Genomic DNA, 72,089 nt, shown 5'->3' on the forward strand with positions numbered 1-72,089 from the left:
AACAACATACACCACAAACATCACAGGACATAAAAGCACACAACTCACACAAGCCACAGTTCCGTGAGTACACACAACACACACAATGAGGCACACTACACAACCACAATCACACACAGACAGCACGTCTCACATCACACACGTAACTCAACCAAACAAACACACATCCTCTCAAACCCAGCCAAACACAAATCACCATCACACACGGAAAGCAGTTGCACCACATACAAAACCACACGCAAAACACACAACCAACAAAAAAAGCCCACAGTGCACATTTCACACACTACAAACCACACACACACACATTCACGCACAGACAACCCACACTCATATCCATGCACGGGCTGCACTCTGCAAAACGCACACACACGAAACCCAAAATGTAACAACACAAGTCACAAGGCACACACACCAGACAGACACGTCAGAGCTCATAATGGCTCACAACACACACGAATCCCACTTCAGAGAACACACAGCACACACAATGAGGCATGCTGAACAAGCACAACCACACGCAGACAACACATTACACATCACACACGTAACAAGCAAACACCCACACAACCACTCAAACACAACCACATGAAAATCACAATCACACATGCAGAACTCACACCACACACAAGAGGTGCAAAATGACGTGCAACACACACACAAACCACAACAGAAAGATCACGGAATTTATGGAACACGCACTTCACACACTAGGCACATCACACCAAACACACATAAAACTTTCAGCACACAGAGCCTCACAGAACACGCAATGCAAAGCAAAGCAAACAACAGATATACAAAGCATATCAGACGCAACACACGGTATCCCGCACGACACATAAAATACACAGAACGAACAACACACACACAGTACACAAAGCAGTTAACAATACAAACAACAAACGGGCAACTGGGAACACAATATGTTGTACATCACGCAACACACGTGTGGTCACATCACACATTGAACATGACACAGAAAACTATTCACACACCACAGAACATTCCCAACCACGGACACAACACGCTACGCAAAAGACGTCCAACATACAACACACAAAGGCACACTCCAAGCACACAACACACAACACAGAACCACCCACAACCACACCAGTCACGCAGCACTCCCCAAACATACACACAACACGCACTACACACAACAACGACGCACCCAAACTGCACACATCACTTACACAAGAGTCACAACACAGAAAGAGTAGAAAACACACAGGAAACAGACAACCACATAAACACAGCCACGCTCATGAAACCAGCAGATCACAGACTTCACAGCTAAAAGCACACAATAACACAGCACGCAAACATGTAACACAACACACAATCACACAGCCAACACCACAGAACACGCACTACCATATACACAAAAGGCAGACAACGTACTTCACACATAACACAAAACTCAAAAAGCACCATACACATCACAAAAAAGACGCGCAAAACAAACATGGCACACACAACACACACATTAAAACAAGCACATCAGTACATTACCACAACACACAAAATAATCCACAAATCACAGAAAAATACATCGTACAACACACGCAAGCAACACACACAGATTACACATCACAACTCATAGCACACACAACAACCTGCATTAACGTCAGAGCACACCGACGTAACCACTACCTACCACGCATAAAGCCACACACAACACACACTAAAGGAATAACTACAACAAACACAGGTAAACACCCACAAACATAAAAGATATGGAGAACACACCCGACTCAACACGGAAACAGCACAACGTATGAAACAACGTACCCCACTAACATCACAGGACGTATAAGGGCAACCAATTCTCACAAACCACATTTAACCATGTACACACCACACACACAATGAGGCACACTACACAAGCAAAACCACACACACACACAACACATCTCGCCTCACACACCACAAAACAACGAATTGCACACACAAACTTTCAAACACGCATCACAATCACACTCGCAAAACACACACAACACACACAAAACCACAACCTAAACACACAACCAAAAATAAACGCACATAGCACACATTTCACACACTAAGCACCCCACGCACCACCGCACACAGGCACCCCACACACATACATACACACGGGCACCACTACGCAATGCACACACACAAAAAAGCGCAAAAGGTAACAAAACAACAGTCACAGGGCACACACCGCACACAACAAAGCACATGTTTCTCATAAGTCACAAAAGTCACATTTGGGAGAGTATGTGCAGCACACGCAGTGAGGCACACTAAACAAGCACAAGCACACATGGACATCACACCTCACATCGCATACATAAAAACCACACACACTCAACCACTGAAACACAACCACACACAAATCACAGTCACACATACAAAACACGCAACACCACAACACACAAACGACACTCACAAACCCCTAGGCAAAACGCGCATAAGCAACAAAGAAGACGATGAGCACACATTTAACACACTACACACACAACCACGCACAGACACAACACACATACATCCTCACACAGGAGAACTGCGCAGAACAAACACACAACACAGAAATAAGCAACACAATAGTCACAATACACACACCACACACTTCAAGGCACATAACTGCTCACAATACACACGAAAAACATTCGCAGACTACGTACTGGGCACACCAAGAGACATACTAAACAAGCACAACCGCACACAGTCAACACATCTCACATCATGTGCGTAACTCAAACAGCCACACACACACACACACACACACACACACACACACACACAACCTCTCTAACACAACACACAAATCACAATCATACACAGAATACTGACACAACACATACAAATCCTTCCACAACTGATGAAAACTCACGCAACACACATATAATGCACTACACACAGCACACACAACCACAAGCCTACAACACAGAGCACACAGAGGCCCACACGGAGACAGCACGAACCAAAGCCCACAAACACACACAAAAAAAACACATGCACACAGCACGTCTGACACAAGGCTAAAACTACGTCACACAAAATGCTCAAATTACACCGACCAAACAACATCTACCCAGTATGTAACACACAGAAAGCATATAGACGGCGCTCACCCAACCCAGAACACAGTACATAACGCAACAGACCAAGGAAAGACCACATTTCACACTAAACATTAGACTGGATGCCACACGCCAAACACACAACATACAGAACCGCCAACAGATAACTCATCATAATGGCAAAACATACAATGCTCAAAGAGCCACTCAACACACACAACACAACTCACAAAGACCAGCGTCACACGTAACACACCACCCAGTGAAAAATACACAGAGCAGTGTACTCATCAAGCTGTAAGGAACCTATAGCACACATATTACGTACAAAATACGCACAACACGGACAACACCCAACACAGAGAAAACAAGCAAGACCCACAGGCAAAAGACAGCACAGCGCCAAACACACAGGAACACAGCACACACAGCGTATCACAACAGAGAATACACACAGAATCGCAGAAAAGCACCACAAATCACTCACTACCATATAGCAACCACACGTACAGCACACTACACACACAACAAACCCAGAAAGCACTAAAGAGATCAAGTGTATAGCCTTCTATTGCAATGTTTACAGAGGTTTCCATATCACATAGGAGCAAGTGGCATGCATGCGGAGATCAGCGTAGTGTTCTCTCAGGGAGGGTCTCCTCAGTGCACGGTGGATTGTTTCCCCTGCAGACTTTGGCATAAGGCTCTTCTGCAGCAGTTTATGTCACTTTACTACAAAGGCATCTCCAGGACATTGCTATTAAAGGGACGAGGTGGCTCCTTTCGTCCTCTTTGAGCGCCCTCAGTGAACAAGGCCCTCCCGGGGGATAACAGACCTGTGGAGAAAATGGACAATCACTTAGAGGCTCCCTTCAGTGCGCTTGAATGCAGAAGTCTCTCAACACACAAGCAGCACACCACACTAAACATCAAAACCCCCACACCCCGAGAACATAACTGCACACAATACACATGAACCACGGTTCTCAGAGTAAACACAACACTCACAGTGAGGCTCACGGACCGACCATGACCCCACAGAGTACACACCTCACATATTACACTCATTACTCAAAACAGCCAACCACTCACACAACGTGTCAAACGCAACCACACACAAATCACAGTCACACATGCTGAACGCACACCACACCTACAATGCATACAAGCCCACGTGCAAAACACACAAACCACAACGAAAAGAACTCCGAATTTATGCAACACACATTTCACAAACTACACACATCACTACAAACACACACAATACATACAGCACACAGAGCCTCACAGAATGCGCAATGCCAAACGCAGAACATATACACAAAGCACAGCATTCATAACACACAATTAATCTCACACAACTTGCAAAACACACAGACCACACAACACACACACACAAGATGCAACACACAGAGAATACACTCAACACAAGCACAAAAACACAAGTCAACAAAAACTCGTCACACAGCACACACAAACATCGCACACAGAAATTAACATCACAACTCATAACACACACCGCACCCTGCATTAACAATGCAACACACACACACAACAATGCAACCACTGCATAACACACAAAAAGCCACACACAGCACACACTCAGGGAACAACCACAACACACGCAGGTAAACACCCACAAACACATACATCGAGAGCATACAGGACCTCTCAACATGCACAAGGCACAACATAAAAAACAACATACACCACAAACATCACAGGACATAAAAGCACACAACTCACACAAGCCACAGTTCCGTGAGTACACACAACACACACAATGAGGCACACTACACAACCACAATCACACACAGACAGCACGTCTCACATCACACACGTAACTCAACCAAACAAACACACATCCTCTCAAACCCAGCCAAACACAAATCACCATCACACATGGAAAGCAGTTGCACCACATACAAAACCACACGCAAAACACACAACCAACAAAAAAAGCCCACAGTGCACATTTCACACACTACAAACCACACACACACACATTCACGCACAGACAACCCACACTCATATCCATGCACGGGCTGCACTCTGCAAAACGCACACACACGAAACCCAAAATGTAACAACACAAGTCACAAGGCACACACACCAGACAGACACGTCAGAGCTCATAATGGCTCACAACACACACGAATCCCACTTCAGAGAACACACAGCACACACAATGAGGCATGCTGAACAAGCACAACCACACGCAGACAACACATTACACATCACACACGTAACAAGCAAACACCCACACAACCACTCAAACACAACCACATGAAAATCACAATCACACATGCAGAACTCACACCACACACAAGAGGTGCAAAATGACGTGCAACACACACACAAACCACAACAGAAAGATCACGGAATTTATGGAACACGCACTTCACACACTAGGCACATCACACCAAACACACATAAAACTTTCAGCACACAGAGCCTCACAGAACACGCAATGCAAAGCAAAGCAAACAACAGATATACAAAGCATATCAGACGCAACACACGGTATCCCGCACGACACATAAAATACACAGAACGAACAACACACACACAGTACACAAAGCAGTTAACAATACAAACAACAAACGGGCAACTGGGAACACAATATGTTGTACATCACGCAACACACGTGTGGTCACATCACACATTGAACATGACACAGAAAACTATTCACACACCACAGAACATTCCCAACCACGGACACAACACGCTACGCAAAAGACGTCCAACATACAACACACAAAGGCACACTCCAAGCACACAACACACAACACAGAACCACCCACAACCACACCAGTCACGCAGCACTCCCCAAACATACACACAACACGCACTACACACAACAACGACGCACCCAAACTGCACACATCACTTACACAAGAGTCACAACACAGAAAGAGTAGAAAACACACAGGAAACAGACAACCACATAAACACAGCCACGCTCATGAAACCAGCAGATCACAGACTTCACAGCTAAAAGCACACAATAACACAGCACGCAAACATGTAACACAACACACAATCACACAGCCAACACCACAGAACACGCACTACCATATACACAAAAGGCAGACAACGTACTTCACACATAACACAAAACTCAAAAAGCACCATACACATCACAAAAAAGACGCGCAAAACAAACATGGCACACACAACACACACATTAAAACAAGCACATCAGTACATTACCACAACACACAAAATAATCCACAAATCACAGAAAAATACATCGTACAACACACGCAAGCAACACACACAGATTACACATCACAACTCATAGCACACACAACAACCTGCATTAACGTCAGAGCACACCGACGTAACCACTACCTACCACGCATAAAGCCACACACAACACACACTAAAGGAATAACTACAACAAACACAGGTAAACACCCACAAACATAAAAGATATGGAGAACACACCCGACTCAACACGGAAACAGCACAACGTATGAAACAACGTACCCCACTAACATCACAGGACGTATAAGGGCAACCAATTCTCACAAACCACATTTAACCATGTACACACCACACACACAATGAGGCACACTACACAAGCAAAACCACACACACACACAACACATCTCGCCTCACACACCACAAAACAACGAATTGCACACACAAACTTTCAAACACGCATCACAATCACACTCGCAAAACACACACAACACACACAAAACCACAACCTAAACACACAACCAAAAATAAACGCACATAGCACACATTTCACACACTAAGCACCCCACGCACCACCGCACACAGGCACCCCACACACATACATACACACGGGCACCACTACGCAATGCACACACACAAAAAAGCGCAAAAGGTAACAAAACAACAGTCACAGGGCACACACCGCACACAACAAAGCACATGTTTCTCATAAGTCACAAAAGTCACATTTGGGAGAGTATGTGCAGCACACGCAGTGAGGCACACTAAACAAGCACAAGCACACATGGACATCACACCTCACATCGCATACATAAAAACCACACACACTCAACCACTGAAACACAACCACACACAAATCACAGTCACACATACAAAACACGCAACACCACAACACACAAACGACACTCACAAACCCCTAGGCAAAACGCGCATAAGCAACAAAGAAGACGATGAGCACACATTTAACACACTACACACACAACCACGCACAGACACAACACACATACATCCTCACACAGGAGAACTGCGCAGAACAAACACACAACACAGAAATAAGCAACACAATAGTCACAATACACACACCACACACTTCAAGGCACATAACTGCTCACAATACACACGAAAAACATTCGCAGACTACGTACTGGGCACACCAAGAGACATACTAAACAAGCACAACCGCACACAGTCAACACATCTCACATCATGTGCGTAACTCAAACAGCCACACACACACACACACACACACACACACACAACCTCTCTAACACAACACACAAATCACAATCATACACAGAATACTGACACAACACATACAAATCCTTCCACAACTGATGAAAACTCACGCAACACACATATAATGCACTACACACAGCACACACAACCACAAGCCTACAACACAGAGCACACAGAGGCCCACACGGAGACAGCACGAACCAAAGCCCACAAACACACACACAAAAAACACATGCACACAGCACGTCTGACACAAGGCTAAAACTACGTCACACAAAATGCTCAAATTACACCGACCAAACAACATCTACCCAGTATGTAACACACAGAAAGCATATAGACGGCGCTCACCCAACCCAGAACACAGTACATAACGCAACAGACCAAGGAAAGACCACATTTCACACTAAACATTAGACTGGATGCCACACGCCAAACACACAACATACAGAACCGCCAACAGATAACTCATCATAATGGCAAAACATACAATGCTCAAAGAGCCACTCAACACACACAACACAACTCACAAAGACCAGCGTCACACGTAACACACCACCCAGTGAAAAATACACAGAGCAGTGTACTCATCAAGCTGTAAGGAACCTATAGCACACATATTACGTACAAAATACGCACAACACGGACAACACCCAACACAGAGAAAACAAGCAAGACCCACAGGCAAAAGACAGCACAGCGCCAAACACACAGGAACACAGCACACACAGCGTATCACAACAGAGAATACACACAGAATCGCAGAAAAGCACCACAAATCACTCACTACCATATAGCAACCACACGTACAGCACACTACACACACAACAAACCCAGAAAGCACTAAAGAGATCAAGTGTATAGCCTTCTATTGCAATGTTTACAGAGGTTTCCATATCACATAGGAGCAAGTGGCATGCATGCGGAGATCAGCGTAGTGTTCTCTCAGGGAGGGTCTCCTCAGTGCACGGTGGATTGTTTCCCCTGCAGACTTTGGCATAAGGCTCTTCTGCAGCAGTTTATGTCACTTTACTACAAAGGCATCTCCAGGACATTGCTATTAAAGGGACGAGGTGGCTCCTTTCGTCCTCTTTGAGCGCCCTCAGTGAACAAGGCCCTCCCGGGGGATAACAGACCTGTGGAGAAAATGGACAATCACTTAGAGGCTCCCTTCAGTGCGCTTGAATGCAGAAGTCTCTCAACACACAAGCAGCACACCACACTAAACATCAAAACCCCCACACCCCGAGAACATAACTGCACACAATACACATGAACCACGGTTCTCAGAGTAAACACAACACTCACAGTGAGGCTCACGGACCGACCATGACCCCACAGAGTACACACCTCACATATTACACTCATTACTCAAAACAGCCAACCACTCACACAACGTGTCAAACGCAACCACACACAAATCACAGTCACACATGCTGAACGCACACCACACCTACAATGCATACAAGCCCACGTGCAAAACACACAAACCACAACGAAAAGAACTCCGAATTTATGCAACACACATTTCACAAACTACACACATCACTACAAACACACACAATACATACAGCACACAGAGCCTCACAGAATGCGCAATGCCAAACGCAGAACATATACACAAAGCACAGCATTCATAACACACAATTAATCTCACACAACTTGCAAAACACACAGACCACACAACACACACACACACAAGATGCAACACACAGAGAATACACTCAACACAAGCACAAAAACACAAGTCAACAAAAACTCGTCACACAGCACACACAAACATCGCACACAGAAATTAACATCACAACTCATAACACACACCGCACCCTGCATTAACAATGCAACACACACACACAACAATGCAACCACTGCATAACACACAAAAAGCCACACACAGCACACACTCAGGGAACAACCACAACACACGCAGGTAAACACCCACAAACACATACATCGAGAGCATACAGGACCTCTCAACATGCACAAGGCACAACATAAAAAACAACATACACCACAAACATCACAGGACATAAAAGCACACAACTCACACAAGCCACAGTTCCGTGAGTACACACAACACACACAATGAGGCACACTACACAACCACAATCACACACAGACAGCACGTCTCACATCACACACGTAACTCAACCAAACAAACACACATCCTCTCAAACCCAGCCAAACACAAATCACCATCACACACGGAAAGCAGTTGCACCACATACAAAACCACACGCAAAACACACAACCAACAAAAAAAGCCCACAGTGCACATTTCACACACTACAAACCACACACACACACATTCACGCACAGACAACCCACACTCATATCCATGCACGTGCTGCACTCTGCAAAACGCACACACACGAAACCCAAAATGTAACAACACAAGTCACAAGGCACACACACCAGACAGACACGTCAGAGCTCATAATGGCTCACAACACACACGAATCCCACTTCAGAGAACACACAGCACACACAATGAGGCATGCTGAACAAGCACAACCACACGCAGACAACACATTACACATCACACACGTAACAAGCAAACACCCACACAACCACTCAAACACAACCACATGAAAATCACAATCACACATGCAGAACTCACACCACACACAAGAGGTGCAAAATGACGTGCAACACACACACAAACCACAACAGAAAGATCACGGAATTTATGGAACACGCACTTCACACACTAGGCACATCACACCAAACACACATAAAACTTTCAGCACACAGAGCCTCACAGAACACGCAATGCAAAGCAAAGCAAACAACAGATATACAAAGCATATCAGACGCAACACACGGTATCCCGCACGACACATAAAATACACAGAACGAACAACACACACACAGTACACAAAGCAGTTAACAATACAAACAACAAACGGGCAACTGGGAACACAATATGTTGTACATCACGCAACACACGTGTGGTCACATCACACATTGAACATGACACAGAAAACTATTCACACACCACAGAACATTCCCAACCACGGACACAACACGCTACGCAAAAGACGTCCAACATACAACACACAAAGGCACACTCCAAGCACACAACACACAACACAGAACCACCCACAACCACACCAGTCACGCAGCACTCCCCAAACATACACACAACACGCACTACACACAACAACGACGCACCCAAACTGCACACATCACTTACACAAGAGTCACAACACAGAAAGAGTAGAAAACACACAGGAAACAGACAACCACATAAACACAGCCACGCTCATGAAACCAGCAGATCACAGACTTCACAGCTAAAAGCACACAATAACACAGCACGCAAACATGTAACACAACACACAATCACACAGCCAACACCACAGAACACGCACTACCATATACACAAAAGGCAGACAACGTACTTCACACATAACACAAAACTCAAAAAGCACCATACACATCACAAAAAAGACGCGCAAAACAAACATGGCACACACAACACACACATTAAAACAAGCACATCAGTACATTACCACAACACACAAAATAATCCACAAATCACAGAAAAATACATCGTACAACACACGCAAGCAACACACACAGATTACACATCACAACTCATAGCACACACAACAACCTGCATTAACGTCAGAGCACACCGACGTAACCACTACCTACCACGCATAAAGCCACACACAACACACACTAAAGGAATAACTACAACAAACACAGGTAAACACCCACAAACATAAAAGATATGGAGAACACACCCGACTCAACACGGAAACAGCACAACGTATGAAACAACGTACCCCACTAACATCACAGGACGTATAAGGGCAACCAATTCTCACAAACCACATTTAACCATGTACACACCACACACACAATGAGGCACACTACACAAGCAAAACCACACACACACACAACACATCTCGCCTCACACACCACAAAACAACGAATTGCACACACAAACTTTCAAACACGCATCACAATCACACTCGCAAAACACACACAACACACACAAAACCACAACCTAAACACACAACCAAAAATAAACGCACATAGCACACATTTCACACACTAAGCACCCCACGCACCACCGCACACAGGCACCCCACACACATACATACACACGGGCACCACTACGCAATGCACACACACAAAAAAGCGCAAAAGGTAACAAAACAACAGTCACAGGGCACACACCGCACACAACAAAGCACATGTTTCTCATAAGTCACAAAAGTCACATTTGGGAGAGTATGTGCAGCACACGCAGTGAGGCACACTAAACAAGCACAAGCACACATGGACATCACACCTCACATCGCATACATAAAAACCACACACACTCAACCACTGAAACACAACCACACACAAATCACAGTCACACATACAAAACACGCAACACCACAACACACAAACGACACTCACAAACCCCTAGGCAAAACGCGCATAAGCAACAAAGAAGACGATGAGCACACATTTAACACACTACACACACAACCACGCACAGACACAACACACATACATCCTCACACAGGAGAACTGCGCAGAACAAACACACAACACAGAAATAAGCAACACAATAGTCACAATACACACACCACACACTTCAAGGCACATAACTGCTCACAATACACACGAAAAACATTCGCAGACTACGTACTGGGCACACCAAGAGACATACTAAACAAGCACAACCGCACACAGTCAACACATCTCACATCATGTGCGTAACTCAAACAGCCACACACACACACACACACACACACACACACAACCTCTCTAACACAACACACAAATCACAATCATACACAGAATACTGACACAACACATACAAATCCTTCCACAACTGATGAAAACTCACGCAACACACATATAATGCACTACACACAGCACACACAACCACAAGCCTACAACACAGAGCACACAGAGGCCCACACGGAGACAGCACGAACCAAAGCCCACAAACACACACACAAAAAACACATGCACACAGCACGTCTGACACAAGGCTAAAACTACGTCACACAAAATGCTCAAATTACACCGACCAAACAACATCTACCCAGTATGTAACACACAGAAAGCATATAGACGGCGCTCACCCAACCCAGAACACAGTACATAACGCAACAGACCAAGGAAAGACCACATTTCACACTAAACATTAGACTGGATGCCACACGCCAAACACACAACATACAGAACCGCCAACAGATAACTCATCATAATGGCAAAACATACAATGCTCAAAGAGCCACTCAACACACACAACACAACTCACAAAGACCAGCGTCACACGTAACACACCACCCAGTGAAAAATACACAGAGCAGTGTACTCATCAAGCTGTAAGGAACCTATAGCACACATATTACGTACAAAATACGCACAACACGGACAACACCCAACACAGAGAAAACAAGCAAGACCCACAGGCAAAAGACAGCACAGCGCCAAACACACAGGAACACAGCACACACAGCGTATCACAACAGAGAATACACACAGAATCGCAGAAAAGCACCACAAATCACTCACTCCCATATAGCAACCACACGTACAGCACACTACACACACAACAAACCCAGAAAGCACTAAAGAGATCAAGTGTATAGCCTTCTATTGCAATGTTTACAGAGGTTTCCATATCACATAGGAGCAAGTGGCATGCATGCGGAGATCAGCGTAGTGTTCTCTCAGGGAGGGTCTCCTCAGTGCACGGTGGATTGTTTCCCCTGCAGACTTTGGCATAAGGCTCTTCTGCAGCAGTTTATGTCACTTTACTACAAAGGCATCTCCAGGACATTGCTATTAAAGGGACGAGGTGGCTCCTTTCGTCCTCTTTGAGCGCCCTCAGTGAACAAGGCCCTCCCGGGGGATAACAGACCTGTGGAGAAAATGGACAATCACTTAGAGGCTCCCTTCAGTGCGCTTGAATGCAGAAGTCTCTCAACACACAAGCAGCACACCACACTAAACATCAAAACCCCCACACCCCGAGAACATAACTGCACACAATACACATGAACCACGGTTCTCAGAGTAAACACAACACTCACAGTGAGGCTCACGGACCGACCATGACCCCACAGAGTACACACCTCACATATTACACTCATTACTCAAAACAGCCAACCACTCACACAACGTGTCAAACGCAACCACACACAAATCACAGTCACACATGCTGAACGCACACCACACCTACAATGCATACAAGCCCACGTGCAAAACACACAAACCACAACGAAAAGAACTCCGAATTTATGCAACACACATTTCACAAACTACACACATCACTACAAACACACACAATACATACAGCACACAGAGCCTCACAGAATGCGCAATGCCAAACGCAGAACATATACACAAAGCACAGCATTCATAACACACAATTAATCTCACACAACTTGCAAAACACACAGACCACACAACACACACACACACAAGATGCAACACACAGAGAATACACTCAACACAAGCACAAAAACACAAGTCAACAAAAACTCGTCACACAGCACACACAAACATCGCACACAGAAATTAACATCACAACTCATAACACACACCGCACCCTGCATTAACAATGCAACACACACACACAACAATGCAACCACTGCATAACACACAAAAAGCCACACACAGCACACACTCAGGGAACAACCACAACACACGCAGGTAAACACCCACAAACACATACATCGAGAGCATACAGGACCTCTCAACATGCACAAGGCACAACATAAAAAACAACATACACCACAAACATCACAGGACATAAAAGCACACAACTCACACAAGCCACAGTTCCGTGAGTACACACAACACACACAATGAGGCACACTACACAACCACAATCACACACAGACAGCACGTCTCACATCACACACGTAACTCAACCAAACAAACACACATCCTCTCAAACCCAGCCAAACACAAATCACCATCACACACGGAAAGCAGTTGCACCACATACAAAACCACACGCAAAACACACAACCAACAAAAAAAGCCCACAGTGCACATTTCACACACTACAAACCACACACACACACATTCACGCACAGACAACCCACACTCATATCCATGCACGGGCTGCACTCTGCAAAACGCACACACACGAAACCCAAAATGTAACAACACAAGTCACAAGGCACACACACCAGACAGACACGTCAGAGCTCATAATGGCTCACAACACACACGAATCCCACTTCAGAGAACACACAGCACACACAATGAGGCATGCTGAACAAGCACAACCACACGCAGACAACACATTACACATCACACACGTAACAAGCAAACACCCACACAACCACTCAAACACAACCACATGAAAATCACAATCACACATGCAGAACTCACACCACACACAAGAGGTGCAAAATGACGTGCAACACACACACAAACCACAACAGAAAGATCACGGAATTTATGGAACACGCACTTCACACACTAGGCACATCACACCAAACACACATAAAACTTTCAGCACACAGAGCCTCACAGAACACGCAATGCAAAGCAAAGCAAACAACAGATATACAAAGCATATCAGACGCAACACACGGTATCCCGCACGACACATAAAATACACAGAACGAACAACACACACACAGTACACAAAGCAGTTAACAATACAAACAACAAACGGGCAACTGGGAACACAATATGTTGTACATCACGCAACACACGTGTGGTCACATCACACATTGAACATGACACAGAAAACTATTCACACACCACAGAACATTCCCAACCACGGACACAACACGCTACGCAAAAGACGTCCAACATACAACACACAAAGGCACACTCCAAGCACACAACACACAACACAGAACCACCCACAACCACACCAGTCACGCAGCACTCCCCAAACATACACACAACACGCACTACACACAACAACGACGCACCCAAACTGCACACATCACTTACACAAGAGTCACAACACAGAAAGAGTAGAAAACACACAGGAAACAGACAACCACATAAACACAGCCACGCTCATGAAACCAGCAGATCACAGACTTCACAGCTAAAAGCACACAATAACACAGCACGCAAACATGTAACACAACACACAATCACACAGCCAACACCACAGAACACGCACTACCATATACACAAAAGGCAGACAACGTACTTCACACATAACACAAAACTCAAAAAGCACCATACACATCACAAAAAAGACGCGCAAAACAAACATGGCACACACAACACACACATTAAAACAAGCACATCAGTACATTACCACAACACACAAAATAATCCACAAATCACAGAAAAATACATCGTACAACACACGCAAGCAACACACACAGATTACACATCACAACTCATAGCACACACAACAACCTGCATTAACGTCAGAGCACACCGACGTAACCACTACCTACCACGCATAAAGCCACACACAACACACACTAAAGGAATAACTACAACAAACACAGGTAAACACCCACAAACATAAAAGATATGGAGAACACACCCGACTCAACACGGAAACAGCACAACGTATGAAACAACGTACCCCACTAACATCACAGGACGTATAAGGGCAACCAATTCTCACAAACCACATTTAACCATGTACACACCACACACACAATGAGGCACACTACACAAGCAAAACCACACACACACACAACACATCTCGCCTCACACACCACAAAACAACGAATTGCACACACAAACTTTCAAACACGCATCACAATCACACTCGCAAAACACACACAACACACACAAAACCACAACCTAAACACACAACCAAAAATAAACGCACATAGCACACATTTCACACACTAAGCACCCCACGCACCACCGCACACAGGCACCCCACACACATACATACACACGGGCACCACTACGCAATGCACACACACAAAAAAGCGCAAAAGGTAACAAAACAACAGTCACAGGGCACACACCGCACACAACAAAGCACATGTTTCTCATAAGTCACAAAAGTCACATTTGGGAGAGTATGTGCAGCACACGCAGTGAGGCACACTAAACAAGCACAAGCACACATGGACATCACACCTCACATCGCATACATAAAAACCACACACACTCAACCACTGAAACACAACCACACACAAATCACAGTCACACATACAAAACACGCAACACCACAACACACAAACGACACTCACAAACCCCTAGGCAAAACGCGCATAAGCAACAAAGAAGACGATGAGCACACATTTAACACACTACACACACAACCACGCACAGACACAACACACATACATCCTCACACAGGAGAACTGCGCAGAACAAACACACAACACAGAAATAAGCAACACAATAGTCACAATACACACACCACACACTTCAAGGCACATAACTGCTCACAATACACACGAAAAACATTCGCAGACTACGTACTGGGCACACCAAGAGACATACTAAACAAGCACAACCGCACACAGTCAACACATCTCACATCATGTGCGTAACTCAAACAGCCACACACACACACACACACACACACACACACAACCTCTCTAACACAACACACAAATCACAATCATACACAGAATACTGACACAACACATACAAATCCTTCCACAACTGATGAAAACTCACGCAACACACATATAATGCACTACACACAGCACACACAACCACAAGCCTACAACACAGAGCACACAGAGGCCCACACGGAGACAGCACGAACCAAAGCCCACAAACACACACACAAAAAACACATGCACACAGCACGTCTGACACAAGGCTAAAACTACGTCACACAAAATGCTCAAATTACACCGACCAAACAACATCTACCCAGTATGTAACACACAGAAAGCATATAGACGGCGCTCACCCAACCCAGAACACAGTACATAACGCAACAGACCAAGGAAAGACCACATTTCACACTAAACATTAGACTGGATGCCACACGCCAAACACACAACATACAGAACCGCCAACAGATAACTCATCATAATGGCAAAACATACAATGCTCAAAGAGCCACTCAACACACACAACACAACTCACAAAGACCAGCGTCACACGTAACACACCACCCAGTGAAAAATACACAGAGCAGTGTACTCATCAAGCTGTAAGGAACCTATAGCACACATATTACGTACAAAATACGCACAACACGGACAACACCCAACACAGAGAAAACAAGCAAGACCCACAGGCAAAAGACAGCACAGCGCCAAACACACAGGAACACAGCACACACAGCGTATCACAACAGAGAATACACACAGAATCGCAGAAAAGCACCACAAATCACTCACTACCATATAGCAACCACACGTACAGCACACTACACACACAACAAACCCAGAAAGCACTAAAGAGATCAAGTGTATAGCCTTCTATTGCAATGTTTACAGAGGTTTCCATATCACATAGGAGCAAGTGGCATGCATGCGGAGATCAGCGTAGTGTTCTCTCAGGGAGGGTCTCCTCAGTGCACGGTGGATTGTTTCCCCTGCAGACTTTGGCATAAGGCTCTTCTGCAGCAGTTTATGTCACTTTACTACAAAGGCATCTCCAGGACATTGCTATTAAAGGGACGAGGTGGCTCCTTTCGTCCTCTTTGAGCGCCCTCAGTGAACAAGGCCCTCCCGGGGGATAACAGACCTGTGGAGAAAATGGACAATCACTTAGAGGCTCCCTTCAGTGCGCTTGAATGCAGAAGTCTCTCAACACACAAGCAGCACACCACACTAAACATCAAAACCCCCACACCCCGAGAACATAACTGCACACAATACACATGAACCACGGTTCTCAGAGTAAACACAACACTCACAGTGAGGCTCACGGACCGACCATGACCCCACAGAGTACACACCTCACATATTACACTCATTACTCAAAACAGCCAACCACTCACACAACGTGTCAAACGCAACCACACACAAATCACAGTCACACATGCTGAACGCACACCACACCTACAATGCATACAAGCCCACGTGCAAAACACACAAACCACAACGAAAAGAACTCCGAATTTATGCAACACACATTTCACAAACTACACACATCACTACAAACACACACAATACATACAGCACACAGAGCCTCACAGAATGCGCAATGCCAAACGCAGAACATATACACAAAGCACAGCATTCATAACACACAATTAATCTCACACAACTTGCAAAACACACAGACCACACAACACACACACACAAGATGCAACACACAGAGAATACACTCAACACAAGCACAAAAACACAAGTCAACAAAAACTCGTCACACAGCACACACAAACATCGCACACAGAAATTAACATCACAACTCATAACACACACCGCACCCTGCATTAACAATGCAACACACACACACAACAATGCAACCACTGCATAACACACAAAAAGCCACACACAGCACACACTCAGGGAACAACCACAACACACGCAGGTAAACACCCACAAACACATACATCGAGAGCATACAGGACCTCTCAACATGCACAAGGCACAACATAAAAAACAACATACACCACAAACATCACAGGACATAAAAGCACACAACTCACACAAGCCACAGTTCCGTGAGTACACACAACACACACAATGAGGCACACTACACAACCACAATCACACACAGACAGCACGTCTCACATCACACACGTAACTCAACCAAACAAACACACATCCTCTCAAACCCAGCCAAACACAAATCACCATCACACACGGAAAGCAGTTGCACCACATACAAAACCACACGCAAAACACACAACCAACAAAAAAAGCCCACAGTGCACATTTCACACACTACAAACCACACACACACACATTCACGCACAGACAACCCACACTCATATCCATGCACGTGCTGCACTCTGCAAAACGCACACACACGAAACCCAAAATGTAACAACACAAGTCACAAGGCACACATACCAGACAGACACGTCAGAGCTCATAATGGCTCACAACACACACGAATCCCACTTCAGAGAACACACAGCACACACAATGAGGCATGCTGAACAAGCACAACCACACGCAGACAACACATTACACATCACACACGTAACAAGCAAACACCCACACAACCACTCAAACACAACCACATGAAAATCACAATCACACATGCAGAACTCACACCACACACAAGAGGTGCAAAATGACGTGCAACACACACACAAACCACAACAGAAAGATCACGGAATTTATGGAACACGCACTTCACACACTAGGCACATCACACCAAACACACATAAAACTTTCAGCACACAGAGCCTCACAGAACACGCAATGCAAAGCAAAGCAAACAACAGATATACAAAGCATATCAGACGCAACACACGGTATCCCGCACGACACATAAAATACACAGAACGAACAACACACACACAGTACACAAAGCAGTTAACAATACAAACAACAAACGGGCAACTGGGAACACAATATGTTGTACATCACGCAACACACGTGTGGTCACATCACACATTGAACATGACACAGAAAACTATTCACACACCACAGAACATTCCCAACCACGGACACAACACGCTACGCAAAAGACGTCCAACATACAACACACAAAGGCACACTCCAAGCACACAACACACAACACAGAACCACCCACAACCACACCAGTCACGCAGCACTCCCCAAACATACACACAACACGCACTACACACAACAACGACGCACCCAAACTGCACACATCACTTACACAAGAGTCACAACACAGAAAGAGTAGAAAACACACAGGAAACAGACAACCACATAAACACAGCCACGCTCATGAAACCAGCAGATCACAGACTTCACAGCTAAAAGCACACAATAACACAGCACGCAAACATGTAACACAACACACAATCACACAGCCAACACCACAGAACACGCACTACCATATACACAAAAGGCAGACAACGTACTTCACACATAACACAAAACTCAAAAAGCACCATACACATCACAAAAAAGACGCGCAAAACAAACATGGCACACACAACACACACATTAAAACAAGCACATCAGTACATTACCACAACACACAAAATAATCCACAAATCACAGAAAAATACATCGTACAACACACGCAAGCAACACACACAGATTACACATCACAACTCATAGCACACACAACAACCTGCATTAACGTCAGAGCACACCGACGTAACCACTACCTACCACGCATAAAGCCACACACAACACACACTAAAGGAATAACTACAACAAACACAGGTAAACACCCACAAACATAAAAGATATGGAGAACACACCCGACTCAACACGGAAACAGCACAACGTATGAAACAACGTACCCCACTAACATCACAGGACGTATAAGGGCAACCAATTCTCACAAACCACATTTAACCATGTACACACCACACACACAATGAGGCACACTACACAAGCAAAACCACACACACACACAACACATCTCGCCTCACACACCACAAAACAACGAATTGCACACACAAACTTTCAAACACGCATCACAATCACACTCGCAAAACACACACAACACACACAAAACCACAACCTAAACACACAACCAAAAATAAACGCACATAGCACACATTTCACACACTAAGCACCCCACGCACCACCGCACACAGGCACCCCACACACATACATACACACGGGCACCACTACGCAATGCACACACACAAAAAAGCGCAAAAGGTAACAAAACAACAGTCACAGGGCACACACCGCACACAACAAAGCACATGTTTCTCATAAGTCACAAAAGTCACATTTGGGAGAGTATGTGCAGCACACGCAGTGAGGCACACTAAACAAGCACAAGCACACATGGACATCACACCTCACATCGCATACATAAAAACCACACACACTCAACCACTGAAACACAACCACACACAAATCACAGTCACACATACAAAACACGCAACACCACAACACACAAACGACACTCACAAACCCCTAGGCAAAACGCGCATAAGCAACAAAGAAGACGATGAGCACACATTTAACACACTACACACACAACCACGCACAGACACAACACACATACATCCTCACACAGGAGAACTGCGCAGAACAAACACACAACACAGAAATAAGCAACACAATAGTCACAATACACACACCACACACTTCAAGGCACATAACTGCTCACAATACACACGAAAAACATTCGCAGACTACGTACTGGGCACACCAAGAGACATACTAAACAAGCACAACCGCACACAGTCAACACATCTCACATCATGTGCGTAACTCAAACAGCCACACACACACACACACACACACACACACACACACACACACAACCTCTCTAACACAACACACAAATCACAATCATACACAGAATACTGACACAACACATACAAATCCTTCCACAACTGATGAAAACTCACGCAACACACATATAATGCACTACACACAGCACACACAACCACAAGCCTACAACACAGAGCACACAGAGGCCCACACGGAGACAGCACGAACCAAAGCCCACAAACACACACAAAAAAAACACATGCACACAGCACGTCTGACACAAGGCTAAAACTACGTCACACAAAATGCTCAAATTACACCGACCAAACAACATCTACCCAGTATGTAACACACAGAAAGCATATAGACGGCGCTCACCCAACCCAGAACACAGTACATAACGCAACAGACCAAGGAAAGACCACATTTCACACTAAACATTAGACTGGATGCCACACGCCAAACACACAACATACAGAACCGCCAACAGATAACTCATCATAATGGCAAAACATACAATGCTCAAAGAGCCACTCAACACACACAACACAACTCACAAAGACCAGCGTCACACGTAACACACCACCCAGTGAAAAATACACAGAGCAGTGTACTCATCAAGCTGTAAGGAACCTATAGCACACATATTACGTACAAAATACGCACAACACGGACAACACCCAACACAGAGAAAACAAGCAAGACCCACAGGCAAAAGACAGCACAGCGCCAAACACACAGGAACACAGCACACACAGCGTATCACAACAGAGAATACACACAGAATCGCAGAAAAGCACCACAAATCACTCACTACCATATAGCAACCACACGTACAGCACACTACACACACAACAAACCCAGAAAGCACTAAAGAGATCAAGTGTATAGCCTTCTATTGCAATGTTTACAGAGGTTTCCATATCACATAGGAGCAAGTGGCATGCATGCGGAGATCAGCGTAGTGTTCTCTCAGGGAGGGTCTCCTCAGTGCACGGTGGATTGTTTCCCCTGCAGACTTTGGCATAAGGCTCTTCTGCAGCACTTTACTACAAAGGCATCTCCAGGACATTGCTATTAAAGGGACGAGGTGGCTCCTTTCGTCCTCTTTGAGCGCCCTCAGTGAACAAGGCCCTCCCGGGGGATAACAGACCTGTGGAGAAAATGGACAATCACTTAGAGGCTCCCTTCAGTGCGCTTGAATGCAGAAGTCTCTCAACACACAAGCAGCACACCACACTAAACATCAAAACCCCCACACCCCGAGAACATAACTGCACACAATACACATGAACCACGGTTCTCAGAGTAAACACAACACTCACAGTGAGGCTCACGGACCGACCATGACCCCACAGAGTACACACCTCACATATTACACTCATTACTCAAAACAGCCAACCACTCACACAACGTGTCAAACGCAACCACACACAAATCACAGTCACACATGCTGAACGCACACCACACCTACAATGCATACAAGCCCACGTGCAAAACACACAAACCACAACGAAAAGAACTCCGAATTTATGCAACACACATTTCACAAACTACACACATCACTACAAACACACACAATACATACAGCACACAGAGCCTCACAGAATGCGCAATGCCAAACGCAGAACATATACACAAAGCACAGCATTCATAACACACAATTAATCTCACACAACTTGCAAAACACACAGACCACACAACACACACACACAAGATGCAACACACAGAGAATACACTCAACACAAGCACAAAAACACAAGTCAACAAAAACTCGTCACACAGCACACACAAACATCGCACACAGAAATTAACATCACAACTCATAACACACACCGCACCCTGCATTAACAATGCAACACACACACACAACAATGCAACCACTGCATAACACACAAAAAGCCACACACAGCACACACTCAGGGAACAACCACAACACACGCAGGTAAACACCCACAAACACATACATCGAGAGCATACAGGACCTCTCAACATGCACAAGGCACAACATAAAAAACAACATACACCACAAACATCACAGGACATAAAAGCACACAACTCACACAAGCCACAGTTCCGTGAGTACACACAACACACACAATGAGGCACACTACACAACCACAATCACACACAGACAGCACGTCTCACATCACACACGTAACTCAACCAAACAAACACACATCCTCTCAAACCCAGCCAAACACAAATCACCATCACACACGGAAAGCAGTTGCACCACATACAAAACCACACGCAAAACACACAACCAACAAAAAAAGCCCACAGTGCACATTTCACACACTACAAACCACACACACACACATTCACGCACAGACAACCCACACTCATATCCATGCACGGGCTGCACTCTGCAAAACGCACACACACGAAACCCAAAATGTAACAACACAAGTCACAAGGCACACACACCAGACAGACACGTCAGAGCTCATAATGGCTCACAACACACACGAATCCCACTTCAGAGAACACACAGCACACACAATGAGGCATGCTGAACAAGCACAACCACACGCAGACAACACATTACACATCACACACGTAACAAGCAAACACCCACACAACCACTCAAACACAACCACATGAAAATCACAATCACACATGCAGAACTCACACCACACACAAGAGGTGCAAAATGACGTGCAACACACACACAAACCACAACAGAAAGATCACGGAATTTATGGAACACGCACTTCACACACTAGGCACATCACACCAAACACACATAAAACTTTCAGCACACAGAGCCTCACAGAACACGCAATGCAAAGCAAAGCAAACAACAGATATACAAAGCATATCAGACGCAACACACGGTATCCCGCACGACACATAAAATACACAGAACGAACAACACACACACAGTACACAAAGCAGTTAACAATACAAACAACAAACGGGCAACTGGGAACACAATATGTTGTACATCACGCAACACACGTGTGGTCACATCACACATTGAACATGACACAGAAAACTATTCACACACCACAGAACATTCCCAACCACGGACACAACACGCTACGCAAAAGACGTCCAACATACAACACACAAAGGCACACTCCAAGCACACAACACACAACACAGAACCACCCACAACCACACCAGTCACGCAGCACTCCCCAAACATACACACAACACGCACTACACACAACAACGACGCACCCAAACTGCACACATCACTTACACAAGAGTCACAACACAGAAAGAGTAGAAAACACACAGGAAACAGACAACCACATAAACACAGCCACGCTCATGAAACCAGCAGATCACAGACTTCACAGCTAAAAGCACACAATAACACAGCACGCAAACATGTAACACAACACACAATCACACAGCCAACACCACAGAACACGCACTACCATATACACAAAAGGCAGACAACGTACTTCACACATAACACAAAACTCAAAAAGCACCATACACATCACAAAAAAGACGCGCAAAACAAACATGGCACACACAACACACACATTAAAACAAGCACATCAGTACATTACCACAACACACAAAATAATCCACAAATCACAGAAAAATACATCGTACAACACACGCAAGCAACACACACAGATTACACATCACAACTCATAGCACACACAACAACCTGCATTAACGTCAGAGCACACCGACGTAACCACTACCTACCACGCATAAAGCCACACACAACACACACTAAAGGAATAACTACAACAAACACAGGTAAACACCCACAAACATAAAAGATATGGAGAACACACCCGACTCAACACGGAAACAGCACAACGTATGAAACAACGTACCCCACTAACATCACAGGACGTATAAGGGCAACCAATTCTCACAAACCACATTTAACCATGTACACACCACACACACAATGAGGCACACTACACAAGCAAAACCACACACACACACAACACATCTCGCCTCACACACCACAAAACAACGAATTGCACACACAAACTTTCAAACACGCATCACAATCACACTCGCAAAACACACACAACACACACAAAACCACAACCTAAACACACAACCAAAAATAAACGCACATAGCACACATTTCACACACTAAGCACCCCACGCACCACCGCACACAGGCACCCCACACACATACATACACACGGGCACCACTACGCAATGCACACACACAAAAAAGCGCAAAAGGTAACAAAACAACAGTCACAGGGCACACACCGCACACAACAAAGCACATGTTTCTCATAAGTCACAAAAGTCACATTTGGGAGAGTATGTGCAGCACACGCAGTGAGGCACACTAAACAAGCACAAGCACACATGGACATCACACCTCACATCGCATACATAAAAACCACACACACTCAACCACTGAAACACAACCACACACAAATCACAGTCACACATACAAAACACGCAACACCACAACACACAAACGACACTCACAAACCCCTAGGCAAAACGCGCATAAGCAACAAAGAAGACGATGAGCACACATTTAACACACTACACACACAACCACGCACAGACACAACACACATACATCCTCACACAGGAGAACTGCGCAGAACAAACACACAACACAGAAATAAGCAACACAATAGTCACAATACACACACCACACACTTCAAGGCACATAACTGCTCACAATACACACGAAAAACATTCGCAGACTACGTACTGGGCACACCAAGAGACATACTAAACAAGCACAACCGCACACAGTCAACACATCTCACATCATGTGCGTAACTCAAACAGCCACACACACACACACACACACACACACACACAACCTCTCTAACACAACACACAAATCACAATCATACACAGAATACTGACACAACACATACAAATCCTTCCACAACTGATGAAAACTCACGCAACACACATATAATGCACTACACACAGCACACACAACCACAAGCCTACAACACAGAGCACACAGAGGCCCACACGGAGACAGCACGAACCAAAGCCCACAAACACACACACAAAAAACACATGCACACAGCACGTCTGACACAAGGCTAAAACTACGTCACACAAAATGCTCAAATTACACCGACCAAACAACATCTACCCAGTATGTAACACACAGAAAGCATATAGACGGCGCTCACCCAACCCAGAACACAGTACATAACGCAACAGACCAAGGAAAGACCACATTTCACACTAAACATTAGACTGGATGCCACACGCCAAACACACAACATACAGAACCGCCAACAGATAACTCATCATAATGGCAAAACATACAATGCTCAAAGAGCCACTCAACACACACAACACAACTCACAAAGACCAGCGTCACACGTAACACACCACCCAGTGAAAAATACACAGAGCAGTGTACTCATCAAGCTGTAAGGAACCTATAGCACACATATTACGTACAAAATACGCACAACACGGACAACACCCAACACAGAGAAAACAAGCAAGACCCACAGGCAAAAGACAGCACAGCGCCAAACACACAGGAACACAGCACACACAGCGTATCACAACAGAGAATACACACAGAATCGCAGAAAAGCACCACAAATCACTCACTACCATATAGCAACCACACGTACAGCACACTACACACACAACAAACCCAGAAAGCACTAAAGAGATCAAGTGTATAGCCTTCTATTGCAATGTTTACAGAGGTTTCCATATCACATAGGAGCAAGTGGCATGCATGCGGAGATCAGCGTAGTGTTCTCTCAGGGAGGGTCTCCTCAGTGCACGGTGGATTGTTTCCCCTGCAGACTTTGGCATAAGGCTCTTCTGCAGCAGTTTATGTCACTTTACTACAAAGGCATCTCCAGGACATTGCTATTAAAGGGACGAGGTGGCTCCTTTCGTCCTCTTTGAGCGCCCTCAGTGAACAAGGCCCTCCCGGGGGATAACAGACCTGTGGAGAAAATGGACAATCACTTAGAGGCTCCCTTCAGTGCGCTTGAATGCAGAAGTCTCTCAACACACAAGCAGCACACCACACTAAACATCAAAACCCCCACACCCCGAGAACATAACTGCACACAATACACATGAACCACGGTTCTCAGAGTAAACACAACACTCACAGTGAGGCTCACGGACCGACCATGACCCCACAGAGTACACACCTCACATATTACACTCATTACTCAAAACAGCCAACCACTCACACAACGTGTCAAACGCAACCACACACAAATCACAGTCACACATGCTGAACGCACACCACACCTACAATGCATACAAGCCCACGTGCAAAACACACAAACCACAACGAAAAGAACTCCGAATTTATGCAACACACATTTCACAAACTACACACATCACTACAAACACACACAATACATACAGCACACAGAGCCTCACAGAATGCGCAATGCCAAACGCAGAACATATACACAAAGCACAGCATTCATAACACACAATTAATCTCACACAACTTGCAAAACACACAGACCACACAACACACACACACACAAGATGCAACACACAGAGAATACACTCAACACAAGCACAAAAACACAAGTCAACAAAAACTCGTCACACAGCACACACAAACATCGCACACAGAAATTAACATCACAACTCATAACACACACCGCACCCTGCATTAACAATGCAACACACACACACAACAATGCAACCACTGCATAACACACAAAAAGCCACACACAGCACACACTCAGGGAACAACCACAACACACGCAGGTAAACACCCACAAACACATACATCGAGAGCATACAGGACCTCTCAACATGCACAAGGCACAACATAAAAAACAACATACACCACAAACATCACAGGACATAAAAGCACACAACTCACACAAGCCACAGTTCCGTGAGTACACACAACACACACAATGAGGCACACTACACAACCACAATCACACACAGACAGCACGTCTCACATCACACACGTAACTCAACCAAACAAACACACATCCTCTCAAACCCAGCCAAACACAAATCACCATCACACACGGAAAGCAGTTGCACCACATACAAAACCACACGCAAAACACACAACCAACAAAAAAAGCCCACAGTGCACATTTCACACACTACAAACCACACACACACACATTCACGCACAGACAACCCACACTCATATCCATGCACGGGCTGCACTCTGCAAAACGCACACACACGAAACCCAAAATGTAACAACACAAGTCACAAGGCACACACACCAGACAGACACGTCAGAGCTCATAATGGCTCACAACACACACGAATCCCACTTCAGAGAACACACAGCACACACAATGAGGCATGCTGAACAAGCACAACCACACGCAGACAACACATTACACATCACACACGTAACAAGCAAACACCCACACAACCACTCAAACACAACCACATGAAAATCACAATCACACATGCAGAACTCACACCACACACAAGAGGTGCAAAATGACGTGCAGCACACACACAAACCACAACAGAAAGATCACGGAATTTATGGAACACGCACTTCACACACTAGGCACATCACACCAAACACACATAAAACTTTCAGCACACAGAGCCTCACAGAACACGCAATGCAAAGCAAAGCAAACAACAGATATACAAAGCATATCAGACGCAACACACGGTATCCCGCACGACACATAAAATACACAGAACGAACAACACACACACAGTACACAAAGCAGTTAACAATACAAACAACAAACGGGCAACTGGGAACACAATATGTTGTACATCACGCAACACACGTGTGGTCACATCACACATTGAACATGACACAGAAAACTATTCACACACCACAGAACATTCCCAACCACGGACACAACACGCTACGCAAAAGACGTCCAACATACAACACACAAAGGCACACTCCAAGCACACAACACACAACACAGAACCACCCACAACCACACCAGTCACGCAGCACTCCCCAAACATACACACAACACGCACTACACACAACAACGACGCACCCAAACTGCACACATCACTTACACAAGAGTCACAACACAGAAAGAGTAGAAAACACACAGGAAACAGACAACCACATAAACACAGCCACGCTCATGAAACCAGCAGATCACAGACTTCACAGCTAAAAGCACACAATAACACAGCACGCAAACATGTAACACAACACACAATCACACAGCCAACACCACAGAACACGCACTACCATATACACAAAAGGCAGACAACGTACTTCACACATAACACAAAACTCAAAAAGCACCATACACATCACAAAAAAGACGCGCAAAACAAACATGGCACACACAACACACACATTAAAACAAGCACATCAGTACATTACCACAACACACAAAATAATCCACAAATCACAGAAAAATACATCGTACAACACACGCAAGCAACACACACAGATTACACATCACAACTCATAGCACACACAACAACCTGCATTAACGTCAGAGCACACCGACGTAACCACTACCTACCACGCATAAAGCCACACACAACACACACTAAAGGAATAACTACAACAAACACAGGTAAACACCCACAAACATAAAAGATATGGAGAACACACCCGACTCAACACGGAAACAGCACAACGTATGAAACAACGTACCCCACTAACATCACAGGACGTATAAGGGCAACCAATTCTCACAAACCACATTTAACCATGTACACACCACACACACAATGAGGCACACTACACAAGCAAAACCACACACACACACAACACATCTCGCCTCACACACCACAAAACAACGAATTGCACACACAAACTTTCAAACACGCATCACAATCACACTCGCAAAACACACACAACACACACAAAACCACAACCTAAACACACAACCAAAAATAAACGCACATAGCACACATTTCACACACTAAGCACCCCACGCACCACCGCACACAGGCACCCCACACACATACATACACACGGGCACCACTACGCAATGCACACACACAAAAAAGCGCAAAAGGTAACAAAACAACAGTCACAGGGCACACACCGCACACAACAAAGCACATGTTTCTCATAAGTCACAAAAGTCACATTTGGGAGAGTATGTGCAGCACACGCAGTGAGGCACACTAAACAAGCACAAGCACACATGGACATCACACCTCACATCGCATACATAAAAACCACACACACTCAACCACTGAAACACAACCACACACAAATCACAGTCACACATACAAAACACGCAACACCACAACACACAAACGACACTCACAAACCCCTAGGCAAAACGCGCATAAGCAACGAAGAAGACGATGAGCACACATTTAACACACTACACACACAACCACGCACAGACACAACACACATACATCCTCACACAGGAGAACTGCGCAGAACAAACACACAACACAGAAATAAGCAACACAATAGTCACAATACACACACCACACACTTCAAGGCACATAACTGCTCACAATACACACGAAAAACATTCGCAGACTACGTACTGGGCACACCAAGAGACATACTAAACAAGCACAACCGCACACAGTCAACACATCTCACATCATGTGCGTAACTCAAACAGCCACACACACACACACACACACACACACACACAACCTCTCTAACACAACACACAAATCACAATCATACACAGAATACTGACACAACACATACAAATCCTTCCACAACTGATGAAAACTCACGCAACACACATATAATGCACTACACACAGCACACACAACCACAAGCCTACAACACAGAGCACACAGAGGCCCACACGGAGACAGCACGAACCAAAGCCCACAAACACACACAAAAAAAACACATGCACACAGCACGTCTGACACAAGGCTAAAACTACGTCACACAAAATGCTCAAATTACACCGACCAAACAACATCTACCCAGTATGTAACACACAGAAAGCATATAGACGGCGCTCACCCAACCCAGAACACAGTACATAACGCAACAGACCAAGGAAAGACCACATTTCACACTAAACATTAGACTGGATGCCACACGCCAAACACACAACATACAGAACCGCCAACAGATAACTCATCATAATGGCAAAACATACAATGCTCAAAGAGCCACTCAACACACACAACACAACTCACAAAGACCAGCGTCACACGTAACACACCACCCAGTGAAAAATACACAGAGCAGTGTACTCATCAAGCTGTAAGGAACCTATAGCACACATATTACGTACAAAATACGCACAACACGGACAACACCCAACACAGAGAAAACAAGCAAGACCCACAGGCAAAAGACAGCACAGCGCCAAACACACAGGAACACAGCACACACAGCGTATCACAACAGAGAATACACACAGAATCGCAGAAAAGCACCACAAATCACTCACTACCATATAGCAACCACACGTACAGCACACTACACACACAACAAACCCAGAAAGCACTAAAGAGATCAAGTGTATAGCCTTCTATTGCAATGTTTACAGAGGTTTCCATATCACATAGGAGCAAGTGGCATGCATGCGGAGATCAGCGTAGTGTTCTCTCAGGGAGGGTCTCCTCAGTGCACGGTGGATTGTTTCCCCTGCAGACTTTGGCATAAGGCTCTTCTGCAGCAGTTTATGTCACTTTACTACAAAGGCATCTCCAGGACATTGCTATTAAAGGGACGAGGTGGCTCCTTTCGTCCTCTTTGAGCGCCCTCAGTGAACAAGGCCCTCCCGGGGGATAACAGACCTGTGGAGAAAATGGACAATCACTTAGAGGCTCCCTTCAGTGCGCTTGAATGCAGAAGTCTCTCAACACACAAGCAGCACACCACACTAAACATCAAAACCCCCACACCCCGAGAACATAACTGCACACAATACACATGAACCACGGTTCTCAGAGTAAACACAACACTCACAGTGAGGCTCACGGACCGACCATGACCCCACAGAGTACACACCTCACATATTACACTCATTACTCAAAACAGCCAACCACTCACACAACGTGTCAAACGCAACCACACACAAATCACAGTCACACATGCTGAACGCACACCACACCTACAATGCATACAAGCCCACGTGCAAAACACACAAACCACAACGAAAAGAACTCCGAATTTATGCAACACACATTTCACAAACTACACACATCACTACAAACACACACAATACATACAGCACACAGAGCCTCACAGAATGCGCAATGCCAAACGCAGAACATATACACAAAGCACAGCATTCATAACACACAATTAATCTCACACAACTTGCAAAACACACAGACCACACAACACACACACACACAAGATGCAACACACAGAGAATACACTCAACACAAGCACAAAAACACAAGTCAACAAAAACTCGTCACACAGCACACACAAACATCGCACACAGAAATTAACATCACAACTCATAACACACACCGCACCCTGCATTAACAATGCAACACACACACACAACAATGCAACCACTGCATAACACACAAAAAGCCACACACAGCACACACTCAGGGAACAACCACAACACACGCAGGTAAACACCCACAAACACATACATCGAGAGCATACAGGACCTCTCAACATGCACAAGGCACAACATAAAAAACAACATACACCACAAACATCACAGGACATAAAAGCACACAACTCACACAAGCCACAGTTCCGTGAGTACACACAACACACACAATGAGGCACACTACACAACCACAATCACACACAGACAGCACGTCTCACATCACACACGTAACTCAACCAAACAAACACACATCCTCTCAAACCCAGCCAAACACAAATCACCATCACACACGGAAAGCAGTTGCACCACATACAAAACCACACGCAAAACACACAACCAACAAAAAAAGCCCACAGTGCACATTTCACACACTACAAACCACACACACACACATTCACGCACAGACAACCCACACTCATATCCATGCACGGGCTGCACTCTGCAAAACGCACACACACGAAACCCAAAATGTAACAACACAAGTCACAAGGCACACACACCAGACAGACACGTCAGAGCTCATAATGGCTCACAACACACACGAATCCCACTTCAGAGAACACACAGCACACACAATGAGGCATGCTGAACAAGCACAACCACACGCAGACAACACATTACACATCACACACGTAACAAGCAAACACCCACACAACCACTCAAACACAACCACATGAAAATCACAATCACACATGCAGAACTCACACCACACACAAGAGGTGCAAAATGACGTGCAGCACACACACAAACCACAACAGAAAGATCACGGAATTTATGGAACACGCACTTCACACACTAGGCACATCACACCAAACACACATAAAACTTTCAGCACACAGAGCCTCACAGAACACGCAATGCAAAGCAAAGCAAACAACAGATATACAAAGCATATCAGACGCAACACACGGTATCCCGCACGACACATAAAATACACAGAACGAACAACACACACACAGTACACAAAGCAGTTAACAATACAAACAACAAACGGGCAACTGGGAACACAATATGTTGTACATCACGCAACACACGTGTGGTCACATCACACATTGAACATGACACAGAAAACTATTCACACACCACAGAACATTCCCAACCACGGACACAACACGCTACGCAAAAGACGTCCAACATACAACACACAAAGGCACACTCCAAGCACACAACACACAACACAGAACCACCCACAACCACACCAGTCACGCAGCACTCCCCAAACATACACACAACACGCACTACACACAACAACGACGCACCCAAACTGCACACATCACTTACACAAGAGTCACAACACAGAAAGAGTAGAAAACACACAGGAAACAGACAACCACATAAACACAGCCACGCTCATGAAACCAGCAGATCACAGACTTCACAGCTAAAAGCACACAATAACACAGCACGCAAACATGTAACACAACACACAATCACACAGCCAACACCACAGAACACGCACTACCATATACACAAAAGGCAGACAACGTACTTCACACATAACACAAAACTCAAAAAGCACCATACACATCACAAAAAAGACGCGCAAAACAAACATGGCACACACAACACACACATTAAAACAAGCACATCAGTACATTACCACAACACACAAAATAATCCACAAATCACAGAAAAATACATCGTACAACACACGCAAGCAACACACACAGATTACACATCACAACTCATAGCACACACAACAACCTGCATTAACGTCAGAGCACACCGACGTAACCACTACCTACCACGCATAAAGCCACACACAACACACACTAAAGGAATAACTACAACAAACACAGGTAAACACCCACAAACATAAAAGATATGGAGAACACACCCGACTCAACACGGAAACAGCACAACGTATGAAACAACGTACCCCACTAACATCACAGGACGTATAAGGGCAACCAATTCTCACAAACCACATTTAACCATGTACACACCACACACACAATGAGGCACACTACACAAGCAAAACCACACACACACACAACACATCTCGCCTCACACACCACAAAACAACGAATTGCACACACAAACTTTCAAACACGCATCACAATCACACTCGCAAAACACACACAACACACACAAAACCACAACCTAAACACACAACCAAAAATAAACGCACATAGCACACATTTCACACACTAAGCACCCCACGCACCACCGCACACAGGCACCCCACACACATACATACACACGGGCACCACTACGCAATGCACACACACAAAAAAGCGCAAAAGGTAACAAAACAACAGTCACAGGGCACACACCGCACACAACAAAGCACATGTTTCTCATAAGTCACAAAAGTCACATTTGGGAGAGTATGTGCAGCACACGCAGTGAGGCACACTAAACAAGCACAAGCACACATGGACATCACACCTCACATCGCATACATAAAAACCACACACACTCAACCACTGAAACACAACCACACACAAATCACAGTCACACATACAAAACACGCAACACCACAACACACAAACGACACTCACAAACCCCTAGGCAAAACGCGCATAAGCAACGAAGAAGACGATGAGCACACATTTAACACACTACACACACAACCACGCACAGACACAACACACATACATCCTCACACAGGAGAACTGCGCAGAACAAACACACAACACAGAAATAAGCAACACAATAGTCACAATACACACACCACACACTTCAAGGCACATAACTGCTCACAATACACACGAAAAACATTCGCAGACTACGTACTGGGCACACCAAGAGACATACTAAACAAGCACAACCGCACACAGTCAACACATCTCACATCATGTGCGTAACTCAAACAGCCACACACACACACACACACACACACACACACAACCTCTCTAACACAACACACAAATCACAATCATACACAGAATACTGACACAACACATACAAATCCTTCCACAACTGATGAAAACTCACGCAACACACATATAATGCACTACACACAGCACACACAACCACAAGCCTACAACACAGAGCACACAGAGGCCCACACGGAGACAGCACGAACCAAAGCCCACAAACACACACAAAAAAAACACATGCACACAGCACGTCTGACACAAGGCTAAAACTACGTCACACAAAATGCTCAAATTACACCGACCAAACAACATCTACCCAGTATGTAACACACAGAAAGCATATAGACGGCGCTCACCCAACCCAGAACACAGTACATAACGCAACAGACCAAGGAAAGACCACATTTCACACTAAACATTAGACTGGATGCCACACGCCAAACACACAACATACAGAACCGCCAACAGATAACTCATCATAATGGCAAAACATACAATGCTCAAAGAGCCACTCAACACACACAACACAACTCACAAAGACCAGCGTCACACGTAACACACCACCCAGTGAAAAATACACAGAGCAGTGTACTCATCAAGCTGTAAGGAACCTATAGCACACATATTACGTACAAAATACGCACAACACGGACAACACCCAACACAGAGAAAACAAGCAAGACCCACAGGCAAAAGACAGCACAGCGCCAAACACACAGGAACACAGCACACACAGCGTATCACAACAGAGAATACACACAGAATCGCAGAAAAGCACCACAAATCACTCACTACCATATAGCAACCACACGTACAGCACACTACACACACAACAAACCCAGAAAGCACTAAAGAGATCAAGTGTATAGCCTTCTATTGCAATGTTTACAGAGGTTTCCATATCACATAGGAGCAAGTGGCATGCATGCGGAGATCAGCGTAGTGTTCTCTCAGGGAGGGTCTCCTCAGTGCACGGTGGATTGTTTCCCCTGCAGACTTTGGCATAAGGCTCTTCTGCAGCAGTTTATGTCACTTTACTACAAAGGCATCTCCAGGACATTGCTATTAAAGGGACGAGGTGGCTCCTTTCGTCCTCTTTGAGCGCCCTCAGTGAACAAGGCCCTCCCGGGGGATAACAGACCTGTGGAGAAAATGGACAATCACTTAGAGGCTCCCTTCAGTGCGCTTGAATGCAGAAGTCTCTCAACACACAAGCAGCACACCACACTAAACATCAAAACCCCCACACCCCGAGAACATAACTGCACACAATACACATGAACCACGGTTCTCAGAGTAAACACAACACTCACAGTGAGGCTCACGGACCGACCATGACCCCACAGAGTACACACCTCACATATTACACTCATTACTCAAAACAGCCAACCACTCACACAACGTGTCAAACGCAACCACACACAAATCACAGTCACACATGCTGAACGCACACCACACCTACAATGCATACAAGCCCACGTGCAAAACACACAAACCACAACGAAAAGAACTCCGAATTTATGCAACACACATTTCACAAACTACACACATCACTACAAACACACACAATACATACAGCACACAGAGCCTCACAGAATGCGCAATGCCAAACGCAGAACATATACACAAAGCACAGCATTCATAACACACAATTAATCTCACACAACTTGCAAAACACACAGACCACACAACACACACACACACAAGATGCAACACACAGAGAATACACTCAACACAAGCACAAAAACACAAGTCAACAAAAACTCGTCACACAGCACACACAAACATCGCACACAGAAATTAACATCACAACTCATAACACACACCGCACCCTGCATTAACAATGCAACACACACACACAACAATGCAACCACTGCATAACACACAAAAAGCCACACACAGCACACACTCAGGGAACAACCACAACACACGCAGGTAAACACCCACAAACACATACATCGAGAGCATACAGGACCTCTCAACATGCACAAGGCACAACATAAAAAACAACATACACCACAAACATCACAGGACATAAAAGCACACAACTCACACAAGCCACAGTTCCGTGAGTACACACAACACACACAATGAGGCACACTACACAACCACAATCACACACAGACAGCACGTCTCACATCACACACGTAACTCAACCAAACAAACACACATCCTCTCAAACCCAGCCAAACACAAATCACCATCACACACGGAAAGCAGTTGCACCACATACAAAACCACACGCAAAACACACAACCAACAAAAAAAGCCCACAGTGCACATTTCACACACTACAAACCACACACACACACATTCACGCACAGACAACCCACACTCATATCCATGCACGGGCTGCACTCTGCAAAACGCACACACACGAAACCCAAAATGTAACAACACAAGTCACAAGGCACACACACCAGACAGACACGTCAGAGCTCATAATGGCTCACAACACACACGAATCCCATCTCAGAGAACACACAGCACACACAATGAGGCATGCTGAACAAGCACAACCACACGCAGACAACACATTACACATCACACACGTAACAAGCAAACACCCACACAACCACTCAAACACAACCACATGAAAATCACAATCACACATGCAGAACTCACACCACACACAAGAGGTGCAAAATGACGTGCAACACACACACAAACCACAACAGAAAGATCACGGAATTTATGGAACACGCACTTCACACACTAGGCACATCACACCAAACACACATAAAACTTTCAGCACACAGAGCCTCACAGAACACGCAATGCAAAGCAAAGCAAACAACAGATATACAAAGCATATCAGACGCAACACACGGTATCCCGCACGACACATAAAATACACAGAACGAACAACACACACACAGTACACAAAGCAGTTAACAATACAAACAACAAACGGGCAACTGGGAACACAATATGTTGTACATCACGCAACACACGTGTGGTCACATCACACATTGAACATGACACAGAAAACTATTCACAGACCACAGAACATTCCCAACCACGGACACAACACGCTACGCAAAAGACGTCCAACATACAACACACAAAGGCACACTCCAAGCACACAACACACAACACAGAACCACCCACAACCACACCAGTCACGCAGCACTCCCCAAACATACACACAACACGCACTACACACAACAACGACGCACCCAAACTGCACACATCACTTACACAAGAGTCACAACACAGAAAGAGTAGAAAACACACAGGAAACAGACAACCACATAAACACAGCCACGCTCATGAAACCAGCAGATCACAGACTTCACAGCTAAAAGCACACAATAACACAGCACGCAAACATGTAACACAACACACAATCACACAGCCAACACCACAGAACACGCACTACCATATACACAAAAGGCAGACAACGTACTTCACACATAACACAAAACTCAAAAAGCACCATACACATCACAAAAAAGACGCGCAAAACAAACATGGCACACACAACACACACATTAAAACAAGCACATCAGTACATTACCACAACACACAAAATAATCCACAAATCACAGAAAAATACATCGTACAACACACGCAAGCAACACACACAGATTACACATCACAACTCATAGCACACACAACAACCTGCATTAACGTCAGAGCACACCGACGTAACCACTACCTACCACGCATAAAGCCACACACAACACACACTAAAGGAATAACTACAACAAACACAGGTAAACACCCACAAACATAAAAGATATGGAGAACACACCCGACTCAACACGGAAACAGCACAACGTATGAAACAACGTACCCCACTAACATCACAGGACGTATAAGGGCAACCAATTCTCACAAACCACATTTAACCATGTACACACCACACACACAATGAGGCACACTACACAAGCAAAACCACACACACACACAACACATCTCGCCTCACACACCACAAAACAACGAATTGCACACACAAACTTTCAAACACGCATCACAATCACACTCGCAAAACACACACAACACACACAAAACCACAACCTAAACACACAACCAAAAATAAACGCACATAGCACACATTTCACACACTAAGCACCCCACGCACCACCGCACACAGGCACCCCACACACATACATACACACGGGCACCACTACGCAATGCACACACACAAAAAAGCGCAAAAGGTAACAAAACAACAGTCACAGGGCACACACCGCACACAACAAAGCACATGTTTCTCATAAGTCACAAAAGTCACATTTGGGAGAGTATGTGCAGCACACGCAGTGAGGCACACTAAACAAGCACAAGCACACATGGACATCACACCTCACATCGCATACATAAAAACCACACACACTCAACCACTGAAACACAACCACACACAAATCACAGTCACACATACAAAACACGCAACACCACAACACACAAACGACACTCACAAACCCCTAGGCAAAACGCGCATAAGCAACAAAGAAGACGATGAGCACACATTTAACACACTACACACACAACCACGCACAGACACAACACACATACATCCTCACACAGGAGAACTGCGCAGAACAAACACACAACACAGAAATAAGCAACACAATAGTCACAATACACACACCACACACTTCAAGGCACATAACTGCTCACAATACACACGAAAAACATTCGCAGACTACGTACTGGGCACACCAAGAGACATACTAAACAAGCACAACCGCACACAGTCAACACATCTCACATCATGTGCGTAACTCAAACAGCCACACACACACACACACACACACACACACACACACACACACAACCTCTCTAACACAACACACAAATCACAATCATACACAGAATACTGACACAACACATACAAATCCTTCCACAACTGATGAAAACTCACGCAACACACATATAATGCACTACACACAGCACACACAACCACAAGCCTACAACACAGAGCACACAGAGGCCCACACGGAGACAGCACGAACCAAAGCCCACAAACACACACACAAAAAACACATGCACACAGCACGTCTGACACAAGGCTAAAACTACGTCACACAAAATGCTCAAATTACACCGACCAAACAACATCTACCCAGTATGTAACACACAGAAAGCATATAGACGGCGCTCACCCAACCCAGAACACAGTACATAACGCAACAGACCAAGGAAAGACCACATTTCACACTAAACATTAGACTGGATGCCACACGCCAAACACACAACATACAGAACCGCCAACAGATAACTCATCATAATGGCAAAACATACAATGCTCAAAGAGCCACTCAACACACACAACACAACTCACAAAGACCAGCGTCACACGTAACACACCACCCAGTGAAAAATACACAGAGCAGTGTACTCATCAAGCTGTAAGGAACCTATAGCACACATATTACGTACAAAATACGCACAACACGGACAACACCCAACACAGAGAAAACAAGCAAGACCCACAGGCAAAAGACAGCACAGCGCCAAACACACAGGAACACAGCACACACAGCGTATCACAACAGAGAATACACACAGAATCGCAGAAAAGCACCACAAATCACTCACTACCATATAGCAACCACACGTACAGCACACTACACACACAACAAACCCAGAAAGCACTAAAGAGATCAAGTGTATAGCCTTCTATTGCAATGTTTACAGAGGTTTCCATATCACATAGGAGCAAGTGGCATGCATGCGGAGATCAGCGTAGTGTTCTCTCAGGGAGGGTCTCCTCAGTGCACGGTGGATTGTTTCCCCTGCAGACTTTGGCATAAGGCTCTTCTGCAGCAGTTTATGTCACTTTACTACAAAGGCATCTCCAGGACATTGCTATTAAAGGGACGAGGTGGCTCCTTTCGTCCTCTTTGAGCGCCCTCAGTGAACAAGGCCCTCCCGGGGGATAACAGACCTGTGGAGAAAATGGACAATCACTTAGAGGCTCCCTTCAGTGCGCTTGAATGCAGAAGTCTCTCAACACACAAGCAGCACACCACACTAAACATCAAAACCCCCACACCCCGAGAACATAACTGCACACAATACACATGAACCACGGTTCTCAGAGTAAACACAACACTCACAGTGAGGCTCACGGACCGACCATGACCCCACAGAGTACACACCTCACATATTACACTCATTACTCAAAACAGCCAACCACTCACACAACGTGTCAAACGCAACCACACACAAATCACAGTCACACATGCTGAACGCACACCACACCTACAATGCATACAAGCCCACGTGCAAAACACACAAACCACAACGAAAAGAACTCCGAATTTATGCAACACACATTTCACAAACTACACACATCACTACAAACACACACAATACATACAGCACACAGAGCCTCACAGAATGCGCAATGCCAAACGCAGAACATATACACAAAGCACAGCATTCATAACACACAATTAATCTCACACAACTTGCAAAACACACAGACCACACAACACACACACACACAAGATGCAACACACAGAGAATACACTCAACACAAGCACAAAAACACAAGTCAACAAAAACTCGTCACACAGCACACACAAACATCGCACACAGAAATTAACATCACAACTCATAACACACACCGCACCCTGCATTAACAATGCAACACACACACACAACAATGCAACCACTGCATAACACACAAAAAGCCACACACAGCACACACTCAGGGAACAACCACAACACACGCAGGTAAACACCCACAAACACATACATCGAGAGCATACAGGACCTCTCAACATGCACAAGGCACAACATAAAAAACAACATACACCACAAACATCACAGGACATAAAAGCACACAACTCACACAAGCCACAGTTCCGTGAGTACACACAACACACACAATGAGGCACACTACACAACCACAATCACACACAGACAGCACGTCTCACATCACACACGTAACTCAACCAAACAAACACACATCCTCTCAAACCCAGCCAAACACAAATCACCATCACACACGGAAAGCAGTTGCACCACATACAAAACCACACGCAAAACACACAACCAACAAAAAAAGCCCACAGTGCACATTTCACACACTACAAACCACACACACACACATTCACGCACAGACAACCCACACTCATATCCATGCACGGGCTGCACTCTGCAAAACGCACACACACGAAACCCAAAATGTAACAACACAAGTCACAAGGCACACACACCAGACAGACACGTCAGAGCTCATAATGGCTCACAACACACACGAATCCCATCTCAGAGAACACACAGCACACACAATGAGGCATGCTGAACAAGCACAACCACACGCAGACAACACATTACACATCACACACGTAACAAGCAAACACCCACACAACCACTCAAACACAACCACATGAAAATCACAATCACACATGCAGAACTCACACCACACACAAGAGGTGCAAAATGACGTGCAACACACACACAAACCACAACAGAAAGATCACGGAATTTATGGAACACGCACTTCACACACTAGGCACATCACACCAAACACACATAAAACTTTCAGCACACAGAGCCTCACAGAACACGCAATGCAAAGCAAAGCAAACAACAGATATACAAAGCATATCAGACGCAACACACGGTATCCCGCACGACACATAAAATACACAGAACGAACAACACACACACAGTACACAAAGCAGTTAACAATACAAACAACAAACGGGCAACTGGGAACACAATATGTTGTACATCACGCAACACACGTGTGGTCACATCACACATTGAACATGACACAGAAAACTATTCACAGACCACAGAACATTCCCAACCACGGACACAACACGCTACGCAAAAGACGTCCAACATACAACACACAAAGGCACACTCCAAGCACACAACACACAACACAGAACCACCCACAACCACACCAGTCACGCAGCACTCCCCAAACATACACACAACACGCACTACACACAACAACGACGCACCCAAACTGCACACATCACTTACACAAGAGTCACAACACAGAAAGAGTAGAAAACACACAGGAAACAGACAACCACATAAACACAGCCACGCTCATGAAACCAGCAGATCACAGACTTCACAGCTAAAAGCACACAATAACACAGCACGCAAACATGTAACACAACACACAATCACACAGCCAACACCACAGAACACGCACTACCATATACACAAAAGGCAGACAACGTACTTCACACATAACACAAAACTCAAAAAGCACCATACACATCACAAAAAAGACGCGCAAAACAAACATGGCACACACAACACACACATTAAAACAAGCACATCAGTACATTACCACAACACACAAAATAATCCACAAATCACAGAAAAATACATCGTACAACACACGCAAGCAACACACACAGATTACACATCACAACTCATAGCACACACAACAACCTGCATTAACGTCAGAGCACACCGACGTAACCACTACCTACCACGCATAAAGCCACACACAACACACACTAAAGGAATAACTACAACAAACACAGGTAAACACCCACAAACATAAAAGATATGGAGAACACACCCGACTCAACACGGAAACAGCACAACGTATGAAACAACGTACCCCACTAACATCACAGGACGTATAAGGGCAACCAATTCTCACAAACCACATTTAACCATGTACACACCACACACACAATGAGGCACACTACACAAGCAAAACCACACACACACACAACACATCTCGCCTCACACACCACAAAACAACGAATTGCACACACAAACTTTCAAACACGCATCACAATCACACTCGCAAAACACACACAACACACACAAAACCACAACCTAAACACACAACCAAAAATAAACGCACATAGCACACATTTCACACACTAAGCACCCCACGCACCACCGCACACAGGCACCCCACACACATACATACACACGGGCACCACTACGCAATGCACACACACAAAAAAGCGCAAAAGGTAACAAAACAACAGTCACAGGGCACACACCGCACACAACAAAGCACATGTTTCTCATAAGTCACAAAAGTCACATTTGGGAGAGTATGTGCAGCACACGCAGTGAGGCACACTAAACAAGCACAAGCACACATGGACATCACACCTCACATCGCATACATAAAAACCACACACACTCAACCACTGAAACACAACCACACACAAATCACAGTCACACATACAAAACACGCAACACCACAACACACAAACGACACTCACAAACCCCTAGGCAAAACGCGCATAAGCAACAAAGAAGACGATGAGCACACATTTAACACACTACACACACAACCACGCACAGACACAACACACATACATCCTCACACAGGAGAACTGCGCAGAACAAACACACAACACAGAAATAAGCAACACAATAGTCACAATACACACACCACACACTTCAAGGCACATAACTGCTCACAATACACACGAAAAACATTCGCAGACTACGTACTGGGCACACCAAGAGACATACTAAACAAGCACAACCGCACACAGTCAACACATCTCACATCATGTGCGTAACTCAAACAGCCACACACACACACACACACACACACACACACACACAACCTCTCTAACACAACACACAAATCACAATCATACACAGAATACTGACACAACACATACAAATCCTTCCACAACTGATGAAAACTCACGCAACACACATATAATGCACTACACACAGCACACACAACCACAAGCCTACAACACAGAGCACACAGAGGCCCACACGGAGACAGCACGAACCAAAGCCCACAAACACACACACAAAAAACACATGCACACAGCACGTCTGACACAAGGCTAAAACTACGTCACACAAAATGCTCAAATTACACCGACCAAACAACATCTACCCAGTATGTAACACACAGAAAGCATATAGACGGCGCTCACCCAACCCAGAACACAGTACATAACGCAACAGACCAAGGAAAGACCACATTTCACACTAAACATTAGACTGGATGCCACACGCCAAACACACAACATACAGAACCGCCAACAGATAACTCATCATAATGGCAAAACATACAATGCTCAAAGAGCCACTCAACACACACAACACAACTCACAAAGACCAGCGTCACACGTAACACACCACCCAGTGAAAAATACACAGAGCAGTGTACTCATCAAGCTGTAAGGAACCTATAGCACACATATTACGTACAAAATACGCACAACACGGACAACACCCAACACAGAGAAAACAAGCAAGACCCACAGGCAAAAGACAGCACAGCGCCAAACACACAGGAACACAGCACACACAGCGTATCACAACAGAGAATACACACAGAATCGCAGAAAAGCACCACAAATCACTCACTACCATATAGCAACCACACGTACAGCACACTACACACACAACAAACCCAGAAAGCACTAAAGAGATCAAGTGTATAGCCTTCTATTGCAATGTTTACAGAGGTTTCCATATCACATAGGAGCAAGTGGCATGCATGCGGAGATCAGCGTAGTGTTCTCTCAGGGAGGGTCTCCTCAGTGCACGGTGGATTGTTTCCCCTGCAGACTTTGGCATAAGGCTCTTCTGCAGCAGTTTATGTCACTTTACTACAAAGGCATCTCCAGGACATTGCTATTAAAGGGACGAGGTGGCTCCTTTCGTCCTCTTTGAGCGCCCTCAGTGAACAAGGCCCTCCCGGGGGATAACAGACCTGTGGAGAAAATGGACAATCACTTAGAGGCTCCCTTCAGTGCGCTTGAATGCAGAAGTCTCTCAACACACAAGCAGCACACCACACTAAACATCAAAACCCCCACACCCCGAGAACATAACTGCACACAATACACATGAACCACGGTTCTCAGAGTAAACACAACACTCACAGTGAGGCTCACGGACCGACCATGACCCCACAGAGTACACACCTCACATATTACACTCATTACTCAAAACAGCCAACCACTCACACAACGTGTCAAACGCAACCACACACAAATCACAGTCACACATGCTGAACGCACACCACACCTACAATGCATACAAGCCCACGTGCAAAACACACAAACCACAACGAAAAGAACTCCGAATTTATGCAACACACATTTCACAAACTACACACATCACTACAAACACACACAATACATACAGCACACAGAGCCTCACAGAATGCGCAATGCCAAACGCAGAACATATACACAAAGCACAGCATTCATAACACACAATTAATCTCACACAACTTGCAAAACACACAGACCACACAACACACACACACACAAGATGCAACACACAGAGAATACACTCAACACAAGCACAAAAACACAAGTCAACAAAAACTCGTCACACAGCACACACAAACATCGCACACAGAAATTAACATCACAACTCATAACACACACCGCACCCTGCATTAACAATGCAACACACACACACAACAATGCAACCACTGCATAACACACAAAAAGCCACACACAGCACACACTCAGGGAACAACCACAACACACGCAGGTAAACACCCACAAACACATACATCGAGAGCATACAGGACCTCTCAACATGCACAAGGCACAACATAAAAAACAACATACACCACAAACATCACAGGACATAAAAGCACACAACTCACACAAGCCACAGTTCCGTGAGTACACACAACACACACAATGAGGCACACTACACAACCACAATCACACACAGACAGCACGTCTCACATCACACACGTAACTCAACCAAACAAACACACATCCTCTCAAACCCAGCCAAACACAAATCACCATCACACACGGAAAGCAGTTGCACCACATACAAAACCACACGCAAAACACACAACCAACAAAAAAAGCCCACAGTGCACATTTCACACACTACAAACCACACACACACACATTCACGCACAGACAACCCACACTCATATCCATGCACGGGCTGCACTCTGCAAAACGCACACACACGAAACCCAAAATGTAACAACACAAGTCACAAGGCACACACACCAGACAGACACGTCAGAGCTCATAATGGCTCACAACACACACGAATCCCACTTCAGAGAACACACAGCACACACAATGAGGCATGCTGAACAAGCACAACCACACGCAGACAACACATTACACATCACACACGTAACAAGCAAACACCCACACAACCACTCAAACACAACCACATGAAAATCACAATCACACATGCAGAACTCACACCACACACAAGAGGTGCAAAATGACGTGCAGCACACACACAAACCACAACAGAAAGATCACGGAATTTATGGAACACGCACTTCACACACTAGGCACATCACACCAAACACACATAAAACTTTCAGCACACAGAGCCTCACAGAACACGCAATGCAAAGCAAAGCAAACAACAGATATACAAAGCATATCAGACGCAACACACGGTATCCCGCACGACACATAAAATACACAGAACGAACAACACACACACAGTACACAAAGCAGTTAACAATACAAACAACAAACGGGCAACTGGGAACACAATATGTTGTACATCACGCAACACACGTGTGGTCACATCACACATTGAACATGACACAGAAAACTATTCACACACCACAGAACATTCCCAACCACGGACACAACACGCTACGCAAAAGACGTCCAACATACAACACACAAAGGCACACTCCAAGCACACAACACACAACACAGAACCACCCACAACCACACCAGTCACGCAGCACTCCCCAAACATACACACAACACGCACTACACACAACAACGACGCACCCAAACTGCACACATCACTTACACAAGAGTCACAACACAGAAAGAGTAGAAAACACACAGGAAACAGACAACCACATAAACACAGCCACGCTCATGAAACCAGCAGATCACAGACTTCACAGCTAAAAGCACACAATAACACAGCACGCAAACATGTAACACAACACACAATCACACAGCCAACACCACAGAACACGCACTACCATATACACAAAAGGCAGACAACGTACTTCACACATAACACAAAACTCAAAAAGCACCATACACATCACAAAAAAGACGCGCAAAACAAACATGGCACACACAACACACACATTAAAACAAGCACATCAGTACATTACCACAACACACAAAATAATCCACAAATCACAGAAAAATACATCGTACAACACACGCAAGCAACACACACAGATTACACATCACAACTCATAGCACACACAACAACCTGCATTAACGTCAGAGCACACCGACGTAACCACTACCTACCACGCATAAAGCCACACACAACACACACTAAAGGAATAACTACAACAAACACAGGTAAACACCCACAAACATAAAAGATATGGAGAACACACCCGACTCAACACGGAAACAGCACAACGTATGAAACAACGTACCCCACTAACATCACAGGACGTATAAGGGCAACCAATTCTCACAAACCACATTTAACCATGTACACACCACACACACAATGAGGCACACTACACAAGCAAAACCACACACACACACAACACATCTCGCCTCACACACCACAAAACAACGAATTGCACACACAAACTTTCAAACACGCATCACAATCACACTCGCAAAACACACACAACACACACAAAACCACAACCTAAACACACAACCAAAAATAAACGCACATAGCACACATTTCACACACTAAGCACCCCACGCACCACCGCACACAGGCACCCCACACACATACATACACACGGGCACCACTACGCAATGCACACACACAAAAAAGCGCAAAAGGTAACAAAACAACAGTCACAGGGCACACACCGCACACAACAAAGCACATGTTTCTCATAAGTCACAAAAGTCACATTTGGGAGAGTATGTGCAGCACACGCAGTGAGGCACACTAAACAAGCACAAGCACACATGGACATCACACCTCACATCGCATACATAAAAACCACACACACTCAACCACTGAAACACAACCACACACAAATCACAGTCACACATACAAAACACGCAACACCACAACACACAAACGACACTCACAAACCCCTAGGCAAAACGCGCATAAGCAACGAAGAAGACGATGAGCACACATTTAACACACTACACACACAACCACGCACAGACACAACACACATACATCCTCACACAGGAGAACTGCGCAGAACAAACACACAACACAGAAATAAGCAACACAATAGTCACAATACACACACCACACACTTCAAGGCACATAACTGCTCACAATACACACGAAAAACATTCGCAGACTACGTACTGGGCACACCAAGAGACATACTAAACAAGCACAACCGCACACAGTCAACACATCTCACATCATGTGCGTAACTCAAACAGCCACACACACACACACACACACACACACACACAACCTCTCTAACACAACACACAAATCACAATCATACACAGAATACTGACACAACACATACAAATCCTTCCACAACTGATGAAAACTCACGCAACACACATATAATGCACTACACACAGCACACACAACCACAAGCCTACAACACAGAGCACACAGAGGCCCACACGGAGACAGCACGAACCAAAGCCCACAAACACACACAAAAAAAACACATGCACACAGCACGTCTGACACAAGGCTAAAACTACGTCACACAAAATGCTCAAATTACACCGACCAAACAACATCTACCCAGTATGTAACACACAGAAAGCATATAGACGGCGCTCACCCAACCCAGAACACAGTACATAACGCAACAGACCAAGGAAAGACCACATTTCACACTAAACATTAGACTGGATGCCACACGCCAAACACACAACATACAGAACCGCCAACAGATAACTCATCATAATGGCAAAACATACAATGCTCAAAGAGCCACTCAACACACACAACACAACTCACAAAGACCAGCGTCACACGTAACACACCACCCAGTGAAAAATACACAGAGCAGTGTACTCATCAAGCTGTAAGGAACCTATAGCACACATATTACGTACAAAATACGCACAACACGGACAACACCCAACACAGAGAAAACAAGCAAGACCCACAGGCAAAAGACAGCACAGCGCCAAACACACAGGAACACAGCACACACAGCGTATCACAACAGAGAATACACACAGAATCGCAGAAAAGCACCACAAATCACTCACTACCATATAGCAACCACACGTACAGCACACTACACACACAACAAACCCAGAAAGCACTAAAGAGATCAAGTGTATAGCCTTCTATTGCAATGTTTACAGAGGTTTCCATATCACATAGGAGCAAGTGGCATGCATGCGGAGATCAGCGTAGTGTTCTCTCAGGGAGGGTCTCCTCAGTGCACGGTGGATTGTTTCCCCTGCAGACTTTGGCATAAGGCTCTTCTGCAGCAGTTTATGTCACTTTACTACAAAGGCATCTCCAGGACATTGCTATTAAAGGGACGAGGTGGCTCCTTTCGTCCTCTTTGAGCGCCCTCAGTGAACAAGGCCCTCCCGGGGGATAACAGACCTGTGGAGAAAATGGACAATCACTTAGAGGCTCCCTTCAGTGCGCTTGAATGCAGAAGTCTCTCAACACACAAGCAGCACACCACACTAAACATCAAAACCCCCACACCCCGAGAACATAACTGCACACAATACACATGAACCACGGTTCTCAGAGTAAACACAACACTCACAGTGAGGCTCACGGACCGACCATGACCCCACAGAGTACACACCTCACATATTACACTCATTACTCAAAACAGCCAACCACTCACACAACGTGTCAAACGCAACCACACACAAATCACAGTCACACATGCTGAACGCACACCACACCTACAATGCATACAAGCCCACGTGCAAAACACACAAACCACAACGAAAAGAACTCCGAATTTATGCAACACACATTTCACAAACTACACACATCACTACAAACACACACAATACATACAGCACACAGAGCCTCACAGAATGCGCAATGCCAAACGCAGAACATATACACAAAGCACAGCATTCATAACACACAATTAATCTCACACAACTTGCAAAACACACAGACCACACAACACACACACACACAAGATGCAACACACAGAGAATACACTCAACACAAGCACAAAAACACAAGTCAACAAAAACTCGTCACACAGCACACACAAACATCGCACACAGAAATTAACATCACAACTCATAACACACACCGCACCCTGCATTAACAATGCAACACACACACACAACAATGCAACCACTGCATAACACACAAAAAGCCACACACAGCACACACTCAGGGAACAACCACAACACACGCAGGTAAACACCCACAAACACATACATCGAGAGCATACAGGACCTCTCAACATGCACAAGGCACAACATAAAAAACAACATACACCACAAACATCACAGGACATAAAAGCACACAACTCACACAAGCCACAGTTCCGTGAGTACACACAACACACACAATGAGGCACACTACACAACCACAATCACACACAGACAGCACGTCTCACATCACACACGTAACTCAACCAAACAAACACACATCCTCTCAAACCCAGCCAAACACAAATCACCATCACACACGGAAAGCAGTTGCACCACATACAAAACCACACGCAAAACACACAACCAACAAAAAAAGCCCACAGTGCACATTTCACACACTACAAACCACACACACACACATTCACGCACAGACAACCCACACTCATATCCATGCACGGGCTGCACTCTGCAAAACGCACACACACGAAACCCAAAATGTAACAACACAAGTCACAAGGCACCCACACCAGACAGACACGTCAGAGCTCATAATGGCTCACAACACACACGAATCCCATCTCAGAGAACACACAGCACACACAATGAGGCATGCTGAACAAGCACAACCACACGCAGACAACACATTACACATCACACACGTAACAAGCAAACACCCACACAACCACTCAAACACAACCACATGAAAATCACAATCACACATGCAGAACTCACACCACACACAAGAGGTGCAAAATGACGTGCAACACACACACAAACCACAACAGAAAGATCACGGAATTTATGGAACACGCACTTCACACACTAGGCACATCACACCAAACACACATAAAACTTTCAGCACACAGAGCCTCACAGAACACGCAATGCAAAGCAAAGCAAACAACAGATATACAAAGCATATCAGACGCAACACACGGTATCCCGCACGACACATAAAATACACAGAACGAACAACACACACACAGTACACAAAGCAGTTAACAATACAAACAACAAACGGGCAACTGGGAACACAATATGTTGTACATCACGCAACACACGTGTGGTCACATCACACATTGAACATGACACAGAAAACTATTCACAGACCACAGAACATTCCCAACCACGGACACAACACGCTACGCAAAAGACGTCCAACATACAACACACAAAGGCACACTCCAAGCACACAACACACAACACAGAACCACCCACAACCACACCAGTCACGCAGCACTCCCCAAACATACACACAACACGCACTACACACAACAACGACGCACCCAAACTGCACACATCACTTACACAAGAGTCACAACACAGAAAGAGTAGAAAACACACAGGAAACAGACAACCACATAAACACAGCCACGCTCATGAAACCAGCAGATCACAGACTTCACAGCTAAAAGCACACAATAACACAGCACGCAAACATGTAACACAACACACAATCACACAGCCAACACCACAGAACACGCACTACCATATACACAAAAGGCAGACAACGTACTTCACACATAACACAAAACTCAAAAAGCACCATACACATCACAAAAAAGACGCGCAAAACAAACATGGCACACACAACACACACATTAAAACAAGCACATCAGTACATTACCACAACACACAAAATAATCCACAAATCACAGAAAAATACATCGTACAACACACGCAAGCAACACACACAGATTACACATCACAACTCATAGCACACACAACAACCTGCATTAACGTCAGAGCACACCGACGTAACCACTACCTACCACGCATAAAGCCACACACAACACACACTAAAGGAATAACTACAACAAACACAGGTAAACACCCACAAACATAAAAGATATGGAGAACACACCCGACTCAACACGGAAACAGCACAACGTATGAAACAACGTACCCCACTAACATCACAGGACGTATAAGGGCAACCAATTCTCACAAACCACATTTAACCATGTACACACCACACACACAATGAGGCACACTACACAAGCAAAACCACACACACACACAACACATCTCGCCTCACACACCACAAAACAACGAATTGCACACACAAACTTTCAAACACGCATCACAATCACACTCGCAAAACACACACAACACACACAAAACCACAACCTAAACACACAACCAAAAATAAACGCACATAGCACACATTTCACACACTAAGCACCCCACGCACCACCGCACACAGGCACCCCACACACATACATACACACGGGCACCACTACGCAATGCACACACACAAAAAAGCGCAAAAGGTAACAAAACAACAGTCACAGGGCACACACCGCACACAACAAAGCACATGTTTCTCATAAGTCACAAAAGTCACATTTGGGAGAGTATGTGCAGCACACGCAGTGAGGCACACTAAACAAGCACAAGCACACATGGACATCACACCTCACATCGCATACATAAAAACCACACACACTCAACCACTGAAACACAACCACACACAAATCACAGTCACACATACAAAACACGCAACACCACAACACACAAACGACACTCACAAACCCCTAGGCAAAACGCGCATAAGCAACAAAGAAGACGATGAGCACACATTTAACACACTACACACACAACCACGCACAGACACAACACACATACATCCTCACACAGGAGAACTGCGCAGAACAAACACACAACACAGAAATAAGCAACACAATAGTCACAATACACACACCACACACTTCAAGGCACATAACTGCTCACAATACACACGAAAAACATTCGCAGACTACGTACTGGGCACACCAAGAGACATACTAAACAAGCACAACCGCACACAGTCAACACATCTCACATCATGTGCGTAACTCAAACAGCCACACACACACACACACACACACACACACACACACACACACAACCTCTCTAACACAACACACAAATCACAATCATACACAGAATACTGACACAACACATACAAATCCTTCCACAACTGATGAAAACTCACGCAACACACATATAATGCACTACACACAGCACACACAACCACAAGCCTACAACACAGAGCACACAGAGGCCCACACGGAGACAGCACGAACCAAAGCCCACAAACACACACACAAAAAACACATGCACACAGCACGTCTGACACAAGGCTAAAACTACGTCACACAAAATGCTCAAATTACACCGACCAAACAACATCTACCCAGTATGTAACACACAGAAAGCATATAGACGGCGCTCACCCAACCCAGAACACAGTACATAACGCAACAGACCAAGGAAAGACCACATTTCACACTAAACATTAGACTGGATGCCACACGCCAAACACACAACATACAGAACCGCCAACAGATAACTCATCATAATGGCAAAACATACAATGCTCAAAGAGCCACTCAACACACACAACACAACTCACAAAGACCAGCGTCACACGTAACACACCACCCAGTGAAAAATACACAGAGCAGTGTACTCATCAAGCTGTAAGGAACCTATAGCACACATATTACGTACAAAATACGCACAACACGGACAACACCCAACACAGAGAAAACAAGCAAGACCCACAGGCAAAAGACAGCACAGCGCCAAACACACAGGAACACAGCACACACAGCGTATCACAACAGAGAATACACACAGAATCGCAGAAAAGCACCACAAATCACTCACTACCATATAGCAACCACACGTACAGCACACTACACACACAACAAACCCAGAAAGCACTAAAGAGATCAAGTGTATAGCCTTCTATTGCAATGTTTACAGAGGTTTCCATATCACATAGGAGCAAGTGGCATGCATGCGGAGATCAGCGTAGTGTTCTCTCAGGGAGGGTCTCCTCAGTGCACGGTGGATTGTTTCCCCTGCAGACTTTGGCATAAGGCTCTTCTGCAGCAGTTTATGTCACTTTACTACAAAGGCATCTCCAGGACATTGCTATTAAAGGGACGAGGTGGCTCCTTTCGTCCTCTTTGAGCGCCCTCAGTGAACAAGGCCCTCCCGGGGGATAACAGACCTGTGGAGAAAATGGACAATCACTTAGAGGCTCCCTTCAGTGCGCTTGAATGCAGAAGTCTCTCAACACACAAGCAGCACACCACACTAAACATCAAAACCCCCACACCCCGAGAACATAACTGCACACAATACACATGAACCACGGTTCTCAGAGTAAACACAACACTCACAGTGAGGCTCACGGACCGACCATGACCCCACAGAGTACACACCTCACATATTACACTCATTACTCAAAACAGCCAACCACTCACACAACGTGTCAAACGCAACCACACACAAATCACAGTCACACATGCTGAACGCACACCACACCTACAATGCATACAAGCCCACGTGCAAAACACACAAACCACAACGAAAAGAACTCCGAATTTATGCAACACACATTTCACAAACTACACACATCACTACAAACACACACAATACATACAGCACACAGAGCCTCACAGAATGCGCAATGCCAAACGCAGAACATATACACAAAGCACAGCATTCATAACACACAATTAATCTCACACAACTTGCAAAACACACAGACCACACAACACACACACACACAAGATGCAACACACAGAGAATACACTCAACACAAGCACAAAAACACAAGTCAACAAAAACTCGTCACACAGCACACACAAACATCGCACACAGAAATTAACATCACAACTCATAACACACACCGCACCCTGCATTAACAATGCAACACACACACACAACAATGCAACCACTGCATAACACACAAAAAGCCACACACAGCACACACTCAGGGAACAACCACAACACACGCAGGTAAACACCCACAAACACATACATCGAGAGCATACAGGACCTCTCAACATGCACAAGGCACAACATAAAAAACAACATACACCACAAACATCACAGGACATAAAAGCACACAACTCACACAAGCCACAGTTCCGTGAGTACACACAACACACACAATGAGGCACACTACACAACCACAATCACACACAGACAGCACGTCTCACATCACACACGTAACTCAACCAAACAAACACACATCCTCTCAAACCCAGCCAAACACAAATCACCATCACACACGGAAAGCAGTTGCACCACATACAAAACCACACGCAAAACACACAACCAACAAAAAAAGCCCACAGTGCACATTTCACACACTACAAACCACACACACACACATTCACGCACAGACAACCCACACTCATATCCATGCACGGGCTGCACTCTGCAAAACGCACACACACGAAACCCAAAATGTAACAACACAAGTCACAAGGCACACACACCAGACAGACACGTCAGAGCTCATAATGGCTCACAACACACACGAATCCCATCTCAGAGAACACACAGCACACACAATGAGGCATGCTGAACAAGCACAACCACACGCAGACAACACATTACACATCACACACGTAACAAGCAAACACCCACACAACCACTCAAACACAACCACATGAAAATCACAATCACACATGCAGAACTCACACCACACACAAGAGGTGCAAAATGACGTGCAACACACACACAAACCACAACAGAAAGATCACGGAATTTATGGAACACGCACTTCACACACTAGGCACATCACACCAAACACACATAAAACTTTCAGCACACAGAGCCTCACAGAACACGCAATGCAAAGCAAAGCAAACAACAGATATACAAAGCATATCAGACGCAACACACGGTATCCCGCACGACACATAAAATACACAGAACGAACAACACACACACAGTACACAAAGCAGTTAACAATACAAACAACAAACGGGCAACTGGGAACACAATATGTTGTACATCACGCAACACACGTGTGGTCACATCACACATTGAACATGACACAGAAAACTATTCACAGACCACAGAACATTCCCAACCACGGACACAACACGCTACGCAAAAGACGTCCAACATACAACACACAAAGGCACACTCCAAGCACACAACACACAACACAGAACCACCCACAACCACACCAGTCACGCAGCACTCCCCAAACATACACACAACACGCACTACACACAACAACGACGCACCCAAACTGCACACATCACTTACACAAGAGTCACAACACAGAAAGAGTAGAAAACACACAGGAAACAGACAACCACATAAACACAGCCACGCTCATGAAACCAGCAGATCACAGACTTCACAGCTAAAAGCACACAATAACACAGCACGCAAACATGTAACACAACACACAATCACACAGCCAACACCACAGAACACGCACTACCATATACACAAAAGGCAGACAACGTACTTCACACATAACACAAAACTCAAAAAGCACCATACACATCACAAAAAAGACGCGCAAAACAAACATGGCACACACAACACACACATTAAAACAAGCACATCAGTACATTACCACAACACACAAAATAATCCACAAATCACAGAAAAATACATCGTACAACACACGCAAGCAACACACACAGATTACACATCACAACTCATAGCACACACAACAACCTGCATTAACGTCAGAGCACACCGACGTAACCACTACCTACCACGCATAAAGCCACACACAACACACACTAAAGGAATAACTACAACAAACACAGGTAAACACCCACAAACATAAAAGATATGGAGAACACACCCGACTCAACACGGAAACAGCACAACGTATGAAACAACGTACCCCACTAACATCACAGGACGTATAAGGGCAACCAATTCTCACAAACCACATTTAACCATGTACACACCACACACACAATGAGGCACACTACACAAGCAAAACCACACACACACACAACACATCTCGCCTCACACACCACAAAACAACGAATTGCACACACAAACTTTCAAACACGCATCACAATCACACTCGCAAAACACACACAACACACACAAAACCACAACCTAAACACACAACCAAAAATAAACGCACATAGCACACATTTCACACACTAAGCACCCCACGCACCACCGCACACAGGCACCCCACACACATACATACACACGGGCACCACTACGCAATGCACACACACAAAAAAGCGCAAAAGGTAACAAAACAACAGTCACAGGGCACACACCGCACACAACAAAGCACATGTTTCTCATAAGTCACAAAAGTCACATTTGGGAGAGTATGTGCAGCACACGCAGTGAGGCACACTAAACAAGCACAAGCACACATGGACATCACACCTCACATCGCATACATAAAAACCACACACACTCAACCACTGAAACACAACCACACACAAATCACAGTCACACATACAAAACACGCAACACCACAACACACAAACGACACTCACAAACCCCTAGGCAAAACGCGCATAAGCAACAAAGAAGACGATGAGCACACATTTAACACACTACACACACAACCACGCACAGACACAACACACATACATCCTCACACAGGAGAACTGCGCAGAACAAACACACAACACAGAAATAAGCAACACAATAGTCACAATACACACACCACACACTTCAAGGCACATAACTGCTCACAATACACACGAAAAACATTCGCAGACTACGTACTGGGCACACCAAGAGACATACTAAACAAGCACAACCGCACACAGTCAACACATCTCACATCATGTGCGTAACTCAAACAGCCACACACACACACACACACACACACACACACACACACAACCTCTCTAACACAACACACAAATCACAATCATACACAGAATACTGACACAACACATACAAATCCTTCCACAACTGATGAAAACTCACGCAACACACATATAATGCACTACACACAGCACACACAACCACAAGCCTACAACACAGAGCACACAGAGGCCCACACGGAGACAGCACGAACCAAAGCCCACAAACACACACACAAAAAACACATGCACACAGCACGTCTGACACAAGGCTAAAACTACGTCACACAAAATGCTCAAATTACACCGACCAAACAACATCTACCCAGTATGTAACACACAGAAAGCATATAGACGGCGCTCACCCAACCCAGAACACAGTACATAACGCAACAGACCAAGGAAAGACCACATTTCACACTAAACATTAGACTGGATGCCACACGCCAAACACACAACATACAGAACCGCCAACAGATAACTCATCATAATGGCAAAACATACAATGCTCAAAGAGCCACTCAACACACACAACACAACTCACAAAGACCAGCGTCACACGTAACACACCACCCAGTGAAAAATACACAGAGCAGTGTACTCATCAAGCTGTAAGGAACCTATAGCACACATATTACGTACAAAATACGCACAACACGGACAACACCCAACACAGAGAAAACAAGCAAGACCCACAGGCAAAAGACAGCACAGCGCCAAACACACAGGAACACAGCACACACAGCGTATCACAACAGAGAATACACACAGAATCGCAGAAAAGCACCACAAATCACTCACTACCATATAGCAACCACACGTACAGCACACTACACACACAACAAACCCAGAAAGCACTAAAGAGATCAAGTGTATAGCCTTCTATTGCAATGTTTACAGAGGTTTCCATATCACATAGGAGCAAGTGGCATGCATGCGGAGATCAGCGTAGTGTTCTCTCAGGGAGGGTCTCCTCAGTGCACGGTGGATTGTTTCCCCTGCAGACTTTGGCATAAGGCTCTTCTGCAGCAGTTTATGTCACTTTACTACAAAGGCATCTCCAGGACATTGCTATTAAAGGGACGAGGTGGCTCCTTTCGTCCTCTTTGAGCGCCCTCAGTGAACAAGGCCCTCCCGGGGGATAACAGACCTGTGGAGAAAATGGACAATCACTTAGAGGCTCCCTTCAGTGCGCTTGAATGCAGAAGTCTCTCAACACACAAGCAGCACACCACACTAAACATCAAAACCCCCACACCCCGAGAACATAACTGCACACAATACACATGAACCACGGTTCTCAGAGTAAACACAACACTCACAGTGAGGCTCACGGACCGACCATGACCCCACAGAGTACACACCTCACATATTACACTCATTACTCAAAACAGCCAACCACTCACACAACGTGTCAAACGCAACCACACACAAATCACAGTCACACATGCTGAACGCACACCACACCTACAATGCATACAAGCCCACGTGCAAAACACACAAACCACAACGAAAAGAACTCCGAATTTATGCAACACACATTTCACAAACTACACACATCACTACAAACACACACAATACATACAGCACACAGAGCCTCACAGAATGCGCAATGCCAAACGCAGAACATATACACAAAGCACAGCATTCATAACACACAATTAATCTCACACAACTTGCAAAACACACAGACCACACAACACACACACACACAAGATGCAACACACAGAGAATACACTCAACACAAGCACAAAAACACAAGTCAACAAAAACTCGTCACACAGCACACACAAACATCGCACACAGAAATTAACATCACAACTCATAACACACACCGCACCCTGCATTAACAATGCAACACACACACACAACAATGCAACCACTGCATAACACACAAAAAGCCACACACAGCACACACTCAGGGAACAACCACAACACACGCAGGTAAACACCCACAAACACATACATCGAGAGCATACAGGACCTCTCAACATGCACAAGGCACAACATAAAAAACAACATACACCACAAACATCACAGGACATAAAAGCACACAACTCACACAAACCACAGTTCCGTGAGTACACACAACACACACAATGAGGCACACTACACAACCACAATCACACACAGACAGCACGTCTCACATCACACACGTAACTCAACCAAACAAACACACATCCTCTCAAACCCAGCCAAACACAAATCACCATCACACACGGAAAGCAGTTGCACCACATACAAAACCACACGCAAAACACACAACCAACAAAAAAAGCCCACAGTGCACATTTCACACACTACAAACCACACACACACACATTCACGCACAGACAACCCACACTCATATCCATGCACGGGCTGCACTCTGCAAAACGCACACACACGAAACCCAAAATGTAACAACACAAGTCACAAGGCACACACACCAGACAGACACGTCAGAGCTCATAATGGCTCACAACACACACGAATCCCACTTCAGAGAACACACAGCACACACAATGAGGCATGCTGAACAAGCACAACCACACGCAGACAACACATTACACATCACACACGTAACAAGCAAACACCCACACAACCACTCAAACACAACCACATGAAAATCACAATCACACATGCAGAACTCACACCACACACAAGAGGTGCAAAATGACGTGCAGCACACACACAAACCACAACAGAAAGATCACGGAATTTATGGAACACGCACTTCACACACTAGGCACATCACACCAAACACACATAAAACTTTCAGCACACAGAGCCTCACAGAACACGCAATGCAAAGCAAAGCAAACAACAGATATACAAAGCATATCAGACGCAACACACGGTATCCCGCACGACACATAAAATACACAGAACGAACAACACACACACAGTACACAAAGCAGTTAACAATACAAACAACAAACGGGCAACTGGGAACACAATATGTTGTACATCACGCAACACACGTGTGGTCACATCACACATTGAACATGACACAGAAAACTATTCACAGACCACAGAACATTCCCAACCACGGACACAACACGCTACGCAAAAGACGTCCAACATACAACACACAAAGGCACACTCCAAGCACACAACACACAACACAGAACCACCCACAACCACACCAGTCACGCAGCACTCCCCAAACATACACACAACACGCACTACACACAACAACGACGCACCCAAACTGCACACATCACTTACACAAGAGTCACAACACAGAAAGAGTAGAAAACACACAGGAAACAGACAACCACATAAACACAGCCACGCTCATGAAACCAGCAGATCACAGACTTCACAGCTAAAAGCACACAATAACACAGCACGCAAACATGTAACACAACACACAATCACACAGCCAACACCACAGAACACGCACTACCATATACACAAAAGGCAGACAACGTACTTCACACATAACACAAAACTCAAAAAGCACCATACACATCACAAAAAAGACGCGCAAAACAAACATGGCACACACAACACACACATTAAAACAAGCACATCAGTACATTACCACAACACACAAAATAATCCACAAATCACAGAAAAATACATCGTACAACACACGCAAGCAACACACACAGATTACACATCACAACTCATAGCACACACAACAACCTGCATTAACGTCAGAGCACACCGACGTAACCACTACCTACCACGCATAAAGCCACACACAACACACACTAAAGGAATAACTACAACAAACACAGGTAAACACCCACAAACATAAAAGATATGGAGAACACACCCGACTCAACACGGAAACAGCACAACGTATGAAACAACGTACCCCACTAACATCACAGGACGTATAAGGGCAACCAATTCTCACAAACCACATTTAACCATGTACACACCACACACACAATGAGGCACACTACACAAGCAAAACCACACACACACACAACACATCTCGCCTCACACACCACAAAACAACGAATTGCACACACAAACTTTCAAACACGCATCACAATCACACTCGCAAAACACACACAACACACACAAAACCACAACCTAAACACACAACCAAAAATAAACGCACATAGCACACATTTCACACACTAAGCACCCCACGCACCACCGCACACAGGCACCCCACACACATACATACACACGGGCACCACTACGCAATGCACACACACAAAAAAGCGCAAAAGGTAACAAAACAACAGTCACAGGGCACACACCGCACACAACAAAGCACATGTTTCTCATAAGTCACAAAAGTCACATTTGGGAGAGTATGTGCAGCACACGCAGTGAGGCACACTAAACAAGCACAAGCACACATGGACATCACACCTCACATCGCATACATAAAAACCACACACACTCAACCACTGAAACACAACCACACACAAATCACAGTCACACATACAAAACACGCAACACCACAACACACAAACGACACTCACAAACCCCTAGGCAAAACGCGCATAAGCAACGAAGAAGACGATGAGCACACATTTAACACACTACACACACAACCACGCACAGACACAACACACATACATCCTCACACAGGAGAACTGCGCAGAACAAACACACAACACAGAAATAAGCAACACAATAGTCACAATACACACACCACACACTTCAAGGCACATAACTGCTCACAATACACACGAAAAACATTCGCAGACTACGTACTGGGCACACCAAGAGACATACTAAACAAGCACAACCGCACACAGTCAACACATCTCACATCATGTGCGTAACTCAAACAGCCACACACACACACACACACACACACACACACAACCTCTCTAACACAACACACAAATCACAATCATACACAGAATACTGACACAACACATACAAATCCTTCCACAACTGATGAAAACTCACGCAACACACATATAATGCACTACACACAGCACACACAACCACAAGCCTACAACACAGAGCACACAGAGGCCCACACGGAGACAGCACGAACCAAAGCCCACAAACACACACACAAAAAACACATGCACACAGCACGTCTGACACAAGGCTAAAACTACGTCACACAAAATGCTCAAATTACACCGACCAAACAACATCTACCCAGTATGTAACACACAGAAAGCATATAGACGGCGCTCACCCAACCCAGAACACAGTACATAACGCAACAGACCAAGGAAAGACCACATTTCACACTAAACATTAGACTGGATGCCACACGCCAAACACACAACATACAGAACCGCCAACAGATAACTCATCATAATGGCAAAACATACAATGCTCAAAGAGCCACTCAACACACACAACACAACTCACAAAGACCAGCGTCACACGTAACACACCACCCAGTGAAAAATACACAGAGCAGTGTACTCATCAAGCTGTAAGGAACCTATAGCACACATATTACGTACAAAATACGCACAACACGGACAACACCCAACACAGAGAAAACAAGCAAGACCCACAGGCAAAAGACAGCACAGCGCCAAACACACAGGAACACAGCACACACAGCGTATCACAACAGAGAATACACACAGAATCGCAGAAAAGCACCACAAATCACTCACTACCATATAGCAACCACACGTACAGCACACTACACACACAACAAACCCAGAAAGCACTAAAGAGATCAAGTGTATAGCCTTCTATTGCAATGTTTACAGAGGTTTCCATATCACATAGGAGCAAGTGGCATGCATGCGGAGATCAGCGTAGTGTTCTCTCAGGGAGGGTCTCCTCAGTGCACGGTGGATTGTTTCCCCTGCAGACTTTGGCATAAGGCTCTTCTGCAGCAGTTTATGTCACTTTACTACAAAGGCATCTCCAGGACATTGCTATTAAAGGGACGAGGTGGCTCCTTTCGTCCTCTTTGAGCGCCCTCAGTGAACAAGGCCCTCCCGGGGGATAACAGACCTGTGGAGAAAATGGACAATCACTTAGAGGCTCCCTTCAGTGCGCTTGAATGCAGAAGTCTCTCAACACACAAGCAGCACACCACACTAAACATCAAAACCCCCACACCCCGAGAACATAACTGCACACAATACACGTGAACCACGGTTCTCAGAGTAAACACAACACTCACAGTGAGGCTCACGGACCGACCATGACCCCACAGAGTACACACCTCACATATTACACTCATTACTCAAAACAGCCAACCACTCACACAACGTGTCAAACGCAACCACACACAAATCACAGTCACACATGCTGAACGCACACCACACCTACAATGCATACAAGCCCACGTGCAAAACACACAAACCACAACGAAAAGAACTCCGAATTTATGCAACACACATTTCACAAACTACACACATCACTACAAACACACACAATACATACAGCACACAGAGCCTCACAGAATGCGCAATGCCAAACGCAGAACATATACACAAAGCACAGCATTCATAACACACAATTAATCTCACACAACTTGCAAAACACACAGACCACACAACACACACACACAAGATGCAACACACAGAGAATACACTCAACACAAGCACAAAAACACAAGTCAACAAAAACTCGTCACACAGCACACACAAACATCGCACACAGAAATTAACATCACAACTCATAACACACACCGCACCCTGCATTAACAATGCAACACACACACACAACAATGCAACCACTGCATAACACACAAAAAGCCACACACAGCACACACTCAGGGAACAACCACAACACACGCAGGTAAACACCCACAAACACATACATCGAGAGCATACAGGACCTCTCAACATGCACAAGGCACAACATAAAAAACAACATACACCACAAACATCACAGGACATAAAAGCACACAACTCACACAAGCCACAGTTCCGTGAGTACACACAACACACACAATGAGGCACACTACACAACCACAATCACACACAGACAGCACGTCTCACATCACACACGTAACTCAACCAAACAAACACACATCCTCTCAAACCCAGCCAAACACAAATCACCATCACACACGGAAAGCAGTTGCACCACATACAAAACCACACGCAAAACACACAACCAACAAAAAAAGCCCACAGTGCACATTTCACACACTACAAACCACACACACACACATTCACGCACAGACAACCCACACTCATATCCATGCACGGGCTGCACTCTGCAAAACGCACACACACGAAAATGTAACAACACAAGTCACAAGGCACACACACCAGACAGACACGTCAGAGCTCATAATGGCTCACAACACACACGAATCCCACTTCAGAGAACACACAGCACACACAATGAGGCATGCTGAACAAGCACAACCACACGCAGACAACACATTACACATCACACACGTAACAAGCAAACACCCACACAACCACTCAAACACAACCACATGAAAATCACAATCACACATGCAGAACTCACACCACACACAAGAGGTGCAAAATGACGTGCAACACACACACAAACCACAACAGAAAGATCACGGAATTTATGGAACACGCACTTCACACACTAGGCACATCACACCAAACACACATAAAACTTTCAGCACACAGAGCCTCACAGAACACGCAATGCAAAGCAAAGCAAACAACAGATATACAAAGCATATCAGACGCAACACACGGTATCCCGCACGACACATAAAATACACAGAACGAACAACACACACACAGTACACAAAGCAGTTAACAATACAAACAACAAACGGGCAACTGGGAACACAATATGTTGTACATCACGCAACACACGTGTGGTCACATCACACATTGAACATGACACAGAAAACTATTCACAGACCACAGAACATTCCCAACCACGGACACAACACGCTACGCAAAAGACGTCCAACATACAACACACAAAGGCACACTCCAAGCACACAACACACAACACAGAACCACCCACAACCACACCAGTCACGCAGCACTCCCCAAACATACACACAACACGCACTACACACAACAACGACGCACCCAAACTGCACACATCACTTACACAAGAGTCACAACACAGAAAGAGTAGAAAACACACAGGAAACAGACAACCACATAAACACAGCCACGCTCATGAAACCAGCAGATCACAGACTTCACAGCTAAAAGCACACAATAACACAGCACGCAAACATGTAACACAACACACAATCACACAGCCAACACCACAGAACACGCACTACCATATACACAAAAGGCAGACAACGTACTTCACACATAACACAAAACTCAAAAAGCACCATACACATCACAAAAAAGACGCGCAAAACAAACATGGCACACACAACACACACATTAAAACAAGCACATCAGTACATTACCACAACACACAAAATAATCCACAAATCACAGAAAAATACATCGTACAACACACGCAAGCAACACACACAGATTACACATCACAACTCATAGCACACACAACAACCTGCATTAACGTCAGAGCACACCGACGTAACCACTACCTACCACGCATAAAGCCACACACAACACACACTAAAGGAATAACTACAACAAACACAGGTAAACACCCACAAACATAAAAGATATGGAGAACACACCCGACTCAACACGGAAACAGCACAACGTATGAAACAACGTACCCCACTAACATCACAGGACGTATAAGGGCAACCAATTCTCACAAACCACATTTAACCATGTACACACCACACACACAATGAGGCACACTACACAAGCAAAACCACACACACACACAACACATCTCGCCTCACACACCACAAAACAACGAATTGCACACACAAACTTTCAAACACGCATCACAATCACACTCGCAAAACACACACAACACACACAAAACCACAACCTAAACACACAACCAAAAATAAACGCACATAGCACACATTTCACACACTAAGCACCCCACGCACCACCGCACACAGGCACCCCACACACATACATACACACGGGCACCACTACGCAATGCACACACACAAAAAAGCGCAAAAGGTAACAAAACAACAGTCACAGGGCACACACCGCACACAACAAAGCACATGTTTCTCATAAGTCACAAAAGTCACATTTGGGAGAGTATGTGCAGCACACGCAGTGAGGCACACTAAACAAGCACAAGCACACATGGACATCACACCTCACATCGCATACATAAAAACCACACACACTCAACCACTGAAACACAACCACACACAAATCACAGTCACACATACAAAACACGCAACACCACAACACACAAACGACACTCACAAACCCCTAGGCAAAACGCGCATAAGCAACAAAGAAGACGATGAGCACACATTTAACACACTACACACACAACCACGCACAGACACAACACACATACATCCTCACACAGGAGAACTGCGCAGAACAAACACACAACACAGAAATAAGCAACACAATAGTCACAATACACACACCACACACTTCAAGGCACATAACTGCTCACAATACACACGAAAAACATTCGCAGACTACGTACTGGGCACACCAAGAGACATACTAAACAAGCACAACCGCACACAGTCAACACATCTCACATCATGTGCGTAACTCAAACAGCCACACACACACACACACACACACACACACACACACACAACCTCTCTAACACAACACACAAATCACAATCATACACAGAATACTGACACAACACATACAAATCCTTCCACAACTGATGAAAACTCACGCAACACACATATAATGCACTACACACAGCACACACAACCACAAGCCTACAACACAGAGCACACAGAGGCCCACACGGAGACAGCACGAACCAAAGCCCACAAACACACACAAAAAAAACACATGCACACAGCACGTCTGACACAAGGCTAAAACTACGTCACACAAAATGCTCAAATTACACCGACCAAACAACATCTACCCAGTATGTAACACACAGAAAGCATATAGACGGCGCTCACCCAACCCAGAACACAGTACATAACGCAACAGACCAAGGAAAGACCACATTTCACACTAAACATTAGACTGGATGCCACACGCCAAACACACAACATACAGAACCGCCAACAGATAACTCATCATAATGGCAAAACATACAATGCTCAAAGAGCCACTCAACACACACAACACAACTCACAAAGACCAGCGTCACACGTAACACACCACCCAGTGAAAAATACACAGAGCAGTGTACTCATCAAGCTGTAAGGAACCTATAGCACACATATTACGTACAAAATACGCACAACACGGACAACACCCAACACAGAGAAAACAAGCAAGACCCACAGGCAAAAGACAGCACAGCGCCAAACACACAGGAACACAGCACACACAGCGTATCACAACAGAGAATACACACAGAATCGCAGAAAAGCACCACAAATCACTCACTACCATATAGCAACCACACGTACAGCACACTACACACACAACAAACCCAGAAAGCACTAAAGAGATCAAGTGTATAGCCTTCTATTGCAATGTTTACAGAGGTTTCCATATCACATAGGAGCAAGTGGCATGCATGCGGAGATCAGCGTAGTGTTCTCTCAGGGAGGGTCTCCTCAGTGCACGGTGGATTGTTTCCCCTGCAGACTTTGGCATAAGGCTCTTCTGCAGCAGTTTATGTCACTTTACTACAAAGGCATCTCCAGGACATTGCTATTAAAGGGACGAGGTGGCTCCTTTCGTCCTCTTTGAGCGCCCTCAGTGAACAAGGCCCTCCCGGGGGATAACAGACCTGTGGAGAAAATGGACAATCACTTAGAGGCTCCCTTCAGTGCGCTTGAATGCAGAAGTCTCTCAACACACAAGCAGCACACCACACTAAACATCAAAACCCCCACACCCCGAGAACATAACTGCACACAATACACATGAACCACGGTTCTCAGAGTAAACACAACACTCACAGTGAGGCTCACGGACCGACCATGACCCCACAGAGTACACACCTCACATATTACACTCATTACTCAAAACAGCCAACCACTCACACAACGTGTCAAACGCAACCACACACAAATCACAGTCACACATGCTGAACGCACACCACACCTACAATGCATACAAGCCCACGTGCAAAACACACAAACCACAACGAAAAGAACTCCGAATTTATGCAACACACATTTCACAAACTACACACATCACTACAAACACACACAATACATACAGCACACAGAGCCTCACAGAATGCGCAATGCCAAACGCAGAACATATACACAAAGCACAGCATTCATAACACACAATTAATCTCACACAACTTGCAAAACACACAGACCACACAACACACACACACAAGATGCAACACACAGAGAATACACTCAACACAAGCACAAAAACACAAGTCAACAAAAACTCGTCACACAGCACACACAAACATCGCACACAGAAATTAACATCACAACTCATAACACACACCGCACCCTGCATTAACAATGCAACACACACACACAACAATGCAACCACTGCATAACACACAAAAAGCCACACACAGCACACACTCAGGGAACAACCACAACACACGCAGGTAAACACCCACAAACACATACATCGAGAGCATACAGGACCTCTCAACATGCACAAGGCACAACATAAAAAACAACATACACCACAAACATCACAGGACATAAAAGCACACAACTCACACAAGCCACAGTTCCGTGAGTACACACAACACACACAATGAGGCACACTACACAACCACAATCACACACAGACAGCACGTCTCACATCACACACGTAACTCAACCAAACAAACACACATCCTCTCAAACCCAGCCAAACACAAATCACCATCACACACGGAAAGCAGTTGCACCACATACAAAACCACACGCAAAACACACAACCAACAAAAAAAGCCCACAGTGCACATTTCACACACTACAAACCACACACACACACATTCACGCACAGACAACCCACACTCATATCCATGCACGGGCTGCACTCTGCAAAACGCACACACACGAAACCCAAAATGTAACAACACAAGTCACAAGGCACACACACCAGACAGACACGTCAGAGCTCATAATGGCTCACAACACACACGAATCCCACTTCAGAGAACACACAGCACACACAATGAGGCATGCTGAACAAGCACAACCACACGCAGACAACACATTACACATCACACACGTAACAAGCAAACACCCACACAACCACTCAAACACAACCACATGAAAATCACAATCACACATGCAGAACTCACACCACACACAAGAGGTGCAAAATGACGTGCAACACACACACAAACCACAACAGAAAGATCACGGAATTTATGGAACACGCACTTCACACACTAGGCACATCACACCAAACACACATAAAACTTTCAGCACACAGAGCCTCACAGAACACGCAATGCAAAGCAAAGCAAACAACAGATATACAAAGCATATCAGACGCAACACACGGTATCCCGCACGACACATAAAATACACAGAACGAACAACACACACACAGTACACAAAGCAG

The sequence above is a fragment of the Manis pentadactyla genome, chromosome 12, assembly GCF_030020395.1.
Source record: "Manis pentadactyla isolate mManPen7 chromosome 12, mManPen7.hap1, whole genome shotgun sequence".
NCBI lineage: Eukaryota > Metazoa > Chordata > Mammalia > Pholidota > Manidae > Manis > Manis pentadactyla.